A 72,089-nucleotide genomic window follows, 5' to 3' on the forward strand; every position below is an offset into this window, starting at 1 on the left:
CCACAGAAAGAAATTAGCTAATTGCTTTTCCCCCTTGGGAAAAAAAAAAATAAAAATCAACCCAATGGAAACATTTATTGTTTGCTCAATATTTCCTTCAAAAATGTTGAATGTGGTGGTGATTCTTCAAGGAAAACGTGTAGTTTTGTTACTTAAACGTACGAAGTCAAAAGAATTCCATTCCTTGGAGAGGAAATGTCGCAGGGGAAATTCCTGGATGGTTTATTTGTGAACAATTTGTATATTCCTAAGGCCAGCATGGACAGGAGATGGTGGGGAAAGAGCTGAGTGCTTGTTGGGTGAGGAGAAGGGGAAAATTATCCAAAGCTGAGGCCATGGAGTGCAATATTCCATCAGATATGGGAGAAATGTGGACAAGCAGGAAAAAAATATAAAAATAGGGATGGCAGCAGGGAACTTGCAACTTCTCCAAATGAAAATATTTCCAATTCCTCGATAAATATCTACATCAAGCAAGGTATTCCTTGATTTAAACTGTGCTCAGCTCTTCCTTGGTGCTGCTGGGATGTCAGAATAAAGAGTGAACCAGGATCTAAAGCCAATGGGTGGTTTAGGAACTGAGTACAAACCCTGCTTTTGGAGATAGCTAGGAAACAATGGGGGAAAAAATATCTTTTCCATAATTCTATGATTCACTGCTAAGAGATTAATCTAATTGCTGGGGGGATGATTTTTGAAGTGAGGTGTCCTGATGGTTTCACAGCCTGTTTTCTCCTAGATGCAGAGCACCCATCAACCCACTTTAGCCACAGAAGTAATTCACTGTTGTTATTAACGACACCAGAAATAACACAACAAGGGAGCACAAACTGAGCCTTTGGCATTTGACAACAATTAAAACTGCAGAAGATGAATCTTGAATTACCTCACTGCCTAGGATGGAGCAGACAGGATACCCAGAGAGAACAATAAAATAGGTAAAAATGCTTTGCTCATTGCTGAACACTTAATGCTACATTTGATCAAAGTGAATTTGTTCGCTTTTTTTTTTGGATATTAGGTGCAAAAAAGTGCAAAGAATATTTAGTTAACTGGTACAGTACCACATTACAAAAAGTATTTTCCAGGCCACAAAGGCCACTGCTGATATAATTTCTATTAAGATAAATGTATACACAAAATAGTTTTTCAATCTCCACATATATATATTTATATTTATATATATATATATATAATCTCTTTCTAACTCAGCCTTGCAGAATCATGTTGAAAATGATTTAGGCCACAGAATTTTGTTAGGCTAACAATGAAGGGAGGCAAAAAAAACCTCACAGAAAAGGTTTTGTTCTCCTATTAAGAAAATAACTCATCCAGAGCAAATGGAGGAATGAAATTCTGCAAGGCTGCTCTGTGTTTGTGGTGATGAGAACACAATCCTAAGCAGGGAGGATCAGTTTTCAGCATTACCAATCCTCTCTGGGAGAAAGCATTTCTGCCTAGAGGATGTGAAAAACAACCTGAAACAGGCATTCCAAAACTTTGTCTGGAGACTTTGCTTTTTTCCCATTTTTTTCTTTCTTTTTCCTTTTTTTAAAATTATTATTTGTCTGAAAGATTTATTTTCATATTTATTTGCTCGCTTGCTGTGTTCACAGGCACAGGAGGCAAGGTATAAAATCTGCCTCCTTTTTCCACCTGTGATGTTGAGACCAGCCTTGCCAACTTTCCTGGAGCAGTTGAGACAATTTTTAAAAATTAGTGACTTAAAAATTAGCGAGTGGCATGGAAGGACTGGATCTTCAGAAATATATTCTGTGTCAGCCAGGCTAAAGCAACCCAAAATAATTATTCAGAAATTTGCCAGAATGGCCTTTCCCCTTCATACCTAGATTAATTCTCAAAATTTCTTTCGTTATCATAATTTTCTGCTGCAAAAATGCAGTTTTGGAAAACTCTGTCTCCTCATCTCTCTTCATTTACATTGCAAAGGTACAAAAAGTACAACTTTTTTTCTAATTACAGTCCACCTTCCAAAATCTCAGACCCAATGGTGCAGCCTTTGCTGCACTCTTCAAAGAAAGAGAAGGAAAAAAGGAAAAAAAGAAAGTAACAACCTGATTTATCTGCTTGAGGTAAACTGCAGTGTTTAGAGATAAATCCACAAAATCATATGTAGTTCTCTTCTTGTTTTTAAAGGATCTGATTGCAGCCAATAGTTGGTTTTTCTTTTTTTTTCTGCATTTGCTGTCACTGTGTATTCTAATAAATGAGTTTACTTGCTTGTAAAATAGTCACATTTCAATTTCTGTCTCCACACACTGACAGAAAACACATCTCCAATTCACATTTAGTAAATATTTCTGGAGGCATCCAGCCAGCAACCAGAAACCAAATTCCACGTGTGTTGTGCACTCAGCTGAAACAACTTCAAAGAAATCATTGTCTGTCACATTAAATCAAGAATCACAAAAGTATTGTGGGTAACTGCAGCATTTGGTCAATTTTCTGAAGAGATAAATCACATTAAACAAACTCCTTTACCTCTGAGCATTCTCTGCCCTGCGGTTTGGTTTGTGTGGAGATGCAGTTGTCACCAGGAGTGCTGGAAAAGTGGGACTGCATAGATCCATTGCTCCCTCCTGCTCCAGAAGGGCTGCAAAACCCTAAAACCCCTGGAAATCACTCCATTCTTCTCATGGGCTTCACTGGACTTTAGCTCAGCCCTTCCTGCCTGCCCAAGGGATGAACTGATTTTCCAGCCACTCAAAATGTGACAACAATTTGGGGTTTTTTTTCCCCACGCAATATTCGGTTTGAAGTGCTGTCTTGCAAAGTCAGAGAGGATTTAGTGCAATTTAGGAGAAATTTACTGCATGAGATGGATGTGGCTATTTGCTCTCCCTCAAAAGAATTAGGGGTGAAAAGCTGCAGCAGTTTTGAGTTGCTGGAGGGGTTTTTTTTTTCTGATTTCTTTGCCTGTGGAAAGATACAGATCCCATCAAAACTCTGCTTGAAGGTGACACTGGATATGTGCCAGAGATAAAACAGGTGGATGAATTTCCACAAAGGGTTATATTCGACTCCAGTCAACTCCATTCACACATTAACAAATGATTATAAACTGCCATACAGGACTTGGAATAGGAAAAAATGTATTCTGATTAAAAATAAGGATACAGTTCATCTGCAGGAGCTGAACCTTGTTCATGGAGATGTGGGACATGAGGGAGGTTTGGACACTGCCCACGGTGAATCCTCTCTGCTCCTCAGGGTGTGAGGGGTGGTTTTGGGGAGGAACAGGATCCCTGGCTGTCAAAACTGGTTGCTCGGCCAGGTAGCTGCAAGAAAAAGTGTTGTTTTTACAAATGTCATCATAGCTGGCTGTGCATCACACTCATTTCAGAGGATGAGAGACTCCCTCAAAAAAGAATCCAGATCATATCTAGACCCTTTCTAGTCTCTGCATCAAAGTCTCTGGCATCAAAGTCTCCAGCAGAACTAAAAATGGAAAGAAAATTTCTGAAGGGACCTAAAAATGCCTCTGACTGGTTTCACAGCAGTGGCTTTATTTCACCAACAGGACACCAACTTCTGTCCCCAAACTTACAGAAACCAGACAGAGCCATGAACCTCTAAAAACACTTCCCTGCTGCCTTGGCTCAGTTTCCTTGTCCCCACACTGCTCTTGGGGTTTTCCCAAAGCCCTGATATTCTGCTTTTCTCCCTCTCACAGGACATGTTGTGCTACAGAGTGGGGAAATCCAAAGTCTCAGGCAGCAACTCATTTTTCTGAGAGATTACTCTGTGATGGACTAAACAGCTCCTCTGAGTCCCTGATGATCCCTGAGGCTGCAGTGGGAATCTTTCTGAGCCCAAAGCTGGGAGGATTTTGTGTCCAGAGCTCCAGCAGACTGGAGAGGGAAGCCAAACCCATGGGCTGGTGGATAAAATCACCTCTACATCTGAAAAAGCTTCCAGCCAGTGTCTGTTGAATAACTCTGGAGGGAGCTGCTGGTTTGTTGCCACAATTCAGCCTGATTTGCAGGCCAGTTCCAGATGAATGTTTTAGCAACACCAGTCTGTGCTAAAGAGTTTTGAATAGGAAATGATTGCTTTTGGATTTTTTTGCAAATGATCTCTTCTAAGTAGCTGTAAGCTCTTTATTGTAATCTCTGGGAATTTTAAATGTCTTTATGTAATCTTACAGAGCTGTCAGAGCATCATGGAAGCTTTTGAAAATGCCCTTTCAAGTGAAAAACAAAGCCATGCAACCAGATTTAAGTTGTGCTGATGATTTTGTACCTCATCTATAGGTGCTGTGCTGATTCTCACCATTCTCAGAAGCCTATAAATGTGAGGGAGAAAAATATTTGATACCAAGGAGAGAATTTTGCTGCTTCTTACCTCGACTAGAGGATGCCAGTGAGTTATTGGTTTCCTTGGATAAGCCAACATTTCATTCCAATGGTCTCTCCCAAGCCCTTCAGCATCAATTCCTGTCCGACACACCCCGATGACCTCATTGTGCCCTACTCTGAGAGTTGGAGAGAGATATTGGATTTATTTTTAATAAAAAATAGTCTTAATAACATCTGATACCCAATTCTGCTTGCTGGGTCAGTGCAGCACAGGATACATGAGCAAAGGTTTCACATCATTTATTGCAGATATTAGCTTTAATGGTGGTATAGGAATATTAAATTCTGTAATGGTAACATCAAAAACCTCCAGCCACTACCAGAGGGCTTCTAGCAGCTGTAAAAATAGCAATGAAAACACAACCCTCGCCATTAAAAGGTTACAACCCAAAAGACACAAGGACAGAGAAGGATCATCATGCACAGAGTTATCTGGAAGGAAAATATGCTTGAAGTTTGTGGGAGAGGAAGGGGAAGGAAGATGGTGGGGAACACATTTCCTGCTGCAAACCCTTCAGACATCACTTCAGGAACTATTTCCCAGCTCTAGCTGTTGTGATCTTTGGAAGTTCAGCCAAAAATTTGCAAGGGAAGAGTCAAACTGTAATAGGTTATACTTTAGTACTTCATGCTCCTCACAGTGCCATAAACCCATTGAGGGACCCCAGAATGTAATTTTCTCTACCTGGACTCTCTGTACCTCCAAAAAACTGCTTTCCAATTTCCTCTCAGCGAGGAAAGGAGCAGAGCAGGACTGCAAGTGTGCAAATTGCTGAGCTCCTTCCCTGCTAACAGCACCTCGGTGCCACTTCCACTCAGCCTGGGAAAGCCTTCCTGGCAGGACTTGGAGAGCAACCAGAAGGCTGATGGCAAAACAATCTGGAGGGAGATGTTGCTAAATTGGACTTGCAGTGCTCATTTGCCCTGCAATCCCCAGAGCTGGTTGCTAACAGCAGTTGAAGGAGGCAGGCTTGGCTCGGGGAGGATCTGTCAGTCACTGTCTCGTTCAACCTGCAGTGCTTGAGTCACTCTGGGCTGACAGGAGGCTCTTCCTGTCACTCCTCAGTGGGGCCACAGGTAATTGGGGCTCAGACCTGTTATCAGTGGGGGCTGAACCCAAATTACGTGTTGAAAGGTTATTTTACTGAATCAACCAAGGAATTAATTATGACTTACTCAATGACGTAGGCAGCACCTAATAATTTTTTAGTCATTCAAATTTCCTTTAGTTTCAAATACCTGCCATTTAAATAGAAATTAGAGGCGTGAGGGGCTTTTTTAAGGTGGAAGAGATACCTGATTTGTAAAGATTTACCCAGTCCAGCCACCAGATATGGACAGGAATAGCCAAGGCTAGTGGCCTGAAGGAAGACTGACCCACATTTCTCCCTCATCCCAGTTATTCACAACACAAATAAAATGCCATGTGCTCTAAAATGTGTGGAATCTTCAAACCTCTCCAGGAAGAAGCCCCAAGTCTTTCTCTTTTGTGGCTCTAAAGCTGCTGTGAGCTCCAGGAGGGAGCAATAGTAATTTCAAATGCTCAGGAATTGTCTCAGCAGTCAGAAATCCAGCGATGCTTACCTGTCGTAATCCATCACGGCGATGGAGAGGCTGACCTGGTCCACGTTCTCTGGGGGGATATCAAAGATGATGGCCTCGTTGTAAATGGGGTTCAGAGTGTTCTTCTTGGTGGTGGTTTTCCTCTTCTTCAGCCTCCGTCCCTCGCACATCAGCGACACTTTGACGTACGGATCTGAGCGACAGAAAATCAGTTTATGCTTTTGGACTCAAAGCCATCCTCATGTGCAGCAGAAGAACAGTGTTTGGAATATTGAATATTATCAATGTTATATTGCTGAGGTGAAAAACTGCAAATATTTGAGTGTCCCTGGTGAACAATGCTTTTATCAGGCTGTAATGCAAAGGAAAATTATGGGAATTCTGAACAGAAACTCTGACTGTCAGACCCAAACAGGGTCAGTATTCATTCTCCTTCTGCTTCCATCCCACAGCCTTGTTAAACACACAAAACAAAATTATTTCTTATTCATCCCCCACCTGAAAAGGCTCTGCCTTGTTATTTAAAAGAATTAAATTCACCTGATGCTCCAGTTATATCCATTGCTTTGAGGTTCCTGCATTTGATGACTGTCAGGGTCATTCTCCCAGCAGTAGGCAAATAGCAGAGGGAAAACATGATCTCACCCAAATCGATGCTTTCCTGAAAAAGAAAAGCAATTGTTAGAAATCTGATCATGCTGCCAGCAATTCAATTCAGATCATGCAAAGCTAATATTTTTTTTAGCGTGGGGAGAGGCTGTTTTTGCAGCCTCAGATGCTTTTGGAGATGTCACAAGTGATTTTCAAAAATTATTTCCAGAAAGTACAGGAGGAGTAACAACAAAATAATAATTTAGGGACAGGATCTTCAATTGCTAAACTGAAAAATTGGAACAAAATCAGAGACAAAACTTTCTGGGTTCCTGGTGTGCTCGTGTTGAATTCACACAAATGAAAAGGTGCTGAAAGTGGAATGCCAAGTTCTGCTCATGAAAACACTCCATCAGCCCCAATAGAAATAAATGTAATGGAATATTTAGATCATACACGTTTATGTGCCCTTTAGACTCTCCTCACCCCAAAAATTAATAGTAAGAACTTCTAGTAAGAGTTTGTAAAGGGCAAAAAGGGAGCTGCTCTGCAATCTCAAAGTGATCTCAAAGAACTTTTTTTTACTAACACTAAAAAGCTTATTTTTAACATCTCAGCTTCAATATTTCATCTATCAAACCCACAATTACCCTGAGAGTACAAATTCACCTGAGAGCTGCTGGATTTATTGTGGAGTTGTTCTAGCATCAGAAGGTAAACCTGATATATCTTTAAATGAAACATTTTAAAATGATGATTGCTGTGGATATGAAAAATATATCGTTTATAGTTATGAGACAAGGCTGGGCTTCTTGTTCACTTTCTTCAGCTCTTTTGTGAACAGTTTTATTGACTTCCTTCAGGCTAATACTCTGTCTAAATTGAAACAAAGACTTCACATCTTTCTTAAATAAAGATGGATTTCATCACATGTTTCAGGGTTTGGTTTTTAATTTTTTTTTTCCTGTATTTTGTGTTGTTATTGGGTTTTTTTTTCCCTGGAATTGTGGACCAGATTGAAGAGCACAGTTTTGGAATAGCTTCATAGTCTCTCTTCTGGTGGTAATAAAATATTGACTTCTGTGTAGGTTTGTCAATTCACATGTTCAGTCATTTTGTTGTGACAATTGCTAGTTTGATAAGCATGTGAACGTGAATTGTGGGCAAATTTCACGCTTGTCAGAATTTCACATTTCTCAGAATTTCAGAATTACTGAGCTTATTCAATCCACATAGGACAAATAGAGCTCTTTGACCTCTCCCTTGCTTTGCCACCAAGAGAGCAGAATTTTGTGCCACAGAGTACATTACCAACCTCAATTTCTATTTCAGAAACAAAACCTTGAACAAATGAAGAGTAATTACTGTCACTCATCTGTTAAAATGATAAGTGGTCTCTTATATCTTACATTTTTGTCCAATCTGAAAACTGTTTCAGAGCTTCTGGTACTGGAATTACTTTCTGAATTCAGAGTCTGATTGTTGTTTCTCATATCCATAGATCAAATAGATCTCAGTTTTTTGTTTGAAAATAGAGTTCCCAAATATCAATCTTTTGTTTGAAAATAGAGTTCCCAAATATCAAGCTTTTTTTTTAAAAGAAAGTGGAGTTCCCAAACTTTCAGTGCTTCAAAGTCACCTAAGGTCTGTGGTGAGAAAGGTGATGAGGATGGGTTGGATCACTAAACATCATAGGCAGCTCACAAAAAGACCTAATTTTTGCTTTTTCAGAGAGGTGACTTGCGTAGGTCAATAGAGAAAAATTAGTTTTTGAAGATGGGAGTGTGGACTTGAATGGAGAAAAATTAATTTTTGAGGATGGGAGTGTGGACTTGAGCATTTTGTTATTTCTTTTTGAAGAGCAATTGGGTAGACACTCCAAGGTTTGGGTGAGCTGAGCTGATAAAGCAGAACACAGACAGGACTATGTGTTATGAGTTAAATAATTAAAAGATGAATTGCTCAACAGGCTTGCAAAACTCATGAGGTTGTTACTCTACAGCACATTTTTGAAGAAATTAATTTTTTTTTTTAGTTTTTGAAAAACAGTTTCTGGTATGAATATCTGCCAAGACTGGTGATCTTTTTTCATACAGGAGTCTGAATGTGTGAAGTTCTAAATGTTCCTTGGAAGAATTAAGGTTAAAATTATACATCTATATTATAGTGTCAGAGACTGGGTGTTGGATAAAATGCCTGATGTCTCTATCACACACATTTTTATTGTTAATTTGAGCACTAGAAGTTCATAAATGCAGAGCTGAAAACACAGATTCAGACCTAGATAATAAACTTATTAACTCTTTGTTTTCATTTTTTTTGAAGCATCTCATGCCAGACTTTTTTTATCACATTGATTATCATGAGTAACATTTTGAAATTCCCTGCCTCCTTTTAAATTATTGCTTTAAAAAATAAAATAAAATTCCCTGCCTCCTTTAAAATTATTGATTTTAACCGAGATTTAAATCCAGGATTCAATTTACTTTGGAATATTTGTGCTATAGAAAATACATATTTTTCTCTTTTTTTAGTACCCTAGATAATTCAGTTGACACAACTAATCCAACAGGACCCTGTCAGTACAAGGAAACCTGAAGACACCAAGGCACAGGCTGCACCTCAAACAAAATTCAACTCAGGAGGCACAATCCAGTGATTGGCATTTGAGCATCTTTTTAAATAATCCTCAGGTTGCCTTACATGTATCATATATTTACCAAAAATTGCTCATTACTGAGATAACTCCCATGACACTTCACCTCTTTCATAGACCTATTTGGAGTTTTTCTTCTCAAATTAAACTCAAATTTCAATTATTTAATTAACTGAATTTGGATTTCAATACTTTCCTAGATTTATTTTGAGTTTTTCTTTTTCTTCCTGAAACAAACTTGGATTTCAGTTAGCAGCTAGCTTTACAGGTGCTGGTGATGATTGCCTCCCACTGATTTCCAGTACCAGGTACAGAAAATCCAGCATTGAGCACAGCTGCACTTGTGCAAATGGAAGCATTTGTTGGCATGAAAACAAACAAAGATAAAGAAAATACAGCAAAGAAAACAATGATCTCAAATGAAAACATCAGTTGTTCTGCTAAACCTAGTGGGTTTTGAGCTACAGAATGCAGATTTATTTTTTTTTAATAGCATAATTCTCACCCCACACTAGCAGCCCTGTGAATGAATGTGCTAATAATTTTTTCCCATTAGTTCCACGAGGTTGGATCCATTAGGATCTGCCCACATTCCCTGCTCTGTGGGCTCTTGGGAAATTAGTCCAGCAGTTGGCACAGCCAGAAATAAAAAAGTTCTTTATTCTATTCTATTTGTTCTCATACCCAACGGACGCAGAGCTCTCATTTTCACGCTTTTGCCTTTAAAAATAGCAGCAGCATTTCTACAGAGGCTCTGCTCTCCACTCCCCATGTGGATAAAAGGGATGTGAGGAGAAGTTTGGAGAACCTGGAGAAGTTTGGAGAACTCAATCAATTAAACTGATTGAGTTTTTTAAACTGTTGCTGCTGCAAAAAGCTTTGCTGTCACTTCCTCCAATTAATTTTCTCAGTTGTTTCTGCTAAACTCAATAAAAGAGACAACTTTTAGCTAGGAACTTTCTCGAGTTAGGTGGGGAAGTAGTTATAGATCCTTCCATATCCAGGGTAATTTCTGCTCAATATCAACACCAATAATCCTGAGCTGGACAGGAAAAAAACTGTTTACTGACTCTACTGCCAACCTAAGAGTTTTCATATTCTCTCTCTATGCCAACATCTGAACTGGTTTGCTGGGATAGAAAATGGGAGCTGATATGTGAAATAAAGTGTCATTTTTGAATCACAACTGAACTTCAGACCATTTTTTCACTGATGTTTGTTTCTTTTTATTTTCTGCTGATTTTTCAAGTCTTGAAATCCAAACAAAGTCTTAAAAAGAGCAATTTGCTATGTGTTCTTACAGTGAACTGTGTCAATGTCACTGGAACTGGAAAATTTATGTGCTTTTGTTGTTTGACTTGTCTGTCATTAATTTCCATGGTTAAAATAACAAGTATCTGCATAATTAATAGTGCAGCAGGAATTGGATTGCCTCAAAACCTTTCTTGGTGCTACTTGAATTATCATTCAAATTATCATAATCCACAGTAATCATTTCAGTTCTTGATCTCAATTTTAATATCTGGAACCACTTTCCTATTAATTGTAATTTAAATTATGTTTAAAAAAATTGAATCTAAGAGGAGAATAGAAAAAATACTAAGGGCAGCATGAATTTATTTTGTATTTGATTCCTAACAAGTGATTTGCAGATTTTGTTCTCAATTTTCTCACAATATTTTGAGTAAGAGTCTGTAATAAATAATAACAGGAATTTTCTAGCTATATAACAAGTTATTCAGGCAATTGTATTTCTAGACTTTTAGCTGTTTCCTTTAGTAACACTGAAAATTGCTTTTCTGTACAGTATGCAAATTTAAAGAGAAATGCATTGGCAGAGCTACACCTTTGGATTACTCAAATACTACACAAAGAGAATTCCCCCAAAGGACCAATTTCTCTCTTTCTTGTTCTGTTTAGGAGCATATTTTAAATATTCCTGCTTTCCAATAAAAGCTACTGATATTAATTTAACAATGAATGTTGGGAGTTGGATGGAAAAAGAGAAAGGAGACCTCTTCTGTTTTCCCAAGAACATATTAAGGTATTTCTGCGTTTTAGGTATAGATTGAGAGTTAAAATAGTGATGGGAAAGAACAGAAATCTACCAGTCTGTTCTCCCATTTATGCATTTAGAATCAAATGGTTTCCATGCTGCTACAGAAATTATTAAAAGTTCTGTGAAGCTCAAACTGGAGAGCTAATTCCACCACCTCTCCAGGGATTCCCCTTTGGAAACCTTCTCCCCACTGCTAATATTTATTTTCCTCTTCAGTTATTCTTTGCACATCAAACCCAACTCTTCCCTTCCTCTCAGCCCCAGCACTGATTGAGCTGCTGCTCTGGGAAATTAATCAATTAGGTTTGTGTTTGTTCTTTGCTCTCTGGAAGGCAGGATGGAAGCAGTGGGGTTGGTGCTCTGTGATGTCTGTGGAGGGTTAATGCCTATCTGAGCCTGACAGCCTGATTGCTCTCAGAATATTTGGATAATTTGTTGTTTCAAATGGAAAAAAATATTAAATAATAATAATAATAATAATAGAGAGCTTCCCTGCCTTCAGTAACTGGACTGAAATCCACCCTTGGTCCATTGTCTTTTCTAGTTACCAACCAGACCTGAAGCAGTTCCAAACCTAAATGAAGATCTCCAAAATGTTTTCTCTAAAGACAGAACCAGAATATTCTAGAAACTAGAAAATATTTCCTCTAAAGACAGACCCAGAGTATTCTAGATATTATAAAATATTTCCTCTAAAGACAGACCCAGAGTATTCTAGATATTATAAAATGTTTCCTCTAAAGACAGATCCAGAGTATTCTAGACATTATGAAATGTTTCCTCTAAAGACCGAACCAGAGTATTCTAGAAACTAGAAAATGTTTCCTCTAAGGACAGATTCAGAGCATTCTAGATACTAGAAAACATTTCCTCTAAAGACAGATCCAGAGTATTCTAGAAACTAGAAAATGTTTCCTCTAAAGACAGATCCAGAGTTTTCTAGCATTCAAGTGCTCCCATGGGTCCTTTCATCCCTGTCCTGGGCAGAAATGCCAAGTGCCAGCAATTCTTGGGTTTGAAGGAGCTGTTCCAATGCAGAGGTGCTGAAATTGCTGAGGACACAGCAGTCCTTGTCCTTCTCATCATGCAGACCTGGACCTCTCTAGCAGGTGAGAAAATAATGAAAATTTTTGGTGAAAATGCATGGGGAGTCTCTGGCTGTAGAGAAGGGATGGGGTGAGGCTTCTGTCACTGGAGGAATGTCTAGTGCTGCTCTGTGTTCTCTTATATGCAATTTTTAAACAGAATTCAAGTTACAATTAATGGGAAAGTAGTTCCAGATGTCAAAATTGAGATGAAGAGCTGAAATTACTGCTGTGGGCTGTGATAATCTGTTCATCCCCGTGTGGAAATCTGGCCATGCTGGGTGAATCACACTCAACACACCCACAGAGCAAGGGATGGGAAAACTGCTCCACAAATAGCATGTTAGCTCAAGAGAAACTGAAACCAAATCCAACCCCAAAACAAACACCCTACACAGATCCCAGCCAGGGAGGCTGAGCTTGGAATTCGAGGTTAATAAAGACAATATCTGGAGATTGCTGCTCTCTGTCAGCCTGTCATTCATCCTGTCACCTGTGCACAGATCTCATTTTCCTTCAACAATAAATGAATTCATTTATATTTCCTAATTCTCCTTCCTTGTGCCTCTTGAGTTTTGCTAGCAACCAGCAGATAGAACTACTGGGGAACCTAAATCCATTGCAGTCAGCAAGGAATATTTTAGACTTCAAGCACTTTCAGCCTCTTTTCCTTCACAAGATTTCTAAAATTTCCTAAAAAGGACAGGACAGGATGGACCCATTTTTCTAAATAGATGGTCATTTTGTCGGACAGGGTGTTTTGCTAGCAGGAAAGTGTTATTAGTTCTTGCTAAGCAGCGACTTTCATGATGTAGTAATTAATTAATAAATGTAATTTATATACACACAGAGAGCCATAAAGATGACAGTATGTTCCCAGAAGTTTTTTTTGGTAATTAAATTTTATAGCTTCCCAAGCATTATTCTTTGTGCTCAAAGAAAAATATTGACAGTTCCTTTAAAAAAAAAAAAAAATTAAAAAATCCAGACTCTGCTGATAAACAGGGTAGACTGCCAAAAACTACAAAAGAGAAATGAAAAGATCATGTCAATGCTTTTGGAGCCCATTACTTACTGTGGTGGCACAGTGGATGTCTTTCCATACATTGGCTTCCCTGGAGAGATCTGAGACTTCAAAGAGGTTATCAAGAATAACTTCCCCAATCATGTCATGCCTAGAAAATCTGTCAAAATCATAAACACTGAAATGCAGTTTCCTGTTGCTGAGCTGATCGTAGGCTACAGGAAACTGAAAGGTTTCGTCAAAGACAGGATTTAATGTCTTTCTGTGCACTCGGGTCTGAAACTTCTTTTTCCTGTCTGGGAGCAGATAAATCTTCACGTAGGGATCAGATGTTCCTGTGAAGTCTTTGGCAGGCAGATCTAAGGCTTTGACAATTGTGACAGCCAGCAGTTCATTCTCATAGTCATACCGCAGAGTGAAGTTCAGTTTCCCACATGTTTTCACATCTTCTTGCTGCCCGTCAGAATCCACGGATTTCTGCTTGTAGAGTTCTGGTTTTATTCTCCCAATGCTGGTTGTTGTCTCTCCCCTTTGCAAAACTGGGTCTGTCCCCATGTTGAAATCAACGCTGGACACTTGCATCTGCCTGGGCAAGTGCCTCCTGAAAGAATTGTGCCTTCAAACACACAGAGAGACAAGGAAAAATGTGGTTATCTCTAGGAAAACACCAGCACTCAATAGAAAAATATAAGAAGACTAAATTAGTGTCTTTAAAAAAATTTAAAAAATAATCTTCTTCTCACCCACCCTCAATGTTTTGCAAGTGTTAAAGCATCCTGGAGAGGAAAGGATCATTCAGAATGAATTCCTTGGCCCAAGAGACACCCAGTGCCCTGGAAATAAATGTATTTATAACTTTGCTTTCAGACTATGCAGCTGAAACTGAATTCATGTTCTTTCCCAGAGCAAGCTGACAGTTCCAACATCATGTTGCCCTGCTGTGCTAGGGCCTGAGCAAAGTACAATCAGGAAATAAAAAAAAAGCCCTGGCAGGATTGTCATCAGCACTCCCTGCTTTTCTGAGGCATTCCACGGTGGTTTTCCAATTAAATATTTACCAACCTTCACACGGATGACTTTGAAAGGGAAATGATTTTCCTGAGAGGGAGATGCAGAGCTGTGTCTGGAGGTTTTTAGCACAGTGCTTTGCCATCCTACAGTATTTTATATACACCTGCTTGGGATCTGCTGCACTGAGGTCCATCTGCCTTCTCCAAAAGCACTGGGAACATTCTGTTCTGCCTGCAATTTCGGGGTTTTGGTCAACATTTTTGCTGCCATAGCTTATTTCCCTTTTGTTCTCGTGGTCTGCTGTGCAGTGCGTTAGAAAGCTGATTCCTGTACAACCAGCAAGAAACAATGTGTTCAAATTCCTTGTAATTCTGAATACAATGCTGCACAAAGAGATGCATTTATGGGCTTATCTTGGCTCACAAACCCGAAGGGAAATTTGTGCCATTCCTACAAAGAGTGAAATCCAACCCCTGGGGTGCCAAAATACCTTACAGTGGTACGAAAACATTGGTCAAAAGGCTCCACAGCATTTATCAGCAGCAGATGCCATTATAACCACATTACCCAGTTTATTTTTTAGGCATTTTCCCATTTCCTTGGTCCTTCACTACCCCAACAATCTGTGCTCCACAAGCTCACCACCTCCTCCTGTGAGCACACTCAGCTGCTATTAAAGAGCAATCCCATTGTCAGAATTTCCTCTGCTTTTTTTTTTTGCAATCAATTGCTTATTAATGCCACATGTAGCCCTGCCTTGTTGCTTGCTTTCCCCGTGGTGTTGTGTTCTGAAAACAAGAGGTGTCACAGCTGTGTGTTTCTCTCTCGGAATCAGAAATGCAAATTGTCCATTTGAAAGCAGCCAGGACTCGTTTCACAGATATTATTTGTATTTTTTGCTGTAATATAAGAGGTTGCAGAAGGCAAAACTGCCACAGTTCAGCTGAGCAGGGAGACAAGAGGGTAATCTGCAGCTATTGGAGAATAAAGAATGTTTCCCATTTCAGCTGTTTCAGTCCTGCTAGGTGCAGAGAGCAATCCCAGCTCAACTCCAGAGCAGGGGAGGGAATGTTTCACAGTCTAGACTTGAAGGAGCTCAAAAAAAAAAATAAAAAAATCCAGGTGTTTGATCTCAAATTTAGATGAACAATTCAGCTCTCTTGTAAAACACTTTGCCTTTATTTCTTTACAGACAGACAGGCTGAGAGATTTTCTTCTGTCTTAAATGTTAAAACTCCCTGAATTCATAGTGCATAATGCCTACATTGGGATGGAGTGAGGAATGAAAATGCCCTGACTAGTCTGAAAAGCAGAATATTGTCCTCAGGCAGTTTCCCAGCTGTTCTTGTGCCTTTGGCCTCCAAACATAGGGGAGGAGTTGAATTCCAGCCAAAATGTAGTGCAATGAGCAGTGGCTAAAACTGCCTTTGCAGGGGAACCAGTGAAGCTGATTTTACCTCAATTTGAGTGAAAACAGATACATGAAAAATTCTCTTTTCTTCAACTTCCCTTGCATTTTTGACAATCTCAGTTAATGCATGGAAAAGTAATATATAAGATCCAAAATCTGTGATTTCCAAGGTACCACCTTTCTTTTAAATTTTAAGACTTTATGCTTTCTTTTAAATTTTCAGACTTTGTCCACTTCAGATCCTCTATGAATTGTTGTGAGGTGTCACTAAGTAAAAGAATGCATTTTATGGCTGTTCCCTGTGGGAATCAGCAGCACTTTTGCTCCAGTAAGCCAAAATCCTAATTACATAGTGCCTACTATCTGCTCTGAGTCACAGCGTTTCACCAAGACAGCTAATTGCTCTGTTAATTATTAAGATGTTTCATCGTTGTCATGGCAACATATTTATCTCCCTTTGTTCTGCGGTAACAAAGGGATTAATGGCTGTGATAATGAAGTACAAGGATGTCACAAAACCAGGCTGTGACAATGGCAGAGCCACCAGAATATGTAAATCCAGGTATTTCAACCTCTGCTGATTCCTAAAGCAGACTTGTCTTCCACGAGAGAACAAATGAGTTTTGAGGGATAACAAATCTGTGTGTGAATCCTTCATGTAAAACTGTGCTGGCATAGGAATGATGATCATATGGATCTGATTTCTGACTCAATAAGACTCCCATATCTGTGGAAAAAGCAGGGATAAGATGCTGATTTATGATGTGACTTGAGATTCATGAGGGGTGACTCTGGTCTGGCTTTCCCAGATGGCGTTAGAGCAACATGTTGGATCAAACCCAGAAAAGGACACAATCCCCAGAGGTATTTACAGAGCAAAAGCTTCTCTTGCCTCCTTGCAAACACTAAAGTCAATATTTGTTTGTTTTTCTTTAACCTTAACACACCCAAGCCCCTCATTTTGCCTCTGTGCCTCTTGGGAACTGACTGGTTCAACATCTTCCTCTCCAGCTAATGCTAAAGGGCAAAAAGCATGCTCTTGGAAAATACAAGTGCATGTTTGAGGAATGGATTTTCATAGGAGCAGCAAACAGTATTGCAGAATACTTTCACAAAGTGTTGGAAGGGTGGTTCTCAATAACACAGAGCAAAACTATTTGCAAATGAGCACCACTGCTGCAGTTCTGTTGCAGTGTATTGGTTGATTGGTATCAAGGACTAAAAAGCTTTCACCAAAGAGGTCTTTTCATTTTATGAGGGACTATGAGAAGTACATAACTCTAACTAAACAGAAATGTATAATTTCCCCATGCTACCCTGTCTCTATGTTAAATGTACAGCCTAAAAAATGTCATCAGGTACATTTTATTGTTGCTTTGACTGGCTTATAAAAATCCTTATGCTTCAATTACAATGACTTAATGTGATTTAATTTATTTTATTAAGGGCTGAGGCTGCATGAACCCACCACAGAACTGGCTACAACCCTTTGATTTGCCCCAGCTCAGGTGAGATGAGTGTCCAGGAGAAAATCCAGAGAGCAAACATTTCCCTTAGATTGGTCAATGGAATCCACTCAGGACATCCATCTGAATCCCTCCTGAGGACAGCAAAGCAGAGCTGCACTGAGGTGGGGAAAGAGGAGATGTTCTACCTCTGCACTGCCAGTGGCACCTCTTTAATTAGAGGGCCCCAATTAAGGTCACCAGAGTCAGGTTTCAGTCATTTTTCTGGTACAGAGTTACCAGCTGGGGTTAAAACACAATAATTCAGAAGGATGGTTTAAATGTCCAGCCTTCTTCTCGTACATTATATTCTTGGCAGCAAAACTAATGTGGGCTGCTAAGTTGGGGCTCTGTTAAGGCAGGCAGGGGTGTAGTTACAATGCTTTCACAAACACCAGGATTACCATTGTTGGGTAATTTTTAAGTCACCTGTTACTCTAAACACGTTTTGTAGCAAGGATGCAGAATTTTCCACCAAACTCTGAAAGAAGGTGATGTTTCCAACCACCTTGCTATTAACTGGCTGTGGTGTGACTATCAGGGCTGCTCAAGGCAGAGGAATTACCCTTTTCAGAGGAGGTTTCACCCTGATAATCTTGAGAAGACAGAAAGAAAACTCACTTACAATGTTGCCAACATATGCAGAAAGACTAGTATTGACAGGAAGTTTTACCTTTGTAAAACTCTCCTTGGCTTCATGTACATTTTACATGCAATTAGACCCCAGTCCAAATCACTCCAGAGCTCTGTAAGGATATTTTCACTGCCTGAAGCAGATCTGGAGCACATCCCTGCAACTTCTGTCCTCCCCTATAGCACCACTGGGACTGTTCAAGTCCATTTGCCAGCCAGCCATTCCTTCTGGCTATTCAGGAGGTCAGACAGTCTGGATACTTGGATTTGATGGATAAAACTCTCTCAATTAATCTCCTTTTAGGTAGCAGTGAGCTGGGTAACAACCCTGTCATGCTGAACTGCACCAGTTTTGGTCTCTCTGCGTTCAGTGTAAGAATTACAAGTCCAGAATTATCTGAATGTTGTGGAAACGTTGCTCAGAGTGGTTTGGATGCTCTGAGCAGATGGATCCAGAGGCAGAAGCCAGGCAGAGCCAGGCTGATGTGGCTCCCAGCCAGCTGCACTGAACTCACATCATTCAGATGTTTTGGCTGCTAGAGTCACTCAGCCCTCCTCTGGCTGGAGTGCTCTCGTTTTGGGAGCCTCCTGTGGCTGCTGCTGGCTGCTCCACGAGGCTGGAATAGCTGAGGAAAGGCACTTGAGCACTCCTGGCCACAGCGAGTGCACTGAGCTGGCAAAACATCCCCTTCGGGGCTCCCAGAAGGCAGCAGAGGCTGTGCCCACTCAGCGTGCAGCATGTGTCTTCTCCTCCTTGTGCATCTAATTATTGCTGGGAATGTGAGCCTTTTCTGTTTGTTTGTTTGTTTGTTTGTTTGGGTTTGGGTTCCTGTTTGGTGGGTTTTTTTGTGTGGTTTCTTTTTTTGTTTAAATTTTTTTTTTAATTTTATTTTTTCTGTTAGCATGCATTTCTTAGCAAATTGCATTTTCATGAAAAGCTACTTCCTGCACATTACCTGTACTGCAACTCGTGTCATTACACAATAATCCAGGTGCTTCTTTTAGCCTTAATTTTCCCACTCTCTGCTTATTAAACATTCCCTTTTTAATGTAGGGTTTGACCTCTGCAGTTCATAGTTTGTTTCCACCCTTTGAATTTGCTGAGAGTATTTAAAGAAAATCCCATTTGAATCTATAGGTCCCTGCAGGTCTTTGCTTTCCTATATAAAGTGAAGCAAAATTAAAGTTTTTGTCCTCCACTTTAACACAAAAGAAACCACTAAGGAATGCTGCATGCTTGTCATTTATTTATAGACCTGTATAAAATCTGTACAGGTTTAAGATCAGTCCATAAGGATCTGTATTTTTAGACTGGAATTTTAATTCCTTTATAATCAGCAAACCATGTCTTAAGGAGATGTGCCATCAACAATGAGTCTCATTTATTTGGTTGAGAGGCAAACTTCCATCAGCAAAACCAACTGATATATCTACAAAATCACCTCTGAAAAGCTAGAGTGGAAATACTTTAAAAAACAGCACTGGAATAGGTTTTCCTATAATCCAAACCCAAAAGGGAAATGCTAAAAGTAGAAACGTATATTTACAAAGTGGTAGGAGATGCAGATTTGGGTTTTTGTAGGTTAAAAACTTTCTGCTCCACAAACACTGCAGCTTCACCCTCACATGACTGTGGCTAGCACAGACCTTTCCCATGGGAACTCTTCTCTCTTTTCCTGTGTTTTATAAACAAAGATAAAGTTTGGATGTTATTAAAACAGTGTCTCGTGATGTGGACAGTTCAGGCCTGGCCAATCAGGCCTAGGGGGAGGTTTCGGACTGACCAATCTGGGTGACTTTTCAAAAGCCTGTATAAGTTGGAACTAAATAATAAAAGACACTTTTTTATGCCACTGAGAACCTGGTCCTCTTTACTCTGCCAGCGGCTCGACAGCGACACATGACTGATGTGACAAATCTATGTGATAAACCATAAATGCTACAGGATTTGTGACTAATCCAGGATCCTGGAAATCCTCAGCAAACTCTTCCTGCTCTCCAAACTCCTGGGCAGATGTCACAAGACTGAGTGTCTCTGGCTCACCTGGAGGAGGAGGTGGGCTCTGTGATCTGCCTCTGCATGCGAGCATGTCTGATCAGGTGCTCCTTCAGCGCGTTCTGCACCTCAGCTGGGATGTCAGGCGAGGTGTGGCTGATCTTCAGAGCAGCTTCCAGCACCTTGGCCGTGGGCTTCCCGTTCTCCTTGACTTCCTTCTTCTCGCTGTTCTCCAGAACCTCCGTGGGAGCGCTGGAGGTGCTCTGGGGGACATTGCTGGCGCTGGAGGTGACAGGTTTGCTCCTCCAGCAGGGCCAGCAGAGCTTCCAGAAGACAAAGAGGGACACCACCAGCAGGGCCAGGCCGCAGAAGCTGACCACGACTGCCAGCAGACTGACCGAGACGTCTGCAAGGAACAGAAACACAAAGCATCATGACTGACAAACATGCAGAGGAGAAAAAGAATTAAAAATTACACAGCCAAGGAAATGGGAGAACTTTTGTCATGATGTTGGTGTTGAGCTTTGCTGCTAAATAGGACTTCTAGTTAAGGTTGGGATATTTCTTTTTTCTTTTCGATGTCTAAACCTCTAAGATGTTATCATTTTCTAATATCTGCTTCACAAACACTCCATTAATTATTGTCCAGGCCAAGGGCCAATATCTGTACCACTAACTGTGGCTAGCACAGGTCTTTCCCATGAGAATCTTTTCCTGTGTTTTATTAACAAAGATAAAGTTTGGATGTTATTAAAAACAGTGTCTCGAGATTTGGACAGTTCAGGCCTGGCCAGTCAGGCCTAGGGGGAGGTTTCTGACTGACCAATCTGAGTGACCTCTGAAAAATCCTTATAAGTTGGAATCAAATAATAAAAGCTCTCTTTTTTGTGCCACACTGAAAATCCGGGACTTTTTCTCTGCTAGCTGCTCAACAGGGACAACTAACCACACACTCCTTCAGACATCCTTCTCGGGGTGTAAGAGGTGAACAAAATGGTCCCAAAAACTCTCAGCCATTGTTGGCAAAGGATTTTGAGATCAGTGGCTAAGAGACATATTGACCAGGGCTAAAGCAAAGTTATTATAGTCAAACAACAAATAACCTCACTCAGATTTAAAGCAAACCCATAATATTCTCTTCCCAAATGTAGTTTTCAGGGTTTTAATAATAAACACCTTTACAGGCAGCCTTTTGCTTACAGGTAATATACAAATCCTTTGCTTTGCTGGCTTCAGGTGGAGACCACAGAGCTCCTGGAAACATCAACAACTTTAATTTTAGAGAGAGGCTGTCCAGCCTGAGATCTTCAGAACACATATTTAGAACATCAAGAGCACATCTTGCTGAGAAAGTTGAGGCACAGACAACATCTTCCATCAGTGCACACGGAGAGAGAGCAGAGCTGAACTGCCAGGCTGATGCACAGATTTCTACACAATTTGCCAAACTCCTGACTCCGAGCGCCAACTGCTTCAGGAACATCTCAAACCCCAACATTTTAGCATAAATAGGAACAAGATAAAGTCTGTCATCAATAAATTTCTGTCTGTATCTTCAGCTGTGGATCAAGGCTGTGTGAGACCAAGCTAGCACAGACATATCAGTGTCTGCAATTCTGCTCTGAGAACCCAGCTGTGGCTCCAGAGATCGCTGGGAGATGCCCTGAGCTGTGCAGAGCTCGTGCTGCACACTGAGCCACCCCTGCTGCCCTGCATCTGACTTTTGCTGCCAAAACTGCTCAGCACATCCAGCAGCCTGGCCAAGGACAGCAGAACAGACCTCAGACCAGTTCTGTGGACACACAGATTTCGGGAGATGGTGGATCACCAGCACTGCCAGTCCAGCCCTAATTAGGAGTTTTATTCTGTGTGACATGTTTCCATTCGATTTTTCCATAATCATGTAATATCATAACTAAAAAAAAAAAAAAAGCCTTTCCTTTTCAAAAGAGCCTTTTATATGCCTCAAAATTATTCACTAAACCCTGTTCAAACAGCCCTCAAGTAATGGATAATTCTGTTTGCTACAACGAGTTTTGACAGTTTAACAGCTAATACTTTGTAGCCATAACTCCAGGCTACTAAAATGAATCACAGGAAAAGTGCAGAGAGAGTTTGAGCACATTTTTATAGATTTTCACATGGAGAAGAAGGCATGGATTAGCTCCAGGAACCAGAAGAAGGTGTGGATTAGCTCCATGAAACATTAGCTCACCAGCCCTGGTGAGGATGGAGGTGGAAAGATGAAGCAGAATGATGAAGGATAGGAAGGTGAAGATGAAAATTTGGGAGTTTTCTTTATTAATGTATAATATCCAGGTGCATCTCTGAGCAACAAACACTGAATTTAAGGATCACTCCTCACAAAACCGAGTGAAAAAAAGAAAAAAAAATAGAAAAAATGTTGTAGTCTGGATATTTGATAGACACAGTTCTGTTCAGTCTTACATCCCACATGTCCTTGCCAGCACCATGGGGAAATTAGCAGATGTGCTGTGGATTTAGGGGTTTGCACTGCCCTGGACAGAACTGTGTTTCCTTGGACATTTCCTGCCAGATCTGAGAAAGGAGACTTCATTTTCTATCTGTATTTCTAAATGTCAAACTGCAGCCCTTGGAGTAAACATGGCAGTTCAGTGAGAATTAAACTTATCAGTATGGCAAACTTTGGATTGAAGATATCTCCATAAAATGAATGGATGCAGAATTATATCTAACAATAATGTAACAAAAGAAGCAAATTATACTTTTAAATATGATTTCTCTCGATAATTTATATGTTATAATTTATCCCCAGTAGGGATTATCAGGCTATTTGTTTTAATTTACTTTTTACCCCAACATCCTTCCCAGCCCACTATTTTGGCTTGGCTTGTTCTTGTTCTGCAGCAAACTCTCCTTTCTTACACGTTAAGAAATGCTGAGCTTAGAGATTCTTCCAGTGATTCATCAATTTGTATTTCTGTAGTTGTAATTCACAGTCATTTCTACTCTCATGTGTGTGTGAGAGGGATTAAAAAATATTCTGTGCTCCATAAAACGCCCTATACATGCAAATCAAATCAACTGTGCCAGGAAACAAACCCAGGGCTCAAAACTTGATTGACTCTACCACTTTCTGGAACAGTTTGAAACTGGACTAATAATTGATAATTATTGAATAATAATTGAATTATCAACTAGATAATTGAATTGACAGGCAACCTGGCCAAATTTTTTTCCATTCTGAAAGTCTGACAAAAAAAGTAGAACTCTGGAAGTGTTGATGGTCTATCAGAAAGCAAGAAATAAAAAAAAAAAAAAAGGGGAAAACAAAAAAAAAAGAAAGGAGAAAGAGAAAAGCAATTCAATTTGGGGTAATTTGCAATATTTCCAGCTCAGTTTAGGGATGGTTGGCATAATTAGGTTGTGTTTTGAGAGGAAGACTTAGAGAACTGAAAATTGCAGGTTTTTTTTTTTTTTTCATTTAGAAAACGTCGAAGGAGGATGTTTTAACAACTCTGAAACTGCTGGAAACATTTCAAAACCAGAAATATGAAAATTGATCCCTTCCAGCAGAGTTTCAATTTGATGAATAGATACTATCAGCTGAAGAACATTGCATCAAAGCGTTTCTAGCCAATTCTAATTTAAGTTTTTCCACTGCAAGACATTTCTCAAGCCTTCAAATAACTTGTTGTCTCCTTTCAACACCTACTCCTGTACTTCAGCTCTCTCTGAGCTGTTTTTCTGCATTTCCATTAAACTACTTCAAAGTGGAGAAAGCTCCCAAAACCTCCGCAGAAAAGATGTGTTTTGTAGAATAAAATAATCCCACGAAACATCAAGAGCAGAGATAAGGAACTAACTCTACAAACAGCTGAAGTCTCGATTTTTGCTATTTTATTAATAAACCAAAAAACTTCACATGATGAACTTCATAATGCAACAAATACTTGAAATAGTTGAATTGCAAAAAACTGACCAAAAAAGAGTTCATTACAAATAACTATTTAATTACATTTGCTGCCAGAATGGCTAAAAAGCAATCAGTGTGTCACAAAAATTGATATAAAAAGCATATTGTTTCATATCCTTAGTTCTGTCAGTCACTCAGCTGAGCAAATATGAGACATTTGTTGTGATGTGAGGACTGAAATAATTCTTTGTGTGTTAGGCTGGAAATGTCTCACGTATTAACTTTTTACAGGAAGTTTGGTTATAGAATTTAAAATGTTAATAATGAAATGGGGATAATATTCTCACTAGTCTCTGGACCAAAAGAAAACAAAAACCATCCTGAACTGGAAGAGGATGTTTGACAGATCTTTCTGAACTGCTAAGTGCAGTTTGTCTGCAATGATTTAGAGCAGGACATCCTTTGAATATCCAAAAATATAACAAAATTGTGAATTTCCCATTCTTGTTCCCACACTCGATATACTCAGAATTGTCAAGAAAATCTCTTTTTGTCACACCATTCCCTTTTGCTCAGTGGGAGATCTTTGAATAATTTCAGTGGAGTTACCATTACCAGTGAACTCCCTTTACTCACCTTAATGTCATGTTCCTAGTTTTGATACAACTTAAGAACTGAAAACATCCCGTTTGCTTAGGGTTTTATATTTAAAACTACTCTCTCAAGATACAGAATTTTGGACAATTCTCTATTTCTCCTTTAAGAAAGACATGCCTGTTTGAGAAACCTCAAAAGCTCTCTGCATTTGGGGAAGGTTTGTTATATTCCCTTTTGACTCATTTGTCCATATCTGACCCTGGTTCTCCTAAATATTTAAAGTACAAGGTCTGTATTTTTTTTTTCAAACAGATCTTTAACTTTGAATTTGTTCCCTTGTTCACCAAGCCATGAGGAATTTCACCCTTTCCATAATAAAGGAACTCTTCAGTATGTAACACCAGGAATCATCTCAACCAGATAAATGAATGTCTCTGATTTTCTAGGATTTGAAGGGAAGCTGGACCCTTATAAATTATAAAAGCATCAATAAATCTCCTTTATCCCCATGAACTAGTTGGTCCAAACCACCATTTCTGCTGCTTGGTTTTCCTTGGGGAAACTTTATTAATTTTTTACTCTGCATTAGCAGATCTGCCCCAATTACCTGTCTCATCCAAATCCCTTCACCAAGGAACATGATGCTCTATCCTGCCTCAGAAAGTGGCAGAAACAGAACCTTGTATTTCCTCTCTTAACTTGAACCTGTCAAAACACCTGACTTGGATACCAAATGACTAAAAAACCTTTTCCCTAAAAGCATTGGTGTGATCTCCTGTCCTGTTCTCATGGAGAATCCTTTGAAGATCTCCCTCAAACCTCAACTCTGACCCTATTATGAAGGTTTTCCCTTCCTGTTAATTCATTCAGGTGTCTGAATTTGTTCCACACAGCCACCACCAGCTCCTGGCTGTACAAACAGGATGCTCTCAGTTATTCAATTTTGTCAAGACTTCGTCACTTCTTAATGCTAGCAGAGCTCTAAGGAAGGATTTCTCCTGACAGGAAGGGAACCAAATGAAGTCAGGTAGTATCACTGTGATTTACTCCATGATCACAGCGTGCAGAATTATTAATCTCTTGTCAAAATCAATGTATCTAAGCTGCATTAGAGATGATGGCTCACCTTTTGCCTGGCTGGGTAATTTTTTTTTTTTTTTTGCCTGCAGTGTAGGAAGGGACAATGTTGTACATGGTCCTCTCAGCTGTAACACACCAAATGTGATTTGTCTTCACTTCCAAGGTTTTCTCTGGTTTCTTCTGCTTGTTGACTCTCAATCTCAATAGGAGATTACTTGACCCACATCTGCCCATTTAGCTTTCCATTAAACAAAAAACCCCAAAAACCAACCCAGCCTTGGGCTTGGTCCCACGCTGTTCTCACACATGTGAGGATCTCAAGTAGCATTTTTATCCACTTTCAGGTGAGACAAGGAAATGAAAACTCATCCTGAGCTCCCTGCACTGCTGTTCACCACAGCTGGAAGGAGGTTGATGCAGCTCACCTTTGAATTGTCATGGTTCTGTTTATTCTTGCCCAGCATTCCATAACAAACACCTCACCCATCTGACAGGACCCAGGAAAACACTGTCTCTCCATCATCTTTACAGATTTGTGCTCCAGATGGCAGAAATCTTTCTCTATTTCCCCCTGTATTTCTTTACAAAATGTGCTTTCAAGCTTCTCCTGCAAACCTCTTGTTTTTGCAGTGCATCACTGCTGTCTGCCTTGTTGTGACTGCCTTCACATTTGCTGTAAATAAATCTGCTCTCAGTGGTACATTTACCCCTCTGTTTTGCCGTTACTCTGCTGAATTAAATGAGTTTCTGGTTTTCCCAGCTTGCTAACACTGAGTTTGTCAGTTGTATTTCTCAGTAACCCTGAGCTTTTTTCCCTCCATTTCTCTGGTAGTAACATTGACCTAACCAGGTGATGAACTGTACTGGAAATGATTTGGTCGGTCTGTTAACTGTTAAAATGTTTATAATTTGATTTTCTCTCATTTCCCTGTAGCAGAGTTTCATTCCTCTGTGACAGAATGCTTGTTTCACACAGCAGTTCCTTCATCATGAAGGAAAACATCATTTTCTTGTGTGACACTGATGGCAACAACCTTCACATTTTTCAAGCCATTTCTCTTCCCCTTCATGCTTAGTTTGGCACAGTTGAGAAGAATTTACAGTCACTCTGTGGGGTAAATCTGTTCTTCCCCCTCCCCTAAATACATCCAGGCACAGCTTACACTGTGTGTTTATAGGAACCAGGAGGAAATGTGAATTATCAGCTGCCATCCAGCAGGTTGAGAGCTGTCAGGGAAGCTTCTGGCAGCCAGGAGGAGACTCTTGCCAGCTCCAGTAGGAGGACACAAGGCTTAGCTCTTCATGGAAAAGTGAATTTGTGTTACAGAATAACCCTGGGGAGGATGCTCCAGTGTCTTCTTCCTCCCTCTGTACATCCACAGCAAACTGTCCAGCAGGGGGAGGGTTAAAAACCTGGTGGATCAAACTTTTATGCTAATGAAACAACTGTAAGGAGAATATCAGGATGAATAACAAACCATCCCCTGGAAGCTGATGCTCTTTGCATGATGCTCTTTGCATGGTCAACTTGAAAAAATCAATTGTCTGACAAGGGAAGGAGCAGCAGTGAGCATCACTCTCCAGATATTCTCTCCCCACACCAGTGGGCTAAAATAACCCTCTTGCCAGGGGAGCAGCTGGGTTTCCAGCTCTGTAATAAACACTGCTCACCCATGGGAACTGATAATGAGAGAGTGAAGTTTTGCATGACCAGCAGGCCTAAGAAAAAGGCAAAGGCAGCACAAAGTACCCACTGCTGCAGAGGACAGAAAATGAATTTTAAACATGTGTCCCCAGAGCAGAATGTCCAAACTCCTCTCATTATGCTGTGTGCAATTGGCTTAATCCTCAGAAATGCTCACCACTGGGACCTTTGATGTGCTTGGTGCCATTGAAAAGGAGGAGGGATGCTTAGCTGGAAAAAATTAATTAGAGTCCTTTATTAATGAGAAAACCTGAGCCAAGATACCAGTGTAACCACACTGCATACATGAGTTTGGGACAGTTGTGGAAATTAATTATTTACTAAGTTTAGAGATAAATTTTATTAGGTGAAATCCTGTACATCCAGCTCCTATTTATTTTTCACCTGAACTCTTCTAATTGACATCTTAATTATTTTGCCCAAATGTACTGGAGGTGGGAAATAAAACCAAAACAGCTGCACATCTAATTGAGCATTTTGCCAAAAAATGCTATAACTTTCAGAAGAAAGCTCACAGTCATCTAATCATACAAAGGTACTATAAACACAAACAGCTTCCTAATTTTTCACTTGAGCGTTCTCCTGAGATGAGAGAATTAATAGTTCTTGTAATTACTGGGGCAGAAAATACAACAACAGATGTCTATATTCACTAATTGTCTAAAGTTCTTAGAAATTTACAAAATTATCTGTCTGATGATGATCCTTTGCTATGAATTCTATAGATTAATTACTCATTATGTTAAATATGATCACCCCTTCTTGACCCAAGTAGTGAGGAGTTATTGAGGGTCCTAAGGTGTTGGTGCTGTCACTGAGAGGAAAAAAAATTGTTGAAAAATCAGTCATTTCTTTGATGTAATCCTGACTGCTCTTTCATTGGCAGGAAATATTTCCCTGCCATTCCTGAATATTTCCCCTTTCTGCTTTGTTGCTTCATTTGGTTATCCTCTGCCTTCCCAGAGCCATATTTACCTTTTTTTTTTTTTTTTGCTCTGTGTCTCCAGCTTCCTCTTCTCTGTGTTTGTTTGTGGTATCTCTTTCATGCTTCTTTCTCCTAGCTAGACATCTACACTATCAAAAAATAAAACGAAAAAAAAGAAAAAAAAGAAAAAAAAGAAAAAAAAATCCTGCCCAGCCTCTTTGCTTCCCTCTGAAACTTCTTGGGGTCGATATTGTCTCACATTTGGTGATTGGGTGATGAATCTTCTGCCTCAGCAGCTCATTCCTCGAGCAGCTTGGCTGCTTGTCATGGTCCAGCAGAACAGAAAGCTATCATCACCCACAGAACCACATCAATGCAGTTCTAGCTGCATTTTGTGGTGTTTTCAACTTCCAGAACATGCTTTTGTTCTTGTGTTAAATAGAAATGTTTTCCTTGTTACCATCTACTCTTACTTTCTGAAAGGTTGCTCACACTTTCCTTTCCAAATGTGTGTCTCCTGGTGGTTTTGAGAATCACAGGATGTTCTGGGCTGGAAGGAACCCACAAGGATCATCGAGTCCAACTCCTGGCCACCCCAGGACACCCCAAAAATCACACCAATGTCTGAGGGCATTGGCCAAACACTTCTTGAACTCTGTCAGACTCAGTGGCATCTTTCCTTCAGTGGCATCTCAGTAACTTCGTGACACTTTTAGGTGTCTTTTTGAGATGAGGAAAACTGAATGGAGTTAATATTTCTACCTTTAATGAAGAAAATCTATGGTTGTTCAACTCTCTGGACAGCATCAGCTTCCTCCACAGAGATGATAAAGAAGTCCATGTGCATTTGAGGAGCAGAAGAGACAAGGCATGGCTCACCTTTCTGTGACACTTCTCTCAGCCTGAAATGGTTTTAGAATCTTTCTGCTCATAAAATTGATGCAAGCTATAAGTGTATCTTGTGTACCCAAGTGTTTATGGATTAAAATATTGTCAATTACCAACAACGACAGTGTGTCTGCTCCTCGTCTGGAGACAGAGTATTAATATATGCTCATTAGCATTGTTATTAATGAGACAATGCTCAATATACTGTGCATCTCAATAAAGTCAACACCCATCATCTAATATTGGTTTCCTTTTAAGGAGGAATAAATGAGATTTGGGAATTCAGCTGAGATGTTGTACTCAGTGGTTCCAGCTCCTGGTCTGTTAAATGGAATTTTTTTCCCAATCCAACAATTGTGAAGTAGTTAGGGTTTTCAAATGCAAACCCAAGAAGGCTGTTGACCTTCAAGAAATGTTTAAAAAGAAGCTCCTCTTATTACACACAATGCAATACCAAAGCGAGTGTTGAAGATTCACATTTTCTAAGCAGCAGCTCTTGGTTTACCCCACGGAATGCTTTGTGTCCTTCATATCCCACCTGTTTACACACCAACTTCCCAGAGCCCAACTTTCCAGGCTGCACAGGGTGATGCTATTTTCATCCAACCTTCTGCCATTCAGACACAGGGCATGGGCAGAATATTAATTATCTGAGCTGGGGGGAAATCTGCAACCCCCTTGCCATCCTCACTTTGCTGCCCTGCCCGGCTGAGCAGGGTCAGACAACCTGATTTTGATCAGAGATACCCCAAATAACCCCAGACTAGTGGTAAAATCTGTGGGAATTAGGCGAAAAGAAAACAAACAACACCACCACCGAAATCAGCTGCAGTGACAGTGACAGCACAGCTGGGGCACACGCTGAGAACCTGCTGCTTTACATGACCCCGTGTTAATTTATTTAATTTGCACTCTTGCACTTGGCATTTGCCAGCCACCATGCAAGCTGTTCTGTTTGCATTTATGGACAGTCAGCAGAGGTTATCAATCCCTCCTGGCAGAAATTAAGCACAGAACTTCGAGTAATTTTTAAACCCTGTCCTAAAAGTGAATGCCAAGGAAAGCAAGGTGTCCACTGCATAGGATAAAGAAAGAGTGCAGAGCTGTTTCCAAAACGTGCAGAAAATCCAGAAATCAGGGACCAAAGACACCACTGTTAGGACTCAAAGCCTTATTCTCAATATGACAATTTTTCTGCCTTCGGAATATTCAAATTAACCCGGATTTTCTCCTTCCACCCTACCCAAATGTTCCCGGGCAAGCGTCCCGGGCCGGACCGAAGTTCCTCCCTGACTCCACAGGTTGTCCCCTGCTGTCACACAGCTCTCCAGCCTCCCCCAGCGCTGCGCGGCGAGGATGCTAAACACTCAAACATCCTCTCAGAGAGCCGAGACTGCCAGCCGGGACTGGGCGAGCCGAGCCGAGCCGATCCGAGCCGAGCCGGCTGCCCGAGCTCCCCGCAGCCCAACCTGTTGCCTGTGCCACTCGCCCAACGCGGAGGGACAGCAGGCGACAAGAGACAGGGCGAGATGCCGAGAGCATCAGCGCAGCCTCCGCGCACCCCAGCCACACAGCAGCACCGAGCTTTCCGTACAGACAAAGAGCGGCGAGTGGCACACCACAGAGCTGAAGGGGGACAGGGCCACCTCCAGCAGCGATTTCTGCCCCTCGCCACCTCTCCGCGCCCCTCGTTTCCCCCGCAGCGCCTCTCCCCATCCCCGCTGCGCTCCCCTGAGCGCTCCTGGGCGGCTGCGAGAGGCAGCGGATTTTATTTCAAGCTTTCCCAGCGTGCCTGCCCCCCCGTCCGCCCCCTCCGCACGCACGGAGAGCTCAGCAAAAAGTTGCGCTCTCCGGCCGCCCACGCCGCGCTGTCCCCGGGCGGCGACAGGAGACACCTGCGGCGGGGACAGCATCGGTACCGGGGCTGGGATCGGTCCCGGTGCCTCTGTCCGTCGGTCCCGGGGTGGGTATGGGTCCCGGGGTGGGTCTCGGTCGGTACCTGCGGCGGCGATGCCCTGCCGGGAGCTCTCCAAGGGGAAGATGCCGGCGCACTTCTCCCGCTCCACCTGCCCGCCCAGGCACAGCTCCGAGATGATCTGCAGCGCCTTGTGGCACAGGCTGCCCACGCCGTCCTCCGCCGCGAAACTCATCTTGCGGCCCCGGCTAGGCCATGGCGGGAGCGGGACGGCTCCGCGCTGCCTCCGCGGGGAGCGGAGCGGGGCGGAGCGGCGGCGGCGGCGGGAGAGGAGCGAGTGAAGCCAAGAAGTAGTGAAGGAGAGGGGGGAGGCAGGAAAAAAAAAGGAAAAGTAGGGGGGGGAGGAAGGGGGGGGGAGGGGGAAAAAATAAAAAGAGGGGGAAAAAAATAAACATCCACTTAGCAACGCCTTTTGTGGCTCCGGGCGGCGGCAGGCGGCTCGGCCAATGGCAGGCGGGCCGGGGGGCGGAGGGCTCCGCATCCCCCGGGAAACTTTTCCTTCCCCCGCCCCGCAGCCCCGCCGGGCGCGGCGTGGTGCGGAGCGGAGAGCGGGCGGAGCGCGGGGATGCGCGGGGATGCGCGGGGATGCGCGGGGATGCGCGGGGATGCGCGGGGATGCGCGGGGATGCGCGGGGGATGAGCAGGGAGCGGCGGGCGGAGCGCGCTCCTTCCCCTCCGCAGCCCCGCAGCCCCGCGGAGCTCCACGGCCGCTCATCCAGCACGGAGCTAGCTCCGCACCGCTCCTCCTGTCCTTCCCCAGCCTGGCTCCGAGGTGACCCCGGCACGGTGATTGATCCTCAGCAGCCAACAACTTCATGGACCAAATCTCCATCTCTGCTCCGCTTCTCGCGGCGCACGGAGCGGGATGCTTCACTGTGCCCATTGCTTTAACTTCTACAGGAGTTAGAGGAACCCGAGGGTTGTCTGGTGTGTTTCCTCAGCAAATTCTGTGAAGTTGGGTTGTTTTATAGATAAAAAAGTTGCAGGTGCAGCGTGTGTTTGAATATACGTCTGAAAATCGGTGCAGCTTATGCCACTAGTGGTTGTTTCAGTTATTGGCTGGGGAGCTGGAGAAGACTTCAGCAGTCAGTTTGTTCATCTACTTAATGAAATTCGGATACAATTTTATATTTATGGGGAGAAAATCCAATACTTCCATGGTATACATATGTCTTGCAGTACTAAATTCTAACTAGGCTTAGTTGGAAGGATTTCTGCTCACAGTTTACTTAGCAGCACTGCCTGCAGTCTGCTGCTTGGCTGTCTTGGTTTCAGAGGTGTGAGAAGTTAACTTCTGTGCTGCTGTAGTTTTTTCCTTCTGGATTTTGATTTTTTAAAATCTGTTACCTGTCCATAACTATCTCTAACAAACTAAAGTTTAACAGTTGAAAACTTTATAACCGTCCTTCAACTGGGTTAGGGAATGACACAATGAATGATTATTCCACTTTTAATTCTGAAATTCTGTACTTCCTATAACGCAGATACTTGTTAAAAACACAAGAAGATGCTTCTAAAACCCAGCCTTTTGGTGTTTTGAAGGATCATGCATTTATACAAATGAATCCATACTCTTGCAGTCTTCAAAATCTTAGGGAAGTAATAAACTTGTGTTTAGTAATAGTTTGTGCTGTACACAAACTGTAACATCAAAACAAATTATGTTCCACAGAGCTTTTCTTCACAGATAAACCATATATTTCAGAAATATCAGATGCTGCTCAAGCAATTCTTCTCCATTCAACACCTTTCCTGAGACTAGCATTGGCAAAACCCTCTGCTAATGCTGCAAAATGTTCTGTCAAATCTTAGAGACTGCTGAGACTGGAACTGCTCAGGGCACAGAACTGTGTGGGTCTGTTTGAACACTCCTTTCACCCTCCTAGGGACCTAAATCTGTGTAATTATCTCATCAAAACAAGCTTGCTAACAATAAAAAAGTATGTAGATATTTTTTCTTTACACTGAAGGAAACTGCTGCCTACTTCCAAACTTCAAAACACGAACGTATTTACTGTCTGTGACATTTCCAGTCCTGCTCCCAAAATTCTGTCATGCATCACCAACTAATAATTAAGCAGTCTGTTTATCTTTGAGACATACCCAGCACTGTAGCAAAAGCTAACAGGAGATGCAAAGAAAGAGTCTTAGACAGAAATTGGTTTTAATGAGAGTAAGGACTGCATTTCTGAACTTTCCTCCATTTCTGAACTTTTCTGAACTTTTTGCCCATGGATATATCACAGAGTCCATGAATGAAATGTTCTGTCTCTGGAGTGAGTGGCAGCTTTGTCCCTGATTATAGCAGAGTCAAAGTTTCACTCATGGATCAGTTTGCCATCCGGCCTGTTTATTTATGTTGAGAGCCTTTGGTGCATTTTTATGCTGTTTGTCTTTGCACAGGAGAACTTTATTTCAGTGAAGATCACTCCACCTTGGTGTTATTGACAGTATTGATAAATACAGAGATGCAGTAAAGCACCAACAGGTATTTTCTACATCAGTGAATTAAAAAAGCACCTCAGCATTTGAAGATTTTGAGGTAGGTATTTGGAGGCAGATATACAACTCCTCTCTCTTAGCTGTGCTAAATATTTTAAAAATGCTTTTAGGTGTAAGAAAACACCAGCCACACCAACTAGCATCATTTTACCTTTATCAGATGTATCGCTACCAAATTCCTGTTCTTCAGTAACATATAAACTTAAATTCATCAATAGAATAGTTTTTCTAGGTCTATGTACATGAGATTAATTTCACTAGGAGATTAATAATTTTTCTGGTGAGATATGATGGCAAACTTGTCCTAAACCAGTTCCAGAAACAACTCTTGTTGTTGCACTCAAGTTATTGATGAAAAAAATGCTTCACTTTTCTATTGATGATTTTAATCTTAAATGTAAATGCAGATTACCAATCACTGCCTTTTTCTCCGACATGTTCTTTCAGTAGAAAACCACTTTTTCTGGATATGAAAGGACATAACAGCTTGTTTTCTAGCTTCAACTCCCACTGCTTTGATTTTCAATAGCCTGGCAACTTTTAAATTAATATGCAGCAGCATTGTGTGCACTTTTATCCACAGAGACCATTAATTTCCCCATTGGAAATGCTCTCACACGGTGTTTTAGGGCACACTGACCTCCTTCCTCATGGGTTTCAGTCAGTGACATCAGACCAGACCATCCTGACTGTTGCTGTGCTGACTGCTGCTCATTACCAGCTTCACAATGGCTCAGCAGCTTCCTGTTGACTCAGGGAGAAAATTTATCTTTTTTTTTTTTTTCAAATTAATTCCCTGTATTCACATCTTCATGTAGTCTGTGAAGTATCCAAGCAGTGGGAAGGGTACTAAGATTTGGGCTGGAAAATCATGGCATAAATACCCAGTTTTGTGTGATGAATCCTTCAATGAAGAGGGAGTTGGGAGTTTTAAAGTTCAGTTTAAAGGTTCAGCAGTGTTTCCCTGCTGTGCTCCTGGTGAATCTCACTTGGTCACTTTTTGCATGAGGATTTATTGTGTATTTCTAACCAGACAACAGTTCTGTCTTAGCTGGGAGCTTTGAGTGTTTCTTTTTACCTCAGAGGAAGTTCTGGCCTTGGTTTCGTGGTTTGGAACTCAATAAGGACATGCCAAAAAAAGCATTGGGGTTGGGGATGAAGAAACACCTCAACATTCAGCTTCTAAGGAGTTGTGAGTAGAAGAAAAGATTGAAACCTCAGGTCACAAACACAGTTTGCCTTTGTGACAGTTGCAAATACATTTTTTCCCCCCATGATATCTCCATAACTTTCAAATCCCCTATAAACAGCAATTTAAATCCCAAAACATTAAAGATTGCTTTGCTACATATTTTTGACATTCTACTTTTGAGTAGGAAATTAAAAAAAAAAAATAAAAAGGAATACCTGTCTGACAGTCCTACAGCAGTCCAGGAGACAGCCAAAGCTGAATGTTCCTAAGCTGCAAATTAAAAAGGAAGGATACCATTTGCACATATGAACAGGGACTCTACCTTAGTTTTAGCAGTAATAAAAAAACCCCCCAAAACCAAAAAATCTATTTTTTTTCCACCATTCTTCTCAATTTGTTCCTCCTCCTTCCACACTTCCATCATATCCATTACTACAGAATCCTCTTTTGGGTTACTTTTCCAATTTCTAATTCACTGTGAGTAAAACCCATAATCATAGAGAGAGCTCCCTGTACTTTACCCAAACAGATGCTTCTTCAATTTTCAGAAATGCTGAGCAACTGCTACTTTATTTTTATTTTTTTTCCACTTGATTTGGTGCAGTTGGTACTTCAATCTGAGCAAAGCCAACCCTCCAGGACCTCCACAAACAGAGGCAGCAACTTCTGAGAGCCAGCAGCTAACAACATTGGCAGTTTGGTGAAAACATTTCCTAAAAGATGTGTGGCAAGGAATAATTTATGGAGATTTAAGACGTTATAACTCCTCCAGAATAATTGGTTAGAGACAGAGGACACAGTGATGACTACTCTGCTTTATTTCAAATGGTGCTTTTAAGTGATACATGGCAGAGATGAGTTTTGGGGGTTTTGGAGCCAAACTCATCCACTGTGAGTTGTTTGCTTTTTAGCTACTGGCAGGTCATTATGTATAATGGAATTTTATTTAAAATTTTAAAATTATGCAAAATGTCATTTTGTCTCCCTGTGTTGGGAGAATGGATATTGTTGGTCCAGTGGAGGAACTCTTGGAAGAGGTGAGAGAGAAACACTGAAGACACTTTCCTTCCCTGATAGTTTTGGTTTGGACTTTTTTGTTTTTTGGTTTAATTTTTTTCCATCAGATGAAGTATTTTTGGCTCCAATCAACCTTTCTCATCTGCCATTTCTCAGCTGAAGGGCTTCCTTGACTCCTCTCTGTGGCTCTATCCCACTTTTACCATTTTTCACCTAATTTTTGAAGCAGAAGGAAAGCAAGGTCACAGAGCAGCAAGGTTTTTGAGTATTTATGTGTGACATGGTGCCTTAAAAGAACATATTCTATTGAATCACAGCATGTTTACAAATCCCTGTTGCCTTTTCTCTCCCTGTTACTTTCCCTTCTTCCTCTGAGTTGAGGAATGAGGTTGTGAGTGGCATTAGTGAGATTTCTTCAGCTCTGGACATGAAACCATACTGAGCTAATCTCATGATTTGCAAAGTAGGTGGGTTTGAAGAACTCATGGAACAACAGAAAAAATATTTTTCTTCTCACAGCATATTTTTCAAAGTTTTTCCTGTAATACGAGCCAACCACAAGCTTTGGTGAAATAAGGTATTTTCTGCTGCTAGAATTGTTCAATGCAGGCAGGTTTTGCTGATTAATTTGGGCTATTCCTATTCACCCAATGAATTTATGTCTCTGTGCTCCTTCTAGAGACATGGCTGTGAGCATTTTCCTTAATGATTTCCAAGCTCTATTATCACCCTGAACCCAGACACCAGGAGTTTGTTTGGCGAATATAATTTTTGTTCTGGTTTTGTTCCCCTGCACTTGATATTTCATGGCAGAGTGCCTCCTAGAACAGCTCCAAATTTATTTTGCTGAAAGAAATATTTAATTGCAAATCCTGATAAATTAAGGATATTGTGGCCCGTTTTGTTGTCTGCTGCTCTCACAGCAATGCTATTTAGTGAATGTGTGATGAGGTCCTAATGGAACAGTGCAAAACCCACTGAAATAATTTGTGGTAGTGCAGATAGAGGAAAAAAAAATCATTTGAAGTGCAACACTTCTGCTGCAATACATTGAATTCAAATCCCAAGATAATTGTAATAAAATAAATCAACAATTATCAAACAAACACCTGTTCACCTACACCATCAATAGGCATGGCAGAGATGTACACGGAGATAATAAAATTATTACATCCGTGGAAATAATTCAGCTCCACACAAAAGAAACAAATAATTGCTGCTCAGCACTGTCAAAAGAGTAAAGCTCCATGCTTTTAGGAGAGAGCAGCTCTGCCTCGACATTCATTCATGATAAATGAGCCTCATTTCAGCATTTGTTGAGCACAGGAGACCTTTATCCTGTGACATTGTTCTATTCCACTGCCATTATTTCTTAATTATCTCTGTCATCACCAGCTTGGAGCTTGGCAGATGTTAGTGGCCAAATTCAGCTTGGACTGCAGTGGCTGTAGTGTCATTTATATTGCATAAAATATATATATTTATGCATCTAAGGCTGGGTTTTTGGGTCCAAATCTCAACCACCTGCTGCTTTTGCCTCCTCTAATTTATTGTTGTCCTACAGTAGCAAAGCAGTCCTGAAGTTGTCTGTGTGCCTGATTAATAATATACAATAATATACAATAATATACAATATTATAAAATATTATACAACATTATACAATATTATACTATATTATACTATATTATACAATATTATACTATATTATACAATATCATACAATATTATACAATATTATACAATATTATACAATATGATACAATATTATACAATATTTACAATATTATACAATAGCAATCCAGGCCACTTGAACAAATGAGGACATTCTTGTTGAGTTCCAGGGGTTTTGGAGGAAACTCTCAGATGTCTCTTACTCAACAATTCCGCTGGATTTCTGCTGTTATACAACCTTAGATAATAGTAAAAAAAAATCTTCAGAGAATTAGAAGCAGAAGGCACAAATACACCATATTTTAACATAAATATATAAGCACATACAGCTTATGCATTTCTCTCTGAAGCAGTAAATTTGCTCTAAAACCTCTCATGTATCAATATATGTCCTTTTAGGATGTACAACTATCTACTGTTTTTTGTTAGCATTATATATCTGGGTATTAAATAATTAATCACTTCATCTTCCTTTTCAGCAGAGGGCACTCAGAACAAACCCTAGATCAAAATTATGTATAAAAGACACTAAACATAATGCAAAGCATTCATTAGAAACTCTCCCGTGTCTTCAACAGAGCTGCAATTTATTTACATCTGTTTCATATGATAAGTAATTCTGAAAAGTTAAAACTTTTTAAACTTGAGGTGTCTGCAGTGCACATTCTTCTGTGGTTCACAGCGTGGTGTAAGCAAGCTATTAAACTTTGAGAAAAAAGCAGTTTGTTCCATTTAATGGATTAACTAGGCAGGGTCTAATAAAAAATTTAACAACTTGGTAATGAGCTAAGCCTGTCCTCTCCTTCCAGATATAATGAATAGTGTGTGTGGGGCTTGGCAATAGATATAATTCCCTTTTTTTGTACAATAATTTAAAATATGCAAAGTTGGAAACATGCAGGTTTTGTTGCTGTGTGTGAGGAGAAAAGGGTTCTGATTCCTCCCTGGTTTTATCTAGTTTTTATTAAAAAAAAAATCCTAATGAATGCAGCTATCACAACATTATAAAAAGAGCAGTGCTGTATAAATCTGGAGAAGCAATTTGATTATGTTGCATTTCGTGAAGAAAAAACTGTGGGTTCAAATGAACTTTATTTTAAATAGAATTCAAGGAAAGAATCCACCCGTGTCACTAAGACTTTCATCAAGGGATGTAAAAATTCACAAGTAAATGTAATAAATTTAAGGAATAAAAACTTTTGATGCTTTTTATAGTGTTATATAAGAGCTCCATTTTGTCCAATAAATAGAAAGAAAAGCTATATATTGGGTTTGGTTTTGGTTTTTTTCTTTCCATACAAGTGTCCAAACTTAGATTATGTCTCTGTAATTTATAAAATGGGTGCTTCATGAGTTAATACTTGGTCGCAGGAGCCTACAACTTACACACACAAAAAAGTGTTCCATGAAAACTTAGTTTTTATTCAGGAAGTTTTTGTCTCTATCACCAATTATATCTGGAATAAACCCAGAAAACAGAGGGGGATGTGTTCATCTGTATTTTCATGGAAAGAAACATCAATCACAGAGCTTTACTTATTTCTTCCAAAGATAATTTTATACCTTTTTCTACTTTTTTTTGCAGTTTTTTTTTTAATCCTTGTGAAATGCTAAAACTGCAGTTTATCTGCAGATTATGTACACCGAGACAGCAAATTTCCTCATAGCTTTCCCAGTGGGTGATCCAAATTGGATCTGCTGGGGAAGAAGGAAATTCCATCTGCATGCTAATTCTTCGCTGGGCACAACTTATTGAAAACTGCTTCACTCCAGACCGAGGGAATAAGATTGTTCCATTCTGCAGGATTTCAAATAAAACCCATTTCTGGTTACTCATACCAACCACCACATCCTGCAGCTCCTAAATGATGCACAGATTTGGCTATGAGGAAGTAGATGTGACCACGTTTTAGTGAGAATGAGTTTGCCAGAGTCTGCTGACACTTGCAGCATTTGGGAGTAAATTATAGGAAAAATACACTGAAAAAATGGGAGAAAATGCAGGGTGAACTTGGATATTTCTCTCCCCTGTCCTGAGCAGGGGAAGAGAAGTGACAAAGTGACTCTGGTGGTGAACTGGGATGCAATCAAGGTCAATCCATCACCCCACGTTGTGTATTTCTTTACTTGTGACCAGGAAAAGGAACAATTCCAGACAGGACATGGTGGCAGATTGAGATCTTCAGTAGGAAGTATCTGGAAACAAAAGTAGAATGGTCAAAGGTGGATTTAATTTAATTTAATTATATAATTTCTGTCTGGAGACCCAGTGTGGCTGCATTCTTCTTCAGATGTTTTGGCAACTGCAGGATCTAATTTCATATCTGGGCTAAATCCTTTCAACTGGAAATAGCAAAGAATTTGCTAAGTCTATGCAAATGACAGGAAAAGATGAGTTGGGAATTTTTCTGCATCTGAGGTTTTCTACAAGTGGTGAGTGGTCAGGACAGGTTTGCCCAAAATCCCAGGTGCCAGCATTATGTAATATTTTATATGATATCTGTTGATTTGAAGTTGCTGTGATATTGCTGATGAAAAGATTTGACATGAATGGTAATTCACAATGTCTGTCCCAATCAGCTGAAACAAAAAATATTCTCTCTGTTGCTATAGATTCTAAAAAATGAGTAACAAAGTGACAGCTTTCAAAAATGTTCCTGTTAGATTCAGAAAGAATGAACTGTAGTGTAATCTGTATTTTGGTGTATAGGAAAGAATAGAATATAATGTATTATCAGAGGTGGGAAAAGACAGACCTAAGGGCTTGTGTAGGGCATTAAAAACAAGAATTAAATGAATTTTGGATGGTGTTAAGCCTTCCCAACAGTCCAGAACAGGAATAATATGTCAGACTGACTTTTAATAAAAAAGTGATGCTTCTAGTCTTTCGTTTTTCAAAGCTGTAAAATTTTAAATATTAAAATACAAATAGATTTGATAAACAAGCAAATAATTTTCATTGAATTAAAAAGAGTAATTCCTTAACAATTTAGAAAAAAAATAGTGAAGGAGCAAAGTTTGAGTGCAAAACCCACAGGGAGCAATATGAGGAGGTCAGGGATCTGATCTCTGACTTGGCTGTGAGTGATTGTGGTGCAACAAAGAACCCAGCAAGTCAGGGTAACTAATCACCCCAAGATTTCCCAGAAGATCCCTAAATGGTGGAGATTTCAAAGTTCACCACAGCAAGGTGATCTCTGTGACAGGAAAACTGCTCACAGCTGAGCCAAGCTGCAGCACCGAAGGAGAATTCATCCCTCCTGCCCTGTCTGACAGAGCAGCCAACGATTCCCAGGAGGAAACATTAACCACAGTAACCTCCAAAGTGCAGCAAGGACACCACTGGAGGGTCTGGATTGCCTTTGAGAGCCTCCAGCAGGAATCCAAAGAAATTTTCTGATAGTTTTGTGTCGCTGTTGAACTGCTAGCGGAGTGAAGAAACCAGGCAGGGCCACAGGTGGCACAAATCTGAATTTATTATTTCATTTTAAAACTTATATAGACTTTTAGAGGTTGTCTGGATTGGGTCAATTCAAAACCTCCCCCTAGGCTGATAGGCAAGGCTTGAACCTCCTATCTTTCCAAAAACCATTTCAATAACATCCAAACTTTATTTATAAAAACACAGGAAAAAGAAGAGAAAATTCCCATGGGAAAGAGTCTGTGTTGCCACAGTTTTGTGAATTTTTATCATCTTTTCAGTCCATGCTGAGTGGCTCAGGAGGTCAGGACCATCAGCTTGGGGAGCTGGTAGCCAAGCCAGCCAGGACAAGCAGCTCTTTGCAGACTTTATGTCTATAAAACTCTTCACCTGGCAGCTCCAAGGTGAAGGAAGGAAGGAATCTCCAGGCTGCTCTTTGCTCTTGAGGGAATTTTTTTCCCCTGAGAACCACAGGGAGCTGAGTGGTTTTTGATCTGCTGAGTGCCACACTTGTCAGAAGGGTTCACATCGACCTGCTGCTGCTTTTTATGGGCAGTGGAATGTAGGTGATGTCCCAAAATTCAGATGGTACACAGTGGGTTAAATTGGGGTGGAAGGGTAGACTACTAAAAGTTACAAAACCAATTATCTGAATAATTTCAAATTATTAAAAAAAATGCTGCTTTTAGTGTATTTTGAGGGTGAAGGAAATGGGAAGGAGAGAGGAGCAGCCACTCAGGAGGACCAGCAGTATTTTTTGTTTTTTCACTTGTTTTGCATTGTAAAAAACTCAATTGACTGCTGAAAAAACAGCCTCTTTATACTTTAAGAAGCATGCACTAAAACAGAGTTCAATTTTCAATTTAAAAATTAATAATATCAAAATTATATTTAATTTTATTACTCTGTTGCCTGACTTTCAGAGTCCACCTGCTTCCCTAGATCTGTTCAATATCATGCCCTGTGTTGGTTAGACTGGGATTTATTTACTTTTTAGCTCCTTCAGTTCACAGAGAACTTTGATGTCATGGGTTTTTCTTCAAGTTTTTGCTGTGTAGGTTATTTTTTAATGTTCTGGGCAGCTCAGCACTTTTTAAATATTTGTTGATAAAGGCTGTTTTCATTTTTGTTTTGTTTCTGGATCAGTTCCACACTCATTCATCTTTTCTTCAAGAAGGTTCATGAGTAGTTTGCTAGTTTTTGTAGTTTGCTGTGTTTTCATGAGGATGTAGCACTGAATTTTATGTTTGGTTACCTTTGATATATGTGGTCAGGTTTTTATTCTTTACTTTTATACTTTTGGAATAATTCTTTTGACTCTGCATAGTTTAATATTTCAGTTTATGATGCTCTTATTGAGATCAGAATTTGGACAACAGCGCCTTCCATGATTAGGACTTAGAGCCATTTGAACAAGGGAGGGGACTACAAAAAAATCACATCTTTAATAATAAATGGGCTTGGTCAGAGTGAGGATTATTCCACTGAGGAACTCATTAGAAATGAGAATCACAGAGTGGCCAAGGAAATGATAAAAACTTGGAGCATGTCCTGGTTAGGAATGATGTGGAATTTTTTCCTGTGTAGATTTCTTATTCCCTGTTGACTATTGAAGGCCATGAATGAGTTAAGGCTCAGCCAGTTTGATTCAATACTCATCTTTGTATTAACCTTGTGAAAGTCTAGAGTTTTAACTCTTGTCTCTTAGGAAATCTCTGTTTTTCCCCCTTTTTTATTAATATGGAAGTGTTCCTGTGCACCTGCAGTTCTGTGCTGAACAGCACAGCTTCACACACACCAGAAGTTCTCAGTGAAAGAGCTGCTAACATTTGCCTTTTCATCCCTGATTTCTCCATTGCAACCTCAGCAAGATCACTCTGAATTTCTAAACAGAAGGATCAAAGCAGGACATTCAGGAATCTGGTGACAGATTTGTTTGATACAACCAAAGAGTGAAATCATTCAGAGGGTAAATTCTCTGAAAACTCTTGAGTTGGAACTTTTGATTTTTGCTCTGCATTCAGTCCTGGCACATTATTTGGGAAATTGCTCCTGTGCTGTTTTGCTGGCCCAGTGGGAAACAGTTTTAAATCCCACCAATGATAAAATCTAAATGAAATCTGGGTTTTTGCTAGATTCCTGCTACAAACCAGGTTTTTTCAAGCCTGTGGTGAGCATTTGGGTATTCAAGGTTGTGATCCACCAGGCTCAGCAAATAGTGTGCAATCTGAGAAATAAGTGGCACTTCAGAGGTAAAGACAGGAAAAATTCCCCAATCTTCTTGCCTTTTACCCACTGGATGCCATTTTAGAGACATAAGTGCTTTTCAGAGTCTGAGCAGACAGAAGTTTAAATAAGGTGAGTGTGTTCAACTTTCTCCCTGAAAATCCTAGCAACACTTTGTACTGCTGGAAGCACAAAGGACTTTATTATTCCCTTGACAGGTAATTTTCGTGCAGAGAGATGGAAATTATGAGTTTGAACTAATGATGGTTTATCTTGTTAATCTGTTGGAGAATTTTCCTCCTAGAAAATAGGCTGAGAATTCAACACTCTCCATAGGCAAATTGTGCTGATCTGAAGGGGTTAATGCCAGGAGCAGAGAATAAAATCCCATTCCAACTGCAGCCCACCTTCACCTCTTTGTTTATTTGATCTATTTTGCATTTATATTTAATAAATATTTAAATAAAATTTTATTTTGTATTTATATTTTGCATTCGAAATACTTTATACTACAAACACGGAGAGGGAAAAATGGGAATTTCTATCACATAGAAAATACAAGGGAATTTCTCGAGCACTTAATTCCCTAAAATGCTTGGGAAAGGCTTCCCATTCACTCAGGAAGGCAGAGCTGAAGGAGCTTCAGGAGTTGACATCAGGCTGGGCTGGCTGAGTTGGGATTTTGTACCAACCTACATATCCTCAGGGTGACCCTGAGTGCTTTTATTGCCTGGAATAAACCAAATATTGAGGTGCTGTTTGTGTCGTGGAGAGTTCTTTGGCAAAAGGACATTTCAGATCAGTGTGGGCTGCAGGTACACCTGATTTATCACTTGTTTTTGCTCATTTACACTGATTTTTCACCAGCTTCTTCTGCAACTGCGAATCTCAGACTGTCATGTAGGAATGATGCTATAGATATGTGTTAGGGTTTTATAAAATATAAAGAAAATATGAAATAGAAAGTCTGTGACGTTGTTATTTACACCGTGCTTTTCAATTAATTGGTCTTAAGGTAGCAATGTGTTACTTGACTTCAATGTAAAATTAGCCAATATTTAAATTCCTTAAAACATGCACTTTTATAGAATTACTCAGAGTGAGTATGCAATTTCACAACAGGCATGCTAAATAAATTAAGCACTCACCTAAGGGATATTTTAAAACTCTTAAGACCCTTCCTGGAAATGCTGTTGAGGAGAACATGTTTTGCAAAATTCTCTCAGCTTACAGTTACACTTAAACCATTCCTGGACAGAAAAAATTCCAGTTAAATAATTGTGGAAAGGCAAGGATTGAGAAGACTTTACAGACAGATATATCAGCAGATGAGGCAGAGGAACATCATTTTAGAGCTTTTGAAGCTGGCCTTGGCTTTGAGGACTTTCACTGGAAATGCTGACTTGACCTACCTGGAAAAGTGAATCTGAGAGTGAGCAGAATACAAACTGCTGCTCCCAGTCCCACAGGTCAGCTAAAGGCACATATTACCTGCTCTAGCATTTATGAGAAACTGGAATGTTGTGTGAAGTGTGTGCTGAGTATATGCAAGATTTCTAAAACAGTTTAAATATTTTTGTCCCTTCAAAAACTGTAAGGATTTAATTCAGTCAAAAAAAATAAATGTTCCTAAAATTGCCGTAATTTTACAGTTAAATGCACAAATTCCAGAGCACATCACAGGCAGGCTGGGCTACAAAATACCAGCAACTGTGTCTCTCCAAGCAGCTATTTTTCCTTCTGCCTTGCCATCAGTTTTCTGGAGGCAATGCAGGCTCATTAAACCACTGAGAATGAAACAAGTAAATAAATAACTCAAAGTATAATCCAGCAACACCCCTTTGACAGCAACCCTACAGGTCCAGAGCCCAAACCCAAATGGGATCAATCTTTAATTACGAGTTTTGCTGGACTTAATGGTATCTGGAAGCAATCTAAAGTGCACAGGGCATGGGAAGCAGTGATGGAAGTCAGGATAATGGGAAAAATTTAGCTTTCAGACATATCCACTGCACATTAGCTGGGGTTTGTCTTTAGATCAAAGGGAGAGGACAGTTTCAGGGGCTGCAGGACACGCCCAGCTCACATAAATCAATATATTGGTGTTGAGCTATTGGAGCATTGCTGATGTAGATAAAGAGCAGATCTCCTGCTGTGTTATCTGCTCATCCTTAAGAGCAAAGTTTTGCCAAGGAAGAGCTGAAGTTGGAACTTTCTAAAAACACACAAAGTGCATATAAATAATCAGAGGAGCAGGAGGTGAGGCTGGAATCACTCAGAGTGCTCACAGAGCAGAAAGCTGTGCTGCAGGAAGATCTTGCAGGTTTTATTGATGTACAGTTCATTTCTGGCTAGAGATAATATCACCGTATTTATCTCATAAAGGCACAAACGATTTTTAGTTCTGGCTGCATTAAAAAAAATTCAGCTGTCACTTTTCTAGTGCAAAACCATTTGAAATGGTAAAGCAAAGAGTTGCTCCAATTAATGGTCTTTTGGACCAAAAGGTGAGGCAAGATAAAGATATATACAAATTACTGATTGCTGGAATGCAGAATGGTGTTGTAAATAACATTTTTAAAAGCAGAACCAGAGCATCACAGTCATTTTCAGACTGACATGTTCATCATGATTCCTAATAGCTTCAAACACACTTCCTTTTAACCCATAATTGAATTTTGCTCTCCCAGAAATTGCTATGATACTTCTGCCTAAACTAATTAGAGTGTGGAATCAGTATTGTAGCATCATGGAAATAGAGAATGGTTTGGGATGGAATAAACCTTTAAAAGTCACCAAATGCCATCCCTGCAATGAGCAGAGACATCTTCAACTGCATCAGATTTCTCCTGTCCAATCTGACCCTGAATATTAAGGGTTTATTTTTATTTTATTATTTTATTAATTTTATTATTCAGGTCCTCACCCTCTTATAGAAGCTGGCAGAGGAATGTTCACCCACTTGTGGGATTTTACATTTCCAGGGGAAATCATGCCTTTTCAGCATTATATGTTCTCAGGAGAGAAAAGAAATGAGGTTGGGAATGAAAGAGCAGCAGTTTAACATTTTATAATGAAATCCTTGGTGTAATCATCTGGGAGAATATTAGTTTAAGGCAGGAGTGTTGAAGGGATGAGTTATACAAGAATCCTCATGTGTTATTCTCCCTTTTCCCAAATGCTTGACTGAAGAAATCCAAATCTTTGTTGCCTGAGCCCTTGTGAATGACACAGAGATGTTATCAGGAGCAGTTTCTATCCTCCTCTAAGTGGAGTGAGGGGAGATAAACCCTGATGTGATTTACCAACAGCTCATTAGGGATTGTGGAGGTTAAAATTCATTGAATTCCCAGCTGAATTGGGTTACAGGCAGAGAGGAATTCTGTATGGCAGCCTAAGGAACACTTGGATGTCTGAAACTCTCCCATGTGTATGAATGTGTATGAATTCATTCAGTAATAGCGAATTTTGTTTACTGATTTCTGTTTAGTTCATCTGAGCAGCTCCATGATTTCATGTAGAAACCAAGTTTCAAAAGGAATATGGAACTTGGGTTGTCAGCCAGGTTCTGTGCCGCTGTGGAATTAATTTTGGTGATTATGAATGGACTTTTTAATTCTAGAAAAAATAAACACTTTAAAAATCACTTTAGATGACTGCAATTGCCTAAAAAGTAACTGTTCCTCACTTGCTTCTTAATGAAGGAAAATATTGTTTAAAACCTCCAAAACTAACTAAAGACTTAAGTACGTGTGCTACTTGTTAAAGAAGGAATAATGATGCCAATTTCTTTCTGTAAATCTGCTTAAAATTGCTCTTTAGCAATTTATTATTTAGAAAGCTGAAGAGAAAGTTTATGAATTTAGAATATTCTCCCAGAGAACTGCTGTTCCTGGCTTTGTTTTTCTCCAGGTAAAGATGTTTTTATTACCATGAGTTTCATCTCCCTTTGTCAGGGAAAGAAAATGTGTTTTCTGACTTTATAGCTGCTTAAACTAAATATTTCCATCTCTGTGTTCTGTGGTTTTCAGCCACAACTACAGGGAGATGCTGCTTTTGGTTGCTGAGAGGGGAAATAATAAATAATTTAATACTATTCTTATTTTCCTCATTGTCTAAATCAGCTTAAAAACCAGAGGGTGACTCTGGCTAATGGCAACTAACAAAGTCCCTGTTGATTATGAACCAGATTGAGTATCAACCTCCTTCTGGCCTGCCCTAGACAGAGGTTTCCAGATGTTGGACAGGAAAAAATACCCAAAATCTTGCAAGAATATTGTAGGATTTCCCCTGCTAAAGTGTGGAATGCTGCTGTGTTTTGTTTTCCCCTTTTCCTTACAAAAATGGCACCACTTGGTATTTAAAATGTAAATCAAGACTCATTACTTTCTATTCCTCAAAATTCAGTGTTTTGTTCACTTTCACTGCCTGGGATATGAGGATTGGCAACCTTGATATGCTGAATATCAGAAATAATGAGTTGTTTATGGTGAATCCTCTTTGCTTTCTTATGGGGTAGAGATGGTGTTCCTACCTGCTTTGAACTGTGGCATTATGATAACAAATTCATTTCTCCCCAAATGAAAGAAAATTTGGGAAAAGTTGGTTTAAATACCTGATGTTCAGGTGGAACACAAATTCCTGACCAGGACAAATAGGTCTAGAATGGTTTCTATATAAACAAAAAGCTATAAATAGGAAAAATGGAAAAAAAAAAACATGAGAGAAGGAAAACTGATAGGAATTTCTTACTTCAGATTTTTGGGACAGGAATCAAAAGTTAAAGGGAGATTCAAAACATTTGCAAGCTAGAGGGGAAAAGGAAGTTTTAACAGCAGAGAGAACTTTTATGTTGCAGTAATTGACCAAATTCTAGCATAAATTAGAAAGAATAGCTCAGTGGCTTTCTTGTCCCTTCTGGTGAAGAATCTGCTGCTGAAAAGACAGACTATTGGGTTAGACAGACCTCCAAACCACCCTGAGGACAAGTCTCACTTCGTTAAGAACGTTCTTGAAATAAACACATTAGGATGGAGGGGGAAAAAAAGGGAAAGAAAAATTAAAAAAAAAAAAAAAAAGGGTGGAAAGAAATCAGATGTGGGAAAAGCTACCTCTCTTTGCATTGAATTCTTTTCATGTCAGACTGAGAGAGTGCTGGATTTGACTTCATATGAAAGATGCAAAGTCCCAAAGGAATCTGAACCTGCTGGAAAATCTGATCCTTGAAGTCACTCTCTGAAAAAAAAATAAACCACTAATAAATGCAGATAGAGACCATCAGGAAAACAGAACAATCTTCTGGCTCTAATAACTTACTTTCCAGTAAAGTTATATATAAATTTCCAGAATTCCTTTGTTGCTGCCTCTCAGCTCTCCATGGAATCTGAGTCCTGGGGTTTGCCCTGAGGCTCTTCTTGTGGAAGAAACCTAACCTGATCTCTTGTCATATTAGTCTTTGAACAAAGGCAAATTTAAATTTCAGATGTGTATATTTTGATAATGTTTATCTGTCGTGAGGAAAAGAAACACACCTGGGCAGCTGTGCCTCTGTTCTGATCACTAAAGAGCTGTTTTGAAATAAAGAAGAGAAGGATCTGTTTGTGAATAAAGGCTGAGAGTAGGAGAGTGGCTCCTGGATCTGTCCATGGCTCTGTAATTTTCCTGTGGTCACTCTCTGGGTCATGGCAGCAGTCAGAGTGATGCCTAAAACAGAAGGCTGGACAAAGTCAGGGGAATAAAAAGCAGATTAATTCATTAAAGGCCTTTAGGTACATTTAGGGCACACAGAGGCTGCACCCAAAATGGACAGCGAGTCATGAATTCTTCATATTTTGTAAGTTCTGTCTATTAATATATCATCCTTAATCCTCCAATTACACCTTCAGCTGATGATGTTAATTACACCAAGCTTGCTCCCCCAATTAATTGTTTACACATTTTTGGATTCTGAGGCAGCAAAGTGTCCTTGGATTCTCCAACTGAGAGGAATTATTTTGTCTCAAATGCTGGGAGCAGAGGTTTTTAGCACTTTATATGGAGCCTAGAGCTACACACCAACACTAGAGAGATACCAAAAATAGCAGCTAAAAACCCTTAAGGCCTCAAGAGGCCTGGGGCAGGGCCTGTCACAGCTGCACACAGCACCCTGTGCTCTGGGCTGGTGTTTGGATGCTTTGGAAAGCCAAAATGTGACCAACCTCATGCCTGAGCTGTTCTCCACAGCAGCTGGAAGGTTATTTCCCCTTGGCAGCTATCTGGAGAGTTCCAGTGCAGTTTAATTGAATTCTGCACTGGCTTACTGAAGGCACTCTCCAATGATATATTGGTTTCAAAGCATTCCTTTTCCAGCTCCATCTCTCAGGTGGCAATTCCTCCAGATCTCCTAGGCTCCTTAAATCAAATCCATCTCCTCTATAATTCTTCCCTGTCCCCTCAAAAGAGGCAGGAGCAGGCTCTGCCTGACGCAATGCTTTTTATGCCACAAGGATTGTTACCAAGCAACAACCCCATGCAGCTCTGGCTGAGCAAAAACTTCTGTCACTAACCCTTCCAGCACCTGAGCCAAGGTGTGCCAGCAGCAAACTGCAGAGAAGGAGGTGGAGAAATGCAAGATCAAATGGTTTTTCTGAATCAACAAGTGGTTAAGGACAATTAGAGTGAATTACAGCTGTGGTTGTCATGAATGGTTTCCAAAATGTTGCCATGAGTGAGTGATGCTTGCTTGCAGGTGGAGAAGAATAATATATATTTGTGAGATTACTCAGTAATCAGCAATCTAAATATTTTTATGATGGCAGGTTCATCACATTCTATATGAAATTGAAAAAAAATAAATCACAAATTCCACCCTAAACTAGAATAAAGGGAGAGAAATCAGCCTTCCCTTTGCCTCTCTGCTGTCCAAAGCAGCTGACATTCCACAGGAGCTCAGCTTGGTTCCTCCCATGGAAAAGGTCTTCCAGTCCATCAAACCTCCCCTCAGCCCACAAATAGAAACAGGAGTTAGAGACCTTTGAAAAGGAGAAAATAACTCCATCCAGTGCATTCATCTGGCTAGAAAAGAGACCTGGTGGGAAGCAGGTAATGAAATTACCACACTCAAGGTCAGCTGTTTGCTCAGCACTGCTATCTGCTCTGCAAATGTAAACGTTCTGAAGCTCATCTAGAAATTCCAGCATGTAGAATATCACAGGCAGACCCAAGTTTGTCCTTTCCCATGCAAATAAATAAATATCCAGGAGCAGCAGTGCCCGAGGTGCCTTGGGCAGCTCAGTGACGGAGCAGGTTTGACAGTCCAGTGCCTCACATGCTGGAGATGAAATATTCAGAGGTGTTTGGAGACTTCACAGCACATGGAAAAATCCAGAAGATGGATGCTGGTGAGATGTTTGACTCAAAGGCACAAATCCCTCTTTCTCTTTCATTCCTCAAAGCTGATTCCAGCTCCTAAGGAATAATCCTGACTTCCAAAATGCACCAGTTCTCCCAAAGAGGGACATTTTGGTCTTTCTTTGAGATATCACTATCAATTCTGCCCTTTGTGTTTTCTGGGGAAGAGGAATCATTAATTAAGTAGATCATTCTATTTTGATCTTTCAAGCAAAATTTCCTTGAATGGCCTCTCAGCCAATGCAAAAGGGCAGGAAGGAAACTATCTGTGATATTTCCTTCAGCGTTTTTGTGGTTCTAGGGCTGTCTGCTGTCAGCACAGATCATGTCTTGATGGCTGATTTACACTTGGCTTTTGGAGACTTTGTCAGACCACTTTTAATTTTTGTGATAAGAATCTGCAGTTAAATCGATGGAAATGTACAAACAACAATCACTGAAATAAATGTTCTGGTTTTTAAGGATCTTGCAGTACCGGGTTAGCATGATATTGATGCAGAGGTGATATTGATCAATATTGACATCATCAATATTGATGATATCGATGGAAATTTCTGTGGTGTTTTCAATCTACACAAGACATGTGTCCTTGGATTTTTTTTTATTAAAAATCTTGCAAATTTATCAATCTCTTTTTCTGGTTAAATGCCAGGATTCCCTGTTGCCAAGACAAACAAAACAAGTGACAAAACTGTCTAATCCTTTTCTGTTTCCTTCCAGAACAAAAGAGATCATTCCAATCTGCCTTGTTCACATATCATGGCTACAGAATTTTTATTTTTTTTTAGTAATTCTCTTTTGAATCCATTATTTTAAATATGATTTTTCATGCAGAAGTGCTCGCTTCTAAGTGCTCTTCCCTGGGCATGGAAATGAATACTAAATGTTATTTAAAGGTGGCCCAGTGACAAGTTTAGTGTTTCTTTGAAGAATTGTCTTGTTTTCAAATGACTGATGGCAGCCCTGCTGCCTGCTAATCTGGACACTGTGCTGCTCTGCTCATTATTGCCAGCAGGGCCATAAAACCTCTCATAAAATGTTCTACTGCAGAGATGAAATATTGCCAAAGTCCAGGCTTTCTTTTCTTTTTTTTCTTTTTTTTCTTTTTTTCTTTTTTTCTTTTTTTTCTATTTTTTTTCTTTTTTTTCCTTTTTTTTTTCCTTTCTTTTCTTTTCTTTCTTTCTTTTCTTTCTTTTTTTTTCTTTTTTTTCTTTTTTTTTTCTGTGTGTCTGTCAGTCCTACAACTACATAGCATGCAGGATTATCTTGGCTATTTATATTTTCTTTTTAGAAATCACTTATTTGCAGACCAAATGGCCTTTTCTTCATGTCATAGTTTTTGCTAATTTCTACTGATTAAAATATTGTAATCTGCAATTATTCATTGCATTTAGTAGCTGTATGTAGAAGTAGAATTTTCAGACCCAATAAAAGTCCTTCTGAAAACTAAGGAAACTCTTAGAATATCATGAACAACATACACAGAGGTAATTTTGAATTTGTGAATTTATTTGGTGCCTTCATGGCTTTATCTTTTTCTGAATATGCATGGAGATTACAGAATCTGAATTATACTCTTTCCTCTTAGCTAACATCAAAGCCAAAAAAAAGGAAAAAGCCTAGTCTGCTCAGTAGGTGAAGAAATTAGAAATTTCACAAGTAGCTAAAGGTAATTTTCCCTGAATTTTCCCCTGCGTTTAGTACAGGGAAAGTGTGAATATTTTTGTAGCATTCAGAGATCCTAATCAAATCAGGTATATTTTACACTGTTGTATAAACACCTGCACACTACTAATCAGAAGTTCTTTTAACACTGAAAACTTATTTCCATTTCCATATTTTGGGAAAAATATTTCAAAATTATTTTCCACAATTTTTTACCACCAAAAAAAAAAGAAAAAAAAAAAAGAAGTATAGTAACATGACACAGGGATAAAAAAGTTTTATTCAGAGTAAGAAGATTCAAGATTTTGCTGATTTTTGTAGAGTTCCTCTCCAGGTCAAGCTGGGTAAACTTTTCCCACTGATGGGAACACCACTTCCAAATTTTCCTGTGCAACTCTGTGTTTCATTCTCTTCCTCTTGGGAAGAAAATGAAAAAAATCAGACAAATCAGCATGGAATTTCAGTGTCCACTGTTTTATCACAAAGAATCTCTGCTCTCGTGGTGGATAATGGAAAAATAATCTGATCTATCACTTTCTGTTTCATTTTTTGGACACATCCTTTCCAGCTTGGCAAGTGTAATGAAGAGATGATATGTGCAATGAGATTTTCTTTCATTGTGAATAAAAAATGTGTTCTAATATAAATATATAATATATATATATAATATATAAATATAATATAATATAATATAATATAATATAATATAATTAATATAATATAATTAATATAATATAATTAATATAATATAATATAATATAATATAAGATAAGATAGGCTGGCACAGTTCCATCAACCAGAACAATTCAACAAGAAACTTGTTGCAATTAAAAAGTTAGTGGAGGAGGAAAAGGATGTCAGTTTGTCTTTGAAACCAGGCAGAGTCTCATGACACAAATCTATTTTTTTATGGTTTCAAGCCACAATAAACCAGCGGATAAATCCATTATTTATCTAATTTGCATTTCAGAGATTTTCTTAATTAAATGTTGAGCTTTCTTTGACAGTGATGACTCTATACATCACATTAAAATGTGGTTAATTCTGCTGGCATCAATCAGCTGTCAAGGAAAATCAAAGTGAATTTCCTGGAGAGCTTCACCTCCAGAGTTCTGCAGAACTTTCATCTCCCAGCAAAAGTCAGATTTAGATAAAATCCACATCTGTCATATTAAATAATGACAGTTTCTTTATCTATTTTTCAAACCTGAATTTCCCTACTGCTTTGTTTCACCAGAGGACATTTGATCAACATCTGATGTGTCACCTGCTTTTGCCCCATTCTGGTTAAATTATAACGATAATAATGACAAATGTTAATATTTCTTATGTTTTAGGAGCTTCTCAACCTGCATATTTGGTGGGAAAACAATCTCTGTTTTGCAGTGAGTTAAGATGGAAACTCTTGTAATGAAGATTCTCCTCTTGACTTTCTGCTTTATATCAAACCCCTAACCATGGAAATGCTGCAGCTTGGCTTTTTTATTAATTAATCCTCATTAATTCCTCTTTCTCCCTCTGTCTCTTGCATTGCTCCTCTTGATGTCTTCATTTTCTTTCCATTGCCACTCTTGGTTTTAGGTATTTTCAAGGAAAATTGCTGAAGAGCAATAACAGAGGCAGGAGAGCTCTGCACTTCTGCAAGCTATCTTTACCTTCCTAAAATATTTCATTTTTCATGCTTGCAAGCAGAATTCATGAACATTTTTAGGCTTGAAACTGGAAATGGTAAGTCTTGAAATGTACCACTGAAAAGAATGAATTTTGTTGATAAAATAAAATTACTTTGATATGTAAGTATTAAAATGGGGAAAAATATCAACCTGTGCTGTGCTTTATCCTCTAACAGAAAAACATGTAATTTCATGGATGTTTAAAATACTCATAATATTACATACCATGTATTATATGGTATATATTATATATTAGAATATATTATATAATTGTATAGATAATGTAATAGAATGCAATATATAATAAGGAAAGGAAAGGAAAGGAAAGGAAAGGAAAGGAAAGGAAAGGAAAGGAAAGGAAAGGAAAGGAAAGGAAAGGAAAGGAAAGGAAAGGAAAAGAAAAGAAAAGAAAAGAATAATATAATATAATACAATAAAGTACAGTACAATACAGTACAATACAATATAACATATATAGTATAAGTTATATTATATAATAATGTACTATAATATAATATAATATAATACAATACAATACAATATGATATATTTTATATACTATATATATAAAATACCCATAATATTACAGGAGGTTTCAATGACACCAAGTTGCAAAAAACATCCAAATGGACTTAGCAACAGACTCATCACCCTTTTTATAATTACCAAACAGAACATTTCACATGCAAACATGTGAGTTATAATTACAGGAGCACCTTAAGCACTCTGACTCACTAGAGTCTCAAAAAGGATGATTCCATGTGAGGACATTGCTTGGTTGTTGTGAGAAGCAGGGAGTTTTCTCAGCTTTGATTTCAGGGAACTTTAGACACTCAGTGTTTGAGATCATTCATTTGGAAAATGGGTTTGATGATATCTCTCCCCACTCGTATCTCTGAGAGCACTTTTAGCCGTGGGAACTTCAAATACAGGGGAGGAGCACAGATTGCTTTGAAAAACAAAGAGTTTGGAGAAGGAGGATGGTTCTGAAACAGAATTATCTTTTTAGTCTTCTGGCTCAACAACTCTGCAACACAGCCCAGAATTGTTCTGTATAAAAACACTCCCAGCTGTTGTAGTCTTGAGTTTTTCAACACTGATTTCTCCATAAAATGAGGTGAATATGACCATTTTCCTGGTCTGCTATATATTCTCTTTTATCAGGGACATGACCAGTTCTAAGTGTGTGTAAGAGTGGCCACTCATACCCAGCAGAGCAAAAAAAATATACTGGCAAAGTGGTTGCAGGAAAAATATAAATTTTGCAGGAAAAATATAAATTATCAAAAAAAAAAAAAGAGGTGAGAATGTGAAGAGTTATTTCCAGGAGTATTCATCAAGAGAGTGCAAACATGGATGGTTTAAAATATATGGAGATTTTTTTGCCTGAATGATTTATTATCTGGCTTGAAAGAGGAAGATGGTTTTATTGATGAAACCATGATTTTTTTTTTCTTGCCTGATACAGAATTAAAATTTGTTTTGCTGGAATTGATTTAAAAAAAAATATTATAAACCAGGATTTATAGTGCATCTTGTAAATCAGGGCCACCAGCTAAAATCACCTCCACAACCAGGGAGAAATTCAATATAACCAATAATTTAGTGCAAATTACTTAGCAATTGTTTCAGTTTCACTCAGCCCTACATCTTAGCTCTTTTCCTCTCCTTCCTGTTGGATGTCTCAGCTATTTTCAGGAGATAAAAAAATGTTTCACCCCAAAGAAATCGAAGCCTTTTTATTATTATTTGGAACTGCAGGTGAGAGGAGTCTGTGGAAACAATTCCAGAGCCAGACTAGCTGGAAATTTATGTGACAGAGCTCATGAACCATCTTTATCAAAGTCTTCATAAATCACAGCCTCTGTCCTCTCCTAGACTGAGGAAAAATAGAGCAATTAGATTTTTAAGAAGTTGCCTATTTTCCCTCTTACAATTTTAGGAATTTTGGGGAAACATGTTGAGGCATAAGATTTGAGCTTCACCTATAATCTGAATTTTTGCAGTTTTTTATTTCGGTTAAAAATGGTGGAACTTATTGCTGAGGAATCTCTACAAAAACAAGATTGTTCTGTCAATCCCTCTTTATGGATTGTTGCTTTTCTTTTTCTTTTTTTATTTTTTTTGCCTTGTCTGGTAAAACCACAAAAAGATAAAACGTCACAAGAAAGATATTTCTGAAAGAAAAGAGCGACAAATTAAAGAGGTGTAATTTTGGAAAGTGGCAATTTAATGGAAATCAGGATGTTTTTCAGTTTCTATTTGCACTGTAACAATACTTGTGCACATATTTTGTAGAAGATATGGACACAGGAAGGATGAATTTATGGATTCAGAGTTTAAAATAGACCATTTTCAATATCTTACATATTTTCCCCATGAAGCAAAGCAGAAAAATATAATTAACCACTAAGGGGAAAAAAAAAAGTATGGATGAATTTTGCTTTTCTTTTAAATAAATTAACTTCCACTAATATTTCATGCAAAGAAAATGAAACTTATCAGAATGCTAACAGGAAATACTTCTGTCCAATATCTTGGTAGCTTCAAAAATATGATGTTACTTCTTTTTCAGCAAACTTTTCTGATGTTCAAGTTCACTATTTGAGGGTGAAGAAATGCTCAGAAGGAAGGAGAGGAAGAATTATGCAGAGCCAGTAAAGATCAGATTTTGGCAGAAACAGTGAATAAAATTCCTCTCTGGAGATGAACTAAATCATATCTTAACCAGAAAAAAGATTTCCCAAACAACATTTAATGGTGTGGATAGCTGGATGTGGTTTGCATTAGTACAATAGAATAGATTTTATGGTAAAATTTTCTATACATATAAAGAGAAGACAAGGATTTTATATCCTTTTAAGGGTTGTAAAATGAGGAGCCCAATGGAAAGAGTCTCAGTACTTATCTTCCTGCAGGGGAGTAAATTGGAGTTGATGGACTCTACTCACAATTATTTTATAGCTGTAATAAATTCTTGTGTGATAAATTCTGACTGTGGACACCTCTAAGGATAGAATTCCAAATACTGAAAAAGAAAAACTCCATTTTCAAATACTGGAAATGGAAATGGGGCCACTTCCATCTAGTTTAAAGGATGCAAGCAAAACAAAAAATTATATTAGGATAAAAAGAAAATATGGGTTTTTTTTTCTCAATACAGCAACATGCAAACAGCTCTTAGTCGATAATGGATAATTACATTTATTAGTTACAATTACATCTCAGATGGAGATTTCCAGAAGTTACAAGATGAGGTTTCCCTGACATGTATTGGGGTTACAACTTTTGTTCCCTTCAGGAGGAAGGAAAGGTGATGTCAGGAAATGACTGCTAAGAACAAAAAGCCAAAGCACCTCACCTGGGAATTGTTTTCCTAGTTGCACTAAAGAGTCAGAAATCAAAACAAACTCTAAAGCCTTGGCACGAGCAACACCAGGCAAAGAGACATTTCCAGCTTCCTTTAAAGCTACACTTTTATTGCAATTTTTTATCTATTCTTCCCCAGTCTGGTTTCATACCCTTGGTGGCTGCAGGTATCAGTTGTTTATAATAAATTCTGAATTCTTTCCCTGCCTTAATTCAGCTTTGCTGAGGGAAAACAAGTTTCCTGTGCATTCCTGTGACAGAGTGAAAACAGGCAGGAAAATGCGAATATATTAATACATCCTGTGGGGAAACCTGTTTTTTGGTTAGCCCTGAATGTGCATTAGTGTTTGTGCAAAAATCACAGAGCCAATTAACCTGGACTGCCTTGATTGCTGCTCCCTGAACCTCCTGGGGGAAGATGTGGTTGGAAAAGGGGAAATGCAGCAGGGGAACAGCCAGGCTGCTATTTTAAGGTGTATATATCTGATTATTCTTGATTGTGAGCTGGAGGGCTCTGGGGAAGGAGGAGACTGAAGATTTGCCCATGTTTAGCTTCAGGTTTGAGCTTCTTGCACCAAAGTAGGTTAAATTCTGAGAGTTTGTGAAGTTCTGGTTTGTGCAGTTTTATAGCAGCATTCACTGTTTAATATTCCAGCTATATTCCATATTCAGAGGCATTAATATTTCCTCTTTGTTATCAGTTTTCCATTTTGCAAAGTGGCATAGAAAAGTAAATCCTATATTCCTTGTTTGTGGTGCTTCCTACAAATATGCCATGCATGGTGTTCAGGTACATAAAACACAATTTTCCCCCATTGTTCTCCATTTCTGGGTTCAAATACTTTTCAAATACCTTTTAAAACCTTTTAAATAACCTTTTAAATAACTTTTAAACCTTTTAAATAACCTTCAAATAACCTTTTAAAATCCTATTAAGCCTCCAAAGCATAAACACCACACTCAAAGCCATCCTTTCTTTACAAATCCTGAGTGTTTTATTGCTGAAATCTGTGCAGAAGAGCAATTGGTGAGGTTATGTTAATAATAAATAAATAAATAATAATTAAATAAATAAGTAAATAATCTTGGATTTATTGTCAGGATTTGGGCATTGCTATTCCCTTGATTGAGGTGTTTTTGTCCTCAACTAAACCATTCTGTTCTTTCCTGGTCAGGGAAGAAAAAACGCAGAAATTCTCTCCATTTGTCTCACATCTCACAAGGATTATTTTGCTGCCATGTTTGATGAAAAGCATCTGCAGCTTTCTCTAGATTTCAAACCAACCTGCTGCTTTCTAGCTCAAGGCATCATAACCTCCTCAAATTACCTTTTTTCTTGTTGCTTCCCTAACCTTTTGAGCTTTTCCACACTTCCACGTTCCAATTAGGAATAGAAAATATCTTCCCTTTTATTTTAAAGGTCAGATTCGTGAACATTAAAGTGGAGAAATGATCCAAGTTTTAATAATTTAGCCAAGGGATAACTGAATTCTAGGAAAGAAAATACTTTTCATGGAGAAATTCTCAAAAAATGTTTTAATTTTCCGCTTGCATTTACCTCCAGTAAGTTGTACCTCTCTCTGCCCCTTTCTATCATCCACTGTTGGTCCAAGAAAAAATTTCCAAAATGCAGGTTTGGGTTATTGTACACCAACTTCTTCTGAAAGGGTCATTTTTCCATCTAATAAAGATCCACCTATTACACCTATACATTTTCTATGATAAAATTGTGCTCATGCAGGAAAAACTATAAATTCTTTAAAGAATTAATTTATTTCTATTCTTCAAAACGTGCTGTTTTGCTTCTTTATTTTTAAACCCACGTGATGTAAACTGCTGTGAGGGATCCAGAAAATCTCTGAAGGTTCTGTTCAGAATGAATTCCCCAAAATATTCTACACTTAGCTCCTCAGCATTGCCATCACATTGCTGTATACTGAATTTTTCATGTGGTGTGTGCAGCTCACCCTGGCTGCACCCAAATTAGAAACATCACACTGATCTCTTGCTAATTTACTATTATTTTCTCCTATTGTATTTCAAAGAATATACAAATATGAAAAGGTATTTAAGAATTAAATTCAATGAGAAAGCTAATTATTTAATGTTTTTACATCCCTCCAAGGGTGCAGATTTTTGGTTTTGAGTTCACTGACACTTTTAAAGCAAATATTCTGGAGTAAAATACATTTCAGTGCTCTGCCTTGGCTGCAGGCATAGCTGATGTTCTGACTCTGTTCTCACTCTTTGATAGTGAATTTCCTTGGAATAAAATATCTTTTCCAGAAGAACAACAAACTCACCCCATCTCTTTACCAACCCAACATACAGAAGTTCTCATTAGTCCTGTGTGTAATATGTATTCTCAATCTCAGATATTCCAAATTACTCAAATTAACTGAGAAGAGAGCAATTGTAATACACTGATTTATGTTCCATGGGAAAAAAAAAAAAAATTGAAATCTGAAGCAGCTCAATGTGTAATTTTTCCCAAATGACTGTTATTCTTAGATGAGAATAAATTAGAGCTAAGAGGGAATTTTGAGCCTAGTCTCTTAAATTCTATTTCAGTCCTTCAGATCTCAAAATATCCTGTAAAGAATCTGTGGGAATATGTTCTATGTTACCTTAGGCTGTTTGACAGATTTTTGATTATTGCTTTTCCTTGAGGATTAGTTTGAGCTGTTATTTGGCATATGGTTAATGTGTTTGAGTGTTAGTGGTTTAAAAATTACCTACTTAGTTGATCTATAAATATAAATAATGAGCATAATGAAATATCAAAGGGAAGGACACATTGATAAAACTGTGTTAATGAAAAGAAATTAAAATTTAGTGAGAAAGTTAAATTTTCTAGAAATCCTTTTTCCTCAAAAACCCCAAAAACAGTTTAGAAAAAATGTTTCTTTGACATTTTTCAGTCTGAAGGTATTTCATAACCTACAAAGTTATCTATATAGTTCTAAGGATGTTGGGTGGGGAGGAATTAAATTAGGAGATGAAAATTAAATTATGAGACATCTTCCATTAGCACAGAAATATTCCCAGCAATGTTATTGATATAAAATATGTCCTTCCTGATAATCACATCATAAACAAGACAGCTACTTATTGCCTTTTTTATTCAGTTAATTTATTATTGCAGCCTCAGAGACAAGAGTTTCTGCAAATGTGCAAGTGAGACTGTAGAGGTGCAGATATAAAATATCTAAAATAAATTACTGAGGAATTCCAGAATGGTTGGTCAATGCTGTGGGTCAGAGGGTGACTCTGAATTTTCTGTCTCTCTGTGAATCCTGCTGGGATGTGGGATTGAGACAAAAAAAAGGTATTTCTGTGTCAATCTGGCTGTAGATATCCTGTCAAGGTGTCAGGAGTTGACACTCATATGAGGAGCTAGCAAATTGACTTTTGGAGTTCTGATGCTCAAAAAAAGAAAGGAAGAAAAAAAAAGAAAGGAAAGAAGGAAGGAAGGAAGGAAGGAAATGAAAGAAGGAAGGAAGGAAGGAAGGAAGGAAGGAAGGAAGGAAGGAAGGAAGGAAGGAAGGAAGGAAGGAAGGAAGGAAGGGAGGGAGGGAAAGAAAGAAAGAAAAGAAAGAAAAAGAAAGAAAGAAAGAAAGAAAGAAAGAAGGAAAGAAAGAAAGAAAGAAAGAAAGAAAGAAAGAAAGAAAGAAAGAAAGAAAAAGAAAGAAAGAGAAAAAAGAAAAGAAAGAAAAGAAGGAAAGAAAGGAAAGAAAGGAAGAAAGCAAGAAAAAGAAAACAGATGAATTCGTGGCATGGAGCTCAAAGAAAGATTGCTCAACAGTTTGAAGGGACAGAAAACCCTTAAGTTTTAATTACATTTAATTTAATTAACCTTTTGATTTGATCAGCTGGGTAAATCCCTAAAACTGCATGGACTGAAAGTGAGAGAGGGAGAAGAGTAATTTATGTTAATTAACAATGGTCTGAGGAAAGTAGAAGCTAGACAAATACAAACACAGTTATATTGACAGTTAATTCACACCTTCTAACACTCAGAGCACAGACATTCCAAATACACCTCCTACAGCAGAAATCCAACTGATTTGGAGTGAGAATTTGCTATCCACGTGAAATAGGATTGATATTTTGACCCTTATCATCAAGGGACATGACTACAGGACCCAATAATTCACCTTAAATCCATTGTTCACTGAAAAATCAGTCACTGCACTATTGTGCATTGAAAAATCACTCACTTTCAGCTGTTCTGAGGCTCTTGGGAAGCAGCAAAGTGATATGTTTTATGTTATGTACACTCAGCAAAATGATTTCATTTCCCTCCTGCCCTGGTGTTTGTGCAGCAAATTCCCCGTGTTTGGGCAATATTTTTCAAGAATTGCATTTCTCTAATAGCTGCAAGGATTTGTAAAACATCTCCATTTCATTCATTTAGCAGTTCACTGTGGAATTTGAAGCAACAAACTTGTGTGGCTTTGCAGAAGTTGTGGTGAGTGGAACTCGTGAGTTGAGGAAAGTTAAAGTAAAATGCAATTAGTCACCCCCAATTACAATTGGTTGGTTTGATAAAACTGGGAAAAAATCAATTTCAACAGCAAGAATAGAACTCTACATGATCTCGTGGAGGATTTCATCTCCATCCTCTTGGCTCTTGCCTGTCTTTGAGGATTTAAATTCTTTTCAAACTTCTTTTTACCATCCACTCTGCCTTGTCTTTTGATATTAATTTCTGTAAACCATTTTCTGACCAAAAATGCAACTTTTTTTGTGGTTCCACTGCTTTTTTGAAACTTTTTTAACTTCTCTACCTAACCTAATGCTTTTACCTGTTGAAACAGTGAGTGGAACTGAAACAGAATATTAACATTTTGTAAAAAGAGAGAACTTGCAGTGCATCTCCTCTGAGCCAAGGTTTTCTAAATATTGCACAATGAGAAAAAGGAGTTTAATGTGCTGTAAACTGGCTTTTTTCACTTGTTTTCTTTTTTACTTTATTCAAGAAACGAGATGTTCCTTTTTCCTGCAAATCCCAGCCTCTGCTTCACGATACTGGGAAAATAAAAGCCACAGAAAGACAGAATTATTGAGGTTTGGAGAGAACTTTGAGATCATCCAGACCAACCATGAACCACCATGATCACCCCAATCCTCATCCTGACATCTCCTGAACACTTCCATATTTATCTCAGAATTTTCAGTGCATGCAAATGAGCAAAGCATACAGAAAATATTAATTATTTAACCACCTCTGTCAGACGTTGATGGTTTCAGGGGCAGCAGGCAATGGGTTATGGCTGGGAGATCTCAAGAATTTGGACACAGAAAATTCACACACCAAACATCCTGGAGAAAAAAAGAATTGCAAAAAATGCTAACCAAGTGGAAGTGCCCATTTGTGTGTAAACTACAGGCTTAGCTGTAATTAAAATCTGAATTAATATTTAAACAAAAGCATGTCCTCTTATTAATTAGCCCTGTATGTTGTCTTTGGAATTGTCCATATTTTTAAATTAATGGAGCATTTCTTGTTTGATGTGGAAGGCCAAAGAGCAGAGCCACAGAACAGCTGAAACCAGCAGCATTTCTAACCAATAACAATCCTCATTAACTGCCAGAAGGTCATTCCACTGCAATTCCCTGCTGCTTTGTTATTCTCATAATCAGTTTACCTAATGAGATTGGAGAAATCCTGCGAATTGCACACTGTTTGCTAAAACAGGCAGCAAGTGTTTAATTCAACTCAAACACACGACTGTAATATTTCATCACAGCAATTAGAGTTCCTTTGCAGCATCTGCGTGTGAGGATCTCGATGCTTCATGTGTGATTAAGACATCATTAAAAGCAAGCAAATTACGAGCTGGAGATGAAAAAAAAAAACTCAAATATCATCCTGGAGAACTTCTCCTTTCAAATGTCACTCAAATGCCAGCAAAGGCCAGAAGGACATAAATCCATATTTGGATTTATCAGTCCTTATCAGGAATATCCATTACAGTCCTTACATTAATACAGTAATATCCATAGACATTAATATCCATTATTTCCTTATCAGTAATGTCCAAAACCATCCTTATCAGGAATATCCATTTCTAGCAGAACCTAGAACAGGTTGTTTCCCAACTTATTTCCAAGTTTCATTTTAGAAAAAGCTAATTTATTGACACCAAAAGAGAATTTTTGACTGCTTTAAAAACTGCACAATGTTGCTAAAAATGCATTTAATATTTGAACTTCTAGCCTGATGCCAATTTATTAAGAGGTATAGACATACTGGAAGTTAGCAAATATTTAAATTCTCTCTAGAGCTCTCTAAGATTGCTCAGACTCCAGGCAGAGAGCATTACCTGAATGCCTCAGAGAGTTCTTGAATTTTTTTGAATTTTCTCATTGCAAACAGTCACTAAATGCAGCGAGCAGAACAAACTTTTCCTCTCAAGGTGGAATGCAGAGGTCTAGATAAAAGGCAAACTCATTAAATGCTGTTTTGATGGTTAAAGAACAGAGATTAGCAGCTTGTTGGGTGGATGTGTGTGAATCTGCTCTTGATGTTTTCCTGCAATCAACTACTGAAGAATATTTCCTTCTGACAACTCTTTAATTTCTTAGTTCAACCGAATGCAAATCAAGCGCTGTGAGAATATGATTTTTTTTTAAATTGATGATTCTGTTCAGCATCTCATTTCTTTGCCTATCAGCCTATTTATTTTGTCTCCCAGAGACAGAAGATTTCCTTTTGCAGAATCACAGAAGCACAGGATTGCAGGGCTGGGAATTCACCTCCAGGTTGGAGCTCTCTGGTTCTTCTGCCCTGCTGTAGGGATGAGTTTTGAGAATCTGCAACAGTGGAGGTTTCACAAAGGCTCTGGACAACCTGCCCTGGTGTGTGATGAACTTCATGGTTAAAAAATGACAAAACAAACAAACAAATAAACAAACAAAAAATCCCAAAAAACCCCGAAAAACCCCTGAAAAATCCCCCAAAACCCAAAACCCAACCAAAAATAAACAAAAAAACCAACCAAAAAACCCCCAAAAAACCCCCCAAAAACCAAAAACAAAACCAAAAATAAAGAAAAAAAACCAACCAAAAAACCCCCAAAAAACCACACCAAAAAAACCCCAAAACCCAAAACCCAAAAAAAAAAAAAAGGGAAAAAAAATAAAAAGAGTAAGTCTAATGTTCAGAACACCTGCCTCTATTTTAATTTGTGCACATTCCACCATGTCCATTTTCTGGCACCAATAAAAAGATTCTTTATTTTGCAGTGAGGCTCCTTGAGGTACAAAAATTTCAATGATTTCCCCAAGTCACAGAGGCAGGCAGGGACAGGGACAGAAGGAAACTCGAGGGGAAATATGTGGCCTTGCTGAAGACTCTTATTTATTGGACTTTTAAAATTTAATAATAATAAATTATTATTTCTTGGACTATTTGATATTTTAAGGACAGTTTTGAGATTCCTGCCACTGGAAAAATCCTGACCTCTTGCCTTTTGGGCAAACTGCAAAGTTTAACTCATGCCTGATGTCTGTGCACTGCTGCTCTGAAGATTTTCAGGGGATTTTGGTCACTTCTCAGTGGGAACAGCTTTCCAGTGACACAGGAATTTTGGGAAAAAAATATATTGATTTACTTCAAAGTGCTTGTAAGCAGCATTGCTTCACTGCATGGAGCTCAGTCTGGTGCTGCTGAATTTCAGTATTTTTGAGGCACCAGGATTTGTCTGAATATTGAAGGTAGAAGACAGAAGAAATTTTATTTTTGCTGTGACACTCATCACAAATAGCTTATATCACACACACCATTTATTGGGCAGAAGATGCTCAGCTATCTCCATTGCAATTAGCAATCCTGAGAACAAATAAATTATTTTTGCATGAATATTGAGTAATTTGAACGAATAAAGAGGAATTTACGAGCCACGAGGTCTGAGCTGCACCAAGAGAAATTCCACCTGATTATAAGGAAAAAAAAATTGCTGTGAAGTTGGAAAAATGTCCAGAGGGGCGATGGGATGCTGTCCTTGGAGACACCCAAAGCTTGGACGTGGCCCTGAGCTATCTGACCTTGAGGGTGGCCTTGGTTGAGCAGGGGGTTGGACATTTTGGATTAATTATTACAAATGACTCCATGATTGCAGGAGCTATGATTCCAGGAGCCAATCTAAATGAATAAATCGCTCTTTATTCATTCAGAGGCACAGCTAAACAGTGTGAATGTGCAGCTCTCTGACCTGGATGAACAGCCTGCTGATTTTCCAAAAAAGCTGCTGAAATAGCTGCAGGTCAGGCAGCAGATCCCATTGCAGGACACTTGCTGCACCAGGCAATGCCTGAAAAAAGGCCTGAAAAAAGGCCAGGAATGCCTGAAAAACCACCTCAAACTGCTAAGTTTCATTCCTGTTCAAGCAGAAAAGTTAGATTTTTTTCCCCTCTTATTTCTCCCAGAGTAATTGAGGAGCAGGGAGAGCCTGGAGAGGATGTCAGTTTTCCATCAAATCAAGGTGAACTGAAGCACACCGAGCTTGCATTTTCATGATGAATTTCCCAGCTCTCCCAGAGCCCAGAAATCTCCCAGTTTGATGGAAAAAAACCAACTCTGATGGCTATTATTGAGATGGTTAAGTCCTGTTATGATGATGGCACCCAAGGGCCCCAGCCAGGATTGAAATATCTTCTTCCCCTCTTTGCCTTCGACTTGATGAACCAGAAAATAACTCAGAAATGGTACCTGAAAAGGAAGGACTTTCTGCCTGGGAAATTCCTGTCTCTTCTCCCAGCTGCTCCTCACCTTGCTGTGAGCATGCTGAGCAAAGCACTGTGACTTCCCCTTGTACTGTGAGTAAATAATGATGATTGTTTCTCGATGTGTTTATTTTCTTCAGCAGTTTATTTCTCTTTTATCCAGTTTTTCTCCCTTATTTCAGGACCTGCATCCATTCTGCTCACTTGCACCATGGGTTTTCCATCCTCCCTTAGCCCCTTTCTTTCCTCATCCTACTCTTGAAGGCTCTTCTGTCTTTCATATTTCTTTATTTTCTTTCCTTATTTTATTTTATTTTATTCCCTATAAATTTCTCACAGGAGTTGGTGCTGAAAGCCCTGGAGACAATATTCACTGCTCTCCCCCATCTACCAAACCAGTGAGGCTGCTAACTAATATGATTCAAAAATTTTCTTCTGTCTCCCAAAATTCTGGTGTTGCCCCTCAGAAATCTGGCAACATAGCAGGAATGGAAGTTCTCTATTTCCTGGCTTAGGATTACACTTGATCTCTAAATGAAAATTGTAGTTCACTTTCCTCTACACAATCATCTCACCAATAAATTCTACACTTTCTTCTACACAATCATTTCACCAATACATTCTAATCAGGTCTAAAAGTTATGCTCTTTATTTGTATTTTATTTGATTCTGCTGACCTTTGTGCTGTACCTCTTTCACTGTCTTATTCTTCATTATTCCCCCAATATAATCCCTTTGTATCCAAGACAAACCAGAACAAAATTTGGAAGAAAGAAGAACAGAGATCTGCCATTAATAGGACAGAAAGAAATTCTTTGAGTAGTGAAAAATAAGCTTTTCTTTTGCATTTAAACAACATTCTAAGTACTCTTTCTGTGAGTTATCATAATGTTCTTTCATTGACTGTCCTGCTCCATATTCATCAAACATTACCTCCTGGCTGATCAGAACTTCATTGCTCATAATAGAGATGTCATCTGCTGTCGGATAAAGACCTTGATCCAGGTTTTATTTCTAATTGGGAACAGCATCTGACTCTCCCCTGGGATCAGCAGCTCAGTGATCAGTGCCAGACAGATAATAAGTTCCACAAATCACTGCTAGGAGAAAGTTCAGTGGAAAGCTGAGCTGTGCAGGAGTCGAGCAGGAAAGAAACTTAAGGACACAAGAATCTAACAAGGGGAAAAAAAAATTAGGGATAAACTGCATAGGAACTGAAATATCACATAGGAAGTTCAGACTGTTTAATACTCTGGAAACTTATTGCTATATGATGTTCTCAGGACAACAGTGATGGTAAAGAACAATTTGTACTCTGAGTCTCTCCAAGCTAAATTCATATTCCTGATTTCATACTTTTTATACTCCTACTTTGTCTTGGTCTCTGTTTCAGGTAGCCTGTTTTAGGCTGGTTTTTCAGCTGCTCCCTGTGCTAGCTCTGACACCTGGATGTGTGCATGCAGAAAAGAAATGAAAAATGGCCCAGAGTGCATTCATTTTCTGGCTGCTCAGGTGGGACATCCCCAGCACAGCACCCAGAGTCTGCTATCCCTGTCAGCCAGCAGGTCAGGGTGTTAAATGACTCTCAGGAGGGATTCATTCCCAGCATCATTACCAAGGAGGCCAAAAGCTGATTTTCAAGGTCAGAGCTCAGCGCTGAGCACAGTGGTTGCTTTAGTAACTCGGAGTGGCCTTTGAGGAGCTCCTGGCTCAGGGAGCAAAGCAGCTCCATTCCTGGAAAGTGGTGGATTTCTGTGCAAAACATCACAGCAACCTCTTCTGTCTGCTTTCAGCATGTGGGCAAAGCTGCAGGGCAGCTTTGGTGAAAGGTTTCTAAATCAGAGGAGCACAGAGCATCATCCTCTCAGGGGTTTTGTGTAAAGAATTTTCCCCCCAGTTTAACATTATAAAGTTCTACAGCTTTTACCAGAACCAGTCTTTGAGCTCCTCCAGCCCAACCTCCTCAGAGGTTTGCACAAAGGAAGTTAAAATGCTGGAGGTAGTTCTGCAATTTAGCTGAAAATCATGAGTAAACTCAGGGCTGTTTTACCTCTTTTTGGTCCTTTTTATTGGAGCAGATCACACCCTTGGGAGGAGCAATCAGATTGTTTTGGTTATTAGTGTAAGAGGCTAAAAATTATTCCCATTTTGATTAAAAAGAGCTCCAGAAATAAATACATACTTGTTAAAGATTTTATAATTTATTATAAATATAGTAATTATCATAAATATAATAATTATTATTATTTATGATGGGTGAGCGATTTCACTAGTTTCTAATAAGGAGAGAGCTCACCTACTCCCCCCTGGCACTGAGACAAGTCAAAATTCCCCTTTCTCCAAAATTCTGAGCTGATGTCTACCAAGAATGTGCCAATTGATCCAATTCAGTACAGAAAATATCTAAATATCTATATATATACATATGAATAAAAGATATCTGACTAACTTCCTCTGATTCCTCCTACCCTAGCTTGCAATTATTTTATTTTTAAGAAGATCACTGCCAAAAATAGGGAGCTGAAGTGTATCCTTTTGTGATGTGAAGTACAGGAACCTGTGAAGATAACCAGGTGAGATATATTCAAAGCTTTATCTTTGAACAACTCCATCTACATGAGTGCTTCAAGTGTGTGTCAGATACAATTTGTTTTTAATGAGCCCTTAATGAGCCTAATTACATCCTGGGATTCAAAAGGCTGTCTCATTTTCTCCCCAGTCCAAATTGCCTATTTGTTTTTTGTACCCATTGTAACCAGGACAGTATTTATGCCCTAATTCCCTGAGCCAGGAGTTTCTAGCCTGAATCAAGTAGAACCAATGATTCCTGGCTTGAAAAGCAGCAAGAATTTGGCACAGATGTTTCAAGTCTTGAACAAAAGGATCAGAACATTATTACCTGTAAGAACTGATAATCACTTCTCTGAGAACCTCCTCTTCCCCTCTCTGGGAAGTTGTAACTGCAGTGAGTTGTAACTGCAATATAAAATAGAAAATGTAAATTAAACAGGAGGGAAAAAAAAAAGAACACAGTGAAGGAAAAAAGATGGAGGAACTTTTAATTTTACTGCAAGTCTGGTATAAGTGAAAACAGATTTTTATCTGTAAAATTTGGGAATAGATAGTAGTGTTAATGCTGCTGTTATTCTGACATAAATCACGGTGGAGGTTCATCCCTTAAGACCTAACTCAATTATTAAAGTGATTCAGAAACTTTATTTTAAGGGACATCTGGATTAAAGTATCTCAATAGGTAAACTGCACCCAGGCAAAAAAAAAAAAAAAGAGTAAAAAATATAATTTGCTTAAGAAGCTGGGGAGTCTCTCTGGGCTACAAGAGATAAAGAAATAAAGAGAAAATGATGTAATTTGTCTTTGGCAGGAAAGGAACAAGTGAAATGACACCAATTTATCTCGAAAGAAACAAAAATGGAAGCAGGAGAAGGCATGAAAAGGCAAGATCAAGAATATTCTTCATTCAAGACTAAAATTCTTTCAGTTTTTCCCTGGGCTAAAAATAAATCGCTATATAAACACATTAGAACATTCCCACCTTTTCACAAAGGGAGAAAATAATCCCCATTTCACAGAGCAGTGAGCAGAGGGGATGCAGGCTCAAGGAAAAGAGGTATTTCTGTTTCAGGATGTTTCCCACCAAGAATTAGATTCTCCACATTCTGTTTATCTGCTGCCTTGCCCTGGAGTGTCCAAGCTGACAGTGCTGAAGTTCTGCCTTTTGATTTGCCCACATCAAAACTGTTCTCCTTGGCTGGAAATTATTAAATATTCATTGGATCAAAGAGGGGGTAGAGGGAGCACATTGATTTACTCTCTCTGTCTCTCTCTCTGGCCAAAATTTTTAGGTTCTAAACTCCAGTAAGGGAAATTTGGATTCCTGTTTCTGCTCCAAACAACTATTTCTTTTTTTGTTTCTCATATTTTCTATTCAATTTCTAGAAACCACATTTTGTCCAAGTTTCATCTGTCGATCTCAGCTGCTAAATATTTGCCCCAGGAATTAATGGGGAAAAAAATTCCTTCCTGAATGCTGTCCTCATAGATCTGATCCAAACCCACTGAAAGCAGACTTGATGTGTCTATCTGCTTGTTAAATCAGTTTATCCAGCTGCAGCCCATGCTGATGCAGTCAAGCAGAGCAAGGCAGTAAATCTGAGTTAACACATTGTGCTTAACATATTTCTCCTGACTGCTGGCTTGCTGCCTATCAGTCAGGAAAAAACTTTTTTCTTAATGTGAATACACAGTTTATTTTGATTTTATCTATGTGGGTTCACAGTACAATAAGAACTGAGCTTAATATATGAAGTATTAATTTGGATCTAAATCTATTATTGAATAAAATTTTTTAAAAATTGATTAACTCAGAAATAATTGTCAAAACTTCCCTTTACTTCCAAGGGTTTTGCTGTCATCCCTGAGGAGTGTGGCTGCAGAATTCTCATCTAAAAGATTTCTAGAGACTTACAGAGAAAATTCTCAGTGGCTGCTGGGTCTGATTTGGAAGGGAGCAAATTTCCTTGGTGTGAGGAGGATTCAGACATCCTACACTGCAGGTCTTACAGTTGTTGTAAAAACAACTTTCAAAGGAAGACCAGCTAATAATGGGAAGAAAGTTAATAATGGATTTGAGAAAAGTTAATCCAAGAGAACCCAGATATTCAGAGTTTAGAAAAGGTGATGCTAGCAGATTAGTCTTCCTGAAAAGCTTAATTAGAATACATGTTTGGAAAGCCACAATTTCATGATTATTGATGGGAGAACCTCACTCATTGAGAGGCACTGCCTCAGGTGCTCTTAATGATAATTACAAATTATTTGTTTTGCACATCCTGGTGTGGCATGGAGGATGTCAACAGTAGCACTGATATTTTAAACAAACCAATCTCTCCTGCTCTCTTTTATTCACCACCCTTACACCCATGGGCTTCAGACAGCTTTAAAACCTGTCTTGGTTTAAAAACTTTAAACCAAGGATTAGAGGGTTGGTTATTAGAATCAGGATGTTAGAGTTTTGTTCATTGTGTTCAGTCAAAGCCCTGCTAATCAGGAATTTGCTGATTGATATTCAACAAGATCTCAAAAAATATCTCTCTTTTCGAAGATATCTATCTTTATGCAAAGAGCCACAAATCCATGGCTGGCAGGGGCCTGGTGAAGATGTCCAACCCAATTCCTTGCCACGAGGGGAAACCAAACTCAGCTGAAGTGTTTCTGACAGATGTTTCTCCAGCCTGTGCACAGGAACGTCACTGATGGATGCTGTGCAGCACCTCGAGACAAAATGTTCTCAAGACAAAGAGCAACATTTCAGAGTTCCAGGATGAGGAGCTAAACAGCTGGTTGAGAGCTTTGTTATTCTGGCACTTCTCTTGGATTACATTAATTTACATCTCATCCCTAGGGTGTGGAAATTCTGTCTCCTGCAGGAGGAGTTGGCAGCTGGGACAGGGTGAGGTGGCTGGAGATGTCTGTGGTGAATCATGTGGTGAATCACTAGCTGCTCTTATGAAATATAAATTCTTGCTATATGGCAATGAGGTTTAAATAGAACTACCTTAAGGATGCTATCTTTAGCCACATTAAGAGCACATGTTGGCATTTTCAAATAATTCCAGGTGTTTTGACCACAAATGTCACTAAAAACTGGGAGATTTGGCATTCAGGAAGTTGCATGCACCCTTTGGAAAGGTGTGTCATTGCTCTGCCATTTCATGGAAAAAAAAGAAGTTAAAAACCACAGTTCTGTCAGCTTAGAATTCTTAAGTAGTTGCTGAAAATGTGGTGTTACCTTAAATTGGGTCCATGAGCATTCATGGAATTAATTAAATCAAACAAACATATCACAGGTTGATGTGTTTGTGGACTTCACTGCTTTTTCCCCTTTGCTTTCAAATCCCAGCTTGGCTTTGTGCATATTTGAAAAGTAGAAAAAGAAGATAAATATTCAGCTTATCTTTCATGGCCTCAAAGAGGGAAGTTTCATCCCAACAGCCACAGCAGAATTTCTGTCTTATTTAAGAGGGTTAACCTATTTTTTTTTTTTTCCAGAAGGGCAGCCTTTAAATCTGCCAAGCAAACATGTCAGCAGGAGTTGTAGTTGAAGAAACATCATGTTTTCTTCAGAATAAAATCAACCTCTCTCATGCCAAGCTCTGGAGCATGGATGGCCACAAAATGCAAAGGTGTTGAACAATTCCAGGAGTGAAGCTGAGCTCCAGTCTGTGGATATTT

General features: G+C 39.0%; 1 protein-coding gene across 1 annotated transcript; it reads right to left on the reverse strand.

Moving 5' to 3' along the window:
* Positions 1-2,442: 2,442 nt before the first annotated feature.
* SYT10 (synaptotagmin 10) lies at positions 2,443-31,222 on the reverse strand. Its single transcript, XM_085049229.1, has 7 exons — positions 31,006-31,222; positions 19,962-20,319; positions 13,409-13,973; positions 6,483-6,603; positions 5,964-6,135; positions 4,366-4,495; positions 2,443-3,299 (listed from the first exon to the last, which is right to left on the reverse strand). Exons 1-7 carry the CDS (start codon positions 31,154-31,156, stop codon positions 3,228-3,230), a joined length of 1,569 nt encoding a protein of 522 aa, XP_084905355.1. The 5' UTR covers positions 31,157-31,222; the 3' UTR covers positions 2,443-3,227.
* Positions 31,223-72,089: the final 40,867 nt, after the last annotated feature.

Source organism: Lichenostomus cassidix, chromosome 1Ab (assembly GCF_008360975.1).
Source record: "Lichenostomus cassidix isolate B80296 chromosome 1Ab, HeHo_3.0, whole genome shotgun sequence".
Taxonomy (NCBI): domain Eukaryota; kingdom Metazoa; phylum Chordata; class Aves; order Passeriformes; family Meliphagidae; genus Lichenostomus; species Lichenostomus cassidix.

Excerpts from the sequence above, each read along its gene's own strand:
- SYT10 (XM_085049229.1), bottom strand. The coding sequence starts at position 31,156 with ATGAGTTTCGCGGCGGAGGACGGCGTGGGCAGCCTGTGCCACAAGGCG. Across the intron at positions 6,136-6,482 it reads GGATATAACTGGAGCATCAG|ATCCGTACGTCAAAGTGTCG; the intron begins GTGAATTTAATT and ends TCTGTCGCTCAG. Across the intron at positions 4,496-5,963 it reads GCCGTGATGGATTACGACAG|AGTAGGGCACAATGAGGTCA; the intron begins GTAAGCATCGCT and ends TCCAACTCTCAG.